Source organism: Nerophis ophidion, linkage group LG07 (assembly GCF_033978795.1).
Source record: "Nerophis ophidion isolate RoL-2023_Sa linkage group LG07, RoL_Noph_v1.0, whole genome shotgun sequence".
Classification (NCBI taxonomy): Eukaryota; Metazoa; Chordata; class Actinopteri; order Syngnathiformes; family Syngnathidae; genus Nerophis; species Nerophis ophidion.
In genome coordinates, this window is record NC_084617.1 from 24667069 (window position 1) to 24728847 (window position 61779).

General features: G+C 40.9%; 1 protein-coding gene across 8 annotated transcripts; it reads right to left on the reverse strand.

Moving 5' to 3' along the window:
- Nucleotides 1-31986: 31986 nt before the first annotated feature.
- On the reverse strand, nt 31987-57401 carry elac2 (elaC ribonuclease Z 2). 8 transcript variants are annotated; one of them, XM_061905706.1, is made up of 25 exons: nt 56942-57400; nt 48648-48698; nt 48505-48575; nt 48376-48440; nt 48253-48310; nt 48110-48178; nt 47165-47728; nt 46962-47021; nt 46810-46862; nt 46654-46712; nt 46494-46566; nt 46318-46430; nt 46133-46231; nt 45914-46052; nt 45764-45849; nt 42783-42895; nt 40575-40668; nt 40369-40507; nt 40251-40289; nt 36440-36549; nt 36281-36380; nt 36081-36201; nt 35894-35972; nt 32549-32693; nt 31987-32486 (listed from the first exon to the last, which is right to left on the reverse strand). In XM_061905706.1, exons 1-25 carry the CDS (start codon nt 57235-57237, stop codon nt 32262-32264), a joined length of 3021 nt encoding a protein of 1006 aa, XP_061761690.1. In that variant the 5' UTR covers nt 57238-57400; the 3' UTR covers nt 31987-32261. The 8 variants fall into 8 exon arrangements, with proteins under 8 accessions (XP_061761690.1, XP_061761689.1, XP_061761697.1 ...); XM_061905705.1 differs by having other exon boundaries at nt 46962-47024; XM_061905713.1 differs by having other exon boundaries at nt 47165-47224; nt 56942-57399.
- Between the last annotated feature and the right edge of the window lie 4378 nt (nt 57402-61779).

A 61779-nucleotide genomic window follows, 5' to 3' on the forward strand; every position in this document is an offset into this window, starting at 1 on the left:
TTTTTTAGATCTTCAAGATGGAAATTGTAGCTGCCATTATGATGTGCAGTGATGTTTTCTAATGAACGTGAATCTTGAACTATACAAAGTAATTTAATGGTTGAAATCTGCTCTTTTGCATGATATACTCGTTAGTTATGGTAATATAATTAGTTACTATGCTAATCTAATTTGTTACTATGGTAATCTAAGTCACGGCAGCTATGACGAGGCACCAAGCAGTGTGGGTGGTGAGCGTTTCCACGGAGTGTTTCCAGAGCAGTCAACCTGAAATGCGGGTGTCAGGGACAGATGCGGAAATACATTTTTACAACAAAGTTCTAAAGCTTAGTGATATATATCAGATTGTAAGTGAGTTTTTTTTCCCCCTCACTTTCATATTTTGATGTGTTTGTTGCACTTTTGTTGCGTTTTGCTTGATTGTAAAACATGTCGATCGAAAGGTGGTGTTGTCAATATTCAGTGTTTTATCGTTCATAGTTAATATTGTAAATCCCACACTCTTTATTTTCATGTACATTCTGAATGTCTCGTTCATTGAAAAAAAATTAAAATTGCATTCTGTTTTTTAAGAGAGTCTCTCATAACTTTTTCAGCATTCAATCAGACATTATTGAGAGTTTTTGTATTAGTGTTCCTAAAAATCAGATATACTGGCCCCCAGACACATTTTTTTCTCTAAATTTGGCCTCCGAGTTAAAATAATTGCCCAGGCTTGCCTAACACGATAAGTAATAAATAATTCCGCTGGTATTCAGTGTTAAAAATAACGTACAACATATAAAACAGAGTCATGCATTTTAATACATCCATCCGTTTCTACCGCACCTGTTCAAGAAGTCGCATCAATAGTAAGAAGTATTTTATTTATTATTGGTTAGCTGCAGAATAAAAATATTATAAAAAAAAAAAGACTTATTATAATCAAAAAATGTTGGTCTTTCTTAAAAAATGCATGCATTTAGTTGTATTCAGTGTTAAAAGATATTATATGGCTCTCACGGTAATACACTTTAAAATATTTGGCTTTCATGGCTCTCTCAGCCAAAAAGGTTCCCGACCCCTGTACTGGAAGATTTTGTGTAACTTAAAGAGTGTTTCAATTTCGGAATGTGGTTACTTTCAGCACTGATATTCTTCGTCGGGTCAACATTGGTGTCTAATGTTGGATCTAAGTTGTTGGTTGGGATATAACCACATTTCAAAGGTCAGATCAACGTCACAACCTGACATTGAACAAATGTCAAAAAGCATGTTTCAATGTTGTATTTGTGTTGTAAAATACTGGATGGCAAATGACCAAAATTCAATGATCAAATCAACGTCAGAACCCAACATTGATTAAACGTCGTTAAAAAACATGTTGTTCCAACGTTGTATTTGTGTTGTAAAACATTGGTTAGGAAATTACCAAATTTCAATGGTCAAATGAACATCAAAACCAGACAATAAATACATTTCAAAAATCATGTTTCAACGTTGTATTTGTGTTGTAAAATACTGGATGGCAAATGACCAGAATTAAATGATCAAATCAACGTCAGAACCCACTTGGGTCAGGGTCTGTGGGTTCTGACGTTGATTTGATCAAGTGGAGGAGTTCAAGTACCTAGGAGTCTTGTTCATGAGTGGGGGATGAGTGGATCGTGAGATCGACAGGCGGATCGGTGCGGCGTCTTCAGTAATGCGGACGTTTTACCGATCCGTTGTGGTGAAGAAGGAGCTGAGCCGGAAGGCAAAGCTCTCAATTTACCGGTCGATCTACGTTCCCATCCTCACCTATGGTCATGAGCTTTGGGTCATGACCGAAAGGATAAGATCACGGGTACAAGCGGCCGAAATGAGTTTCCTCCGCCGTGTGGCGGGGCTCTCCCTTAGAGATAGGGTGAGAAGCTCTGTCATCCGGGAGGAACTCAAAGTAAAGCCGCTGCTCCTCCACATCGAGAGGAGCCAGATGAGGTGGTTTGGGCATCTGGTCAGGATGCCACCCGAACACCTCCCGAGGGAGGTGCTTGGGGCACGTCCAACCGGTAGGAGGCCACGGGGAAGACCCAGGACACGTTGGGAAGACTATGTCTCCCGGCTGGCCTGGGAACCCCTCGGGATCCCCCGGGAAGAGCTAGACGAAGTGGCTGGGGAGAGGGAAGTCTGGCCTTCCCTGCTTAGGCTGCTGCCCCCACGACCCGACCTCGGATGAGCGGAGGAAAATGGATGGATGGACGTCAGAACCCAACGTTGATTGAACTACCTTCCCTCTGTTGCTAGATATCTCGAGATGTATGTTGTAATATGTATATGTGCTTTGCTATGGAGGTTTCTTTCCTACTCCAGACTGGGCCCCCTAAGGAGTCCAGTCTAGATTGTATTTTTTTACTCATCCTTCCCCAGCGTTTACCTTTTTTCCATCTTTTTTCCATCATCAGTGTTCTTGTTCTGTAACCCTGTAGACTGTTTGTTTGTCTAATCTTGAACAGGTTTGTGCTGAAAACAAAGTTTCGTTGTACTTGTGCAATGACAATAAGGACCTATCCTATTAACTGTCATCAAAAAGCATGTTGTTTCAATGTTAGGTTTGAGTTGCTCAATGTCAGGACCTAATTCAACAAACTCAACGTCTTGTGCCTGCTGGGTGTCCGCTTGATAGTTATTGAGAACAGGGATGCCCAAAAAGGGGCCCGTGGACCAAATCTGGCTTGTCGTGTCATTTTGTTTGACCGGCCAAAGGGTGGCTACCAAATGTGATACATATTCATACTGATCCGTCACCCCTTTTTTGACGGGACGCCTGTCCACTTTGTTTCCACTTTTAAATACCTGGGCTCGACAATGTCGACAATGCCTTAAACCTGAGACTGACAGACGCCGTGCCCGAGCAGCTTCTGTCATGCAGTCCCTTTGAAGACTGTGTTGACACCGGCACATACAGTGGGGCAAAAAGGTATTTAGTCAGCCACCAATTGTGAAAGTTCTCCCACTTAAAATGACGACAGAGGTCTGTAATTTTCATCATAGGTACACTTCAACTGTGAGAGACAGAATGTGAAAAAAAAATCCAGGAATACACATTGTAGGAATTTTAAATAATTTATTTGTAAATTATGGTGGAAAATAAGTATTTGGTCAACCATTCAAAGCTCTCACTGATGGAAGGAGGTTTTGGCTCAAAATCTCACGATACATGGCCCCATTCATTCTTTCCTTAACACGCATCAATCGTCCTGTCCCCTCAACAGAAAAACAGCCCCAAAGCATGATGTTTCTACCCCCATGCTTCACAGTAGGTATGGTGTTCTTGGGATGCAACTTAGTATTCTTCTTCCTCCAAACACGACGAGTTGAGTTTATTCCAAAAAGTTTTATTTTGGTTTCATCTGACCACATGACATTCTCCCAATCCTCTGCTGTATCATTCATGTATCCATTTTGGTATAATGGATACATGCTTTCAATCCCCAGCAAGCAGGCTGGAGACGACCCAGAGGTGCCCCCAGCACCTGCTGGCTGGATGTACTAGCCCAGGACCTTAAAGTCCTTAAAGTCTCGAACGTGACTCTGGCACAAGCTCAACTCGTTGCCCACAATAGACCCAAATGAAGAGACGGTTGGCTCTACACGCCTTGGCGTTCAAGAGGACTAATGAATGAATGATTCATACTGACCTCTGTCAAGCTGCAAAGTCACTGACGGCATGTCCGCAAGGCTACACTGTAAAAAATACTTTGCTGTAAGAACCTGGCCGCTCAACCGTAAAATCATCAGTGGTACCATTTTTTTTCATTTAGAGTAATGCATTGTAAAAACAGGGAACATAGATGTTATGGTAAAAAAAAAAAAAGTAGCTCAGTCGCCAGAATTTTTTGGTAAAAATAACAACGGTACTGCTTTTCAATTAGTAGTAAGGCACTGTAAAAAAATAAATAAAAAGGCCATAGATTTTACTGTAAAAAGCTAGCAGATCAGTCGCTAAAATATTGTTGCAAAATCCTCAGTGGGACCATATTTTCGTTTACAGCAATGCACTGTAAAAAAAAAAGGAACATAGATTTTACGGTTAAAAAATGCAGAAGTTCAGTCACCACAATCCATCCATTTTCTACCGCTTGTCCCTTTCGAGGTCGCGGGAGGGTGCTGGATTCTATTTCAGCTGCATATTATCTGTGTTGGCCCTGTGATGAGGTGGCGACTTGTCCAGGGTGTACGCCGCCTTCTGCCCGAATGCCGCTGAGATGGGCTCCAGCGATCCCCCACAACCCCAAAAAAGGACAAGCGGTAAAAAATGGATGGATGGATCGGCAGAAGGCACCCTGGACAAGTCGCCACCTCATCGCAGGGCCAACACAGATAGACAGACAACATTCACACTAACATTCACACACTAGGGCCAATTTAGTGTTGCCAATCAACCTATCCCCAGGTGCATGTTTTTGGAGGTGGGAGGAAACCAGAATACCCGGAGGGAACCAACGCGGTCACGGGTAGAACATGCAAACTTCACACAGAAAAGAAATATCCCGAGCCCGGGATCAAACTCAGGACCTTCGTATTGTGAGGCACATGCACTAACCCCTGTGCTCTGTGGCCCGATTTGACCAGAATGTTTATGGGGGACGGCGTGGCGAAGTTGGTATAGTGGCTGTGCCAGGAATCTGAGGGTTACTGGTTCAATCCCCACTTTCTACCATCCTAGTCACGTCCGTTGTGTCCTTGGGCAAGACACTTCACCCTTGCTCCTGATGGGTCCTGGTGAGCGCCTTGCATGGCAGCTCGCGCCGTCAGTGGGTGAATTTGTGTTTGAATGGGCGAATGTGGAAATACTGTCAAAGCGCTTTGGGCTCCTTAAAAAGGGGGTAGAAAAGCGCTATACAAGTACAACCCATTTACATTTACCGTGTAAAAACAACAGTGGTGTAGTTTTTTCAATTTACAATAACTTGGTGTAAAAACATACATACATAGTACGGTAAAATTTTAGTGACTGAGCTGCTAGTTTTAGTTATATATATATATATATTTTTTTTTACAGGCTAACTTTTGCGTTTGAGTTTGAGACCCCTGCTCTACGTAAAGTTGTGACTTTTTGACGCTCTATGGAAAAAGATAATCTTGGTCGCCATGCTTCGGCCGTGTCCTATAATGAAAAGCTAAACGCTTCGAAATGTAGCATCCTCCATATATCTAATTTGTCTGGGTAGAGTTTGAAAACGATCTGATGAAATATCTAGAACAAACTGGTTACAGAACAGAATCAGAATCAGAATAGTTTTTATTGCCATCGTTTGAGAACGTGTTAACAAACTAGGAATTCAAGATGCGTGGTTTGCGGTCTTATCCGCGGAGTCCGCGGACAAACCGTGGGTCGGGCGGATGACATGACGAAAAAATTGATTTTAAATAGATTCGGGCGGGTGGCGGTTGAACCATTTGGAAATATATGATATACTGTACATGGTTCAGAGATCGGTAACTTTTATCGTTCAAAGAGCCATTTTGGACCCGTGTCACAAAGCGAAGAAGACATTAGTTGACCCAAACATTCTCAAGTGTGTCTGCCGGCAGTCACCCAGTTAATAAGTATTAGGGCGTGCTATGAAACATTTGTCTTTGACGCCTTCTACAACATGTACAATTTACTTGCAAGTCCAGCAATAAGTTGTGTGTGGCTTCCACTGACACACGCACACGACTGCAAGGCATACTGGGTGATAAGGAGTACACTAATGGTTGTGATATAAACAATTTTAACACTCTTACTAATATGCGCCACGCTGTGAAGCCACACCAAACAAGAATGAGAAACACATTTCGGGAGAACATCCTCACAGTAACACAACATAAACGCAACACAACAAATACTTCCTGACACTTCCTGACTATATTATACACCCCACTAGCAGCAGCCCCCTCCTCCCCCGCCCCCCGTGCGTCGGTAAGGTGGGCGGGGTTGGAGGCGCGGGGGTGTAAAGTATATTCAGGAATTGTCATGGATGCAAAGGATTCTGGGTATTTGTTGTGTTGCGTTTATGTTGTGTTACTGTGAGGATGTTCTCCCGAAATGTGTTTGTCATTCTTGTTTGGTGTGGCTTCACAGCGTGGCGCATATTGGTAAGAGTGTTAAAATTGTTTATATCACAACCATTAGTGTACTCTGTATCACCCAGTATGCCGTTCAATCTTGTACGTGTATCTGCGGAAGCTGCATACAACATGTTGCTGGACTGGCAAGCGGTTCGTACATGTTGTCGAAGGTGTCAAAGGCAATGGCTCCACAACACGCCCTTATTCCTGTTATCTGAATGAGCACCATCAGATATTCGCGAGAATGTTGGCGGATCCCATTACCTTCTTTACTTTGTGACATGGGTCAAACTAGCTCTTTTAGTGGTAAAGGTCACCGACTCCGGATATATAACAACGGGCGGGTGGCGGGCGGTTGCGGTTCTGATAAGATGGGGGGTGGATGACGACTTTTGTGATGCAGTTGCGGATGATATAATTGCCTATCCGCGCATCCCTACTAGGAATGTTACTTGGTGCAATCGTGCAACATAAAAAAACAGTGACGTGCGGTGAACTAAACACCAGGTGAGGCATACATATTTTTTTTCTTCTTTTTTTTTTTTTTTTTACTTAAATTCATATGTGCAACCCTAGTCATTGTTGATTTAGGTTGCACAGTAGAGTACAAATAAAAAAAAGGAATTATTCGCTTTCATAAAAACGTTGTCATAATCATATTATGATATGATAAATGAATCCAAAAAGTATTTGATAAAGTTGTTATTAAATACTTTTTGGTCCCATTTGCTTTTAATAAAATAAATCAAGTATTGTGAGTGTATCTTACCTTTCTGTATTTGTATCTGAAGCAGCAATAGCTATCCTCCATGAAAACGTACTTTGTATGACCACATTCATTTTGTCTTAATGTCCAGTTTAGAGAAGTATTTCATCTTGGATACAGTATATAATCCTCCATATTGGCAGAAACATTCATTTAATTCAATTTAGTTCCAAGAAAATAAACAATATTTTTGCACCACAAATGCTGGCTTACTCTAAAAAAAATGCCATATTTGTTATAAATACAGTAAAAAACAAAAGAAAATAATAAAATGCTGGCTTCCGCTGTAGATTCCTGTGTTTGCTAGCTTGAGCGCCCCTACTTCTCCCAGTGTGGCGAGTCAGAGTACTGCTGAGGCATTGAACTGCAAGTTGACAATATATCGCCCCCTACCTTGAGGCAGAGGTACTTGCTGCCTCATGGCCTGCCTTTTCCCCTTGGCAACAAGCATGCGACCCCCTCGCACGCGCCCAATACACATTGCGTGTAGCTGTGGAGGCACCGCCTATGTCTGCCTCACTTAAATGATAAATGGGTTGTACTTGTATAGCGCTTTTCTACCTTCAAGGTACTCAAAGCGCTTTGACACTACTTCCACATTTACCCATTCACACACATTCACACACTGATGGAGGGAGCCGCCATGCAAGGCGCTAACCAGCACCCATCAGGAGCAAGGGTGAAGTGTCTTCCTCAGGACACAACGGACGTGACGAGGTTGGTACTGGGTGGGAATTGAACCAGGGACCCTCGGCTTGCGCACGGCCACTTTTCCGCTGCGCCACGCCGTCCCCACTTCTCGTCTATTGCGTTGTTTTGATCAGGAAACACAACATTTCTGCGATTTTGACCATGAAAATTACCAAAATATACAGGAACCACACCAAAATCACATCGAAAGTATAAACCAAAAGAGAAATATTAAAACTTATTTTATTTTATTACTTCATTTTGGAACATCTCATGGTTAAGCCACCTGGTGGCACTTGCCTCCCCTGACAGCATGTCACTGTAAAACACATATGACACAGAATAGAATAACATGAGCTGTAACTGAGCTATCAGATGGCCGAGGGGAAAAAACTGTTCAGGTGGCGGGAGGTGTGGGTCTGGATGGACTGTAGTCTCCTGCCTGAGGGGAGAGGAGAGAATAATTTGTGTATGGGGTGAGAAGAGTCAGCTGTCAGCTGTCAGAGTCAGCGAACAACACCTGGAATTGGCAAAAATCTGCCGAAAATGAACTTTTTGAAGTTAAAAATGTACATAAAAGATGGAGCTGCTTATATAACATTAGCAAAGAATAGTTTATTTAAAAGAAGGGTCAAGTGTAACCAGAGGGCAGCCGGCTGAGGTCAAAGGTTGTCATCGTGCTACACAAGAGGACGCGAGAGTCTCAATGAGGTCGACGTGGCGACTAAGCAAGGCTCACATCGAGCCTGGTGAATATTCATTATATCCAGCGCAATGTGAGAGACTTAATGTGCCAATTTAATTATGAGGTCGGCACACAGGAAAGCTTTGGTTCACATTCGGTTTCTCCGGAGATGAAGCGTTCATCCCTGACTCCCGCAGCAGCCATTTGACCGGCATGAAGTGGAGACGTGGCCCCGCACATAGCAGGAGAGGAATAATGAGACGGCGAGGAGATGAGAGAGAATGCAACTATGCAGCAATGTGGCCATTACTCGTCTGCATGGCCTATTACGCTGAGAAAACAAGCAATCCCCCAACACGGCAAATTAGGACACAGGAGAAAGGGAAGTCATTGAAGATGGGAAATGATACGCAGTGTCAGTAATAGACTTCTTCGCAAGGAGCTTTACGGGCTTTTCTCGCACTCTCATGAAGAGAGAGGCCAATAAATGTGTCGGCTCTGAGAAGAGGTGACAAATTAGCCTGCCATCCTCGCTCTTGGTGGCCCGATGCAAAACAACGCCTGGCGGAAGGAAGCAGGTGCGTGGAAAGCGAGGCAAAAAACAAGAAGCAAACAGAACACCGCTGTCCTCATATCAAACGCCCCAAGTCAAGAAGTCTTGTTTCAGGTTTGAAAACTTTCTGTACGTCGAGCGTCCTCCCAGGCTAGCATGTTATTACTTTAAAGCAGCAATAACGAGCTCTTGGAGAAATGTTATTGAGAGAAGATGAGATGTGCCCAGCGTTGGTCTCTGTGGAAGATGTTCTCTGCAGGATGTGTAATAAGAGCCAGGCACGAAGGCGTCTTCTAATGTTTGCACTCAAAACGTGACTTAAGGGTCAGTGTGGAGGTGCCACAAATGTAATAACCTGGCTCCCGGTGCCAGCCTCCCATATTGAGCTTAGTTGGACCTCCGAGGGGCCCCGCAGAATCCAATTAGCAAGGCATCAGCAAACAAACGGTGTAACCAACTTGTAACTGATGGCTGGCCCCTGAATAAACACCAGCACGTCTCCAAGGCAGCAGTAAAAGTTTTTGTAGCATGTAATAAATTTCAAACAAGGACACGGACGGCGATTTATGAAGGGGCTAAGATTATATCACCGCGCTGCAACACCGTAATAAGTCGCCACCAATTCATCACAACCTGAAAAAAGCCTTAGCTCAGCTAAAGAATGTTTCTCCTGAATGGAAACCTTCTCTCCTTTCTTCTCCAAATTATCTCATCTTCCTGTGATGAAGGAACCTCTGAGCTCAGAAAATACTCATTCATTTGGACCCGGAACTTTCTGCTTGTTTGAGGAAACACAGAAACATTTGTGATTACTGCAAGAAGGACATCTAACAAGTGCGCTGGTAAGCCAAATATGTCAAATTGCTTTTGTTCCTTCGCCTGACTTCTTCCCGGAAGTGAAAAAAAGCAGGGGCGGTCAACTGAGCCAGGATGGCTGTTGTGCTCTCTGAGTACGCAAGGGGCCCAGGCCCAGATCCATCCATCCATCCATTTCCTACCGCTTATTCCCTTTAGGGTCGCGGGGGGCGCATGAGCCTATCTCAGCTACAATCGGGCGGAAGGCAGCGCACACCCTGGACAAGTCGCCACCTCATCGCAGGGCCAACACAGATAGACAGACAACATTCACACTCACATTCACACACTAGGGCCAATTTAGTGTTGCCAATCAACCTATCCCCAGGTGCATGTCTTTGGAAGTGGGAGGAAGCCGGAGTACTCGGACCCGGAGGGAACCCACACAGTCACAGGGAGGATATGCAAACTCCACACAGAAAGATCCCGAGCCCGGGATTGAACCCAAGACAACTCAGGACCTTCGTATTGTGAGGCAGATGCGCTAACCCCTCTTCCATTGTGCTGCCCAGGGGCCTAGATCTTCCTGCAAAAAGCATATACAAGCAAACAAGTCCAACAATGCAATGGAATAGATCCATATACTTCATTAAATATAGGGATGCCAGACTATCATCCTGTCTGGCCTGTGAAGCAAGTTTTATGTTTGATCATGTTTTGTTTTGTTTTTGGACTCTTGCTTCATGTTTTGCATTTCCTGGTTTTGTTTGTTTCCATGCCAACCTCTTGATTTTCACCTTGCCCTCACAGTCACGCCCCGTCCCTCAGCTCTGACACATGTTTCTAATTACCACAGCAAAGAAAGGATGACGGGACATGGCGTGAAGGTAAATACATGATTTTAATCTTAACTCAAAAGCTACAAACAAAAGGCACTCACAGTGGAGGCACAAAACTTAACGCAGGGAACAAAACCAACACTTAAACATAAGCTATGAACATAAAACAAACAACACTTACTGTGAAATGAGCAAAGCCGCATGAACAATGAACATCAGTACGAACTATGGCATGGACAGAGCAAAAACAAGCGCGATGACACCAGAACGACCAACAGACCAGGCTCAAATAGTGACATGATTAATAACAGGTGCATGACTTCAAACAAATGAGGCAGGTGAAACTAATGAGTTGTCATGGAAACTAAAACAAACCAGGCTGCACAAAAACAGGAACTAACGGAGTCAAAAACAAACAGAACATGACTAAACAGAACATGATCACAAGACATGACATTGTCCCTCATAATTTTGACAAAATAATAGAATGGTAAATGACCCAATATGTTACTGCATAGGTCAGCAGACTAATTAGGAGACTTTGTTTGCTTACGTACGACTAAAAGACAGGTTGTCTAGTGTGTTCTCCTGTGGACGGGACTCTCGCTGCTGTCTTGGATCCGCTTTGAACTGAACTCTCGCGGCTGTGTTGGAGCCACTATGGGTTGAACTTTCACAGTATCATGTTAGACCCGCTCGACATCCATTGCTTTTGGTCCCCTGGGGGGGGGGGGTTTGCCCCCATCTGAGGTCCTCTCCAAGGTTTCTCATAGTCAGCATTGTCACTGGCGTCCCACTGGATGTGAATTCTCCCTGCCCATTGGGTGTGAGTTTTCCTTGCCCTTTTGTGGGTTCTTCCGAGGATGTTGTAGTCGTAATGATTTGTGCAGTCCTTTGAGACATTTGTGATTTGGGGCTATATAAATAAACATTGATTGATTGATTTATTTATTTAAAGGGAATATTATCACAATTTCTGAAGGGTTGAAACCAATAAAAATCAGTTCCCAGTGGCTTATTTTATTTTTCGAAGTTTTTCTCAAAATTTTACCCATCACGCAATATCCCGAAAAACAGCTTCAAAGTGCCTGATTTTGACCGTCGTTATATCCACCCGTCCATTATCCTGTGACGTCACAATGTGACCACACAGAAACAAACATGACGGATAGCACAGAAAGGTATAGCGATATTAGCGCGGATTCAGACTCGGATTTCAGTGCCATAAGCGATTCAACAGATTACGCATGTATTGAAACGGATGGTTGGAGTGGGGAGGCAGGTACCGAAAACGAAATTAAAGAAGAAATTGAAGCTATTGAGCCATATCACGACAGACAGCGGCACGGGAGGAAGCGCGGACGAATTCGGCGATCGCCTTCTAACCAACGATTGGTATGTGTTTGTTTGCCATTAAATTTGGGTGGAGGGAAAGGCTGGATGCAAATATAGCTACAAATGAGGGATAATGATGCAATATGTACATACAGCTAGCCTAAATAGCATGTTAGCATCGATTAGCTGGTAGTCATGCCGTGACCAAATATATCTGATTAGCACTCCACATAAGTCAACAAAACTCACCTTTGTGATTTCGTTGACTTTATCGTTGGAAATGCATCTGCTTTGAGTGTCGTAGGATATCCACACATTCTTGCCATCTCTGTTGTAGCATAGCTGTCGTCGGTACAGTGTGCAGAACAAACGAGGGACTTTCGCATCTTTTGACCACTGGTGCAACTTGAATCCGTCTCTGTTTGTGTTGTTACACCCTCCGACAACACACCGGCGACGCATGATGTCTCCAAGGTACGGGAAAACAGTCGAAAAAACGGAAAATAACAGAGCTGATTTGACTTGGTGTGTGTAATGGGTTTGAGAAAATGGCGGGTCGCTTCACGACGTGACGTCACGGGTGAAAGGTCATCGCTCCGACAGGCGAACACTTGAAAGGCGTTTAAATCGCCAAATTCACCCTTTCAGAGTTCGGAAATCGGTTAAAAAAACATATGCTCTTTTTTCTGCAACATCAAGGTATATATTGACGCTTACATAGGTCTGGTGATAATGTTCCCCTTTAACCCTTGTGTGGTGTTCGGGTCTGTGGGACCCTTTTTCATTTTTTATTAAAAGAAAAATGATACAATTTATTAACTTTTTCAAACTGAGACTCACTGACTTTGGATCATTTTCTGTGAAGAACATACATCAGAATAAAATTTAATGACCACACACCATACACCCCTACACATTTCTATTCCGTAAAAGATGTCCGGGTCCACTGGACATGGAGCTGATAGAAGTGTGGAAATTGATGTTCTGTGTACCACACACAACTACTCACCCACTATGTGCCTAGTAACAGTTACCAGCCATGTAATGCACACTCAACAAAACAGAAAGGGACAAGGGGCAGCAAAAAGATGGATGGAACACCATCCTCCACACGACACCTCCGCTCCGGACAATCTAACGTCCTCCAACCTCCGAGGACAAAGCTATGAACAACGGGAGACCGGGTTTGCTGTTACGCCGCTTCCAGTCTGTGGAACGCTCTCCCTGACCACCCGAGGGCACCACAGACTGTGGATCTTTTTAAAAAGGCTTAAAAACCCTTCTTTTTTTAAACTGACTAATACAAGTGTGAAAATGTATGTTCTGTGTACCACACCCACACACACACACACACACACACACACACACACACACACACATCAGGCCTAGACAGGAGGACGACAGAGTGTAGGTACACAGAACATCAGAGGGTCAAATGTGCGAAGAAATGAGAGCAGACAGTGTTGACAAACAGTGTTGCAACCTTGTGTGGGAACCGCAGGTGCAGAAACACAAAAGACGAATTCCTATGGGATGCAGAAGCTGGCAGAGAAATTTTCCGTACACCGTTCATATTGTTTTTACTCAGCCAGCGTTTGTGGGTCTGATGGACCCGTTGCATTTTGTGGCTTTTAATGCCTCACAATCAAACACTTTTACGTTAAAATACTGAACAGATGTTTACCTGATTTTAATAAACATCTGTTCAGTATTTTAATGTAAAAGTGTTTGATTGTGAGGCATTAAAAGCCACAAAATGCAACGGGTCCATCAGACCCACAAACGCTGGCTGAGTAACAACAATATGAACATTACACAAGGGTTAAGGACAAACTTGTTCTTTGATTGCAATAAGAAACTTATGTTTAATTTACTGTAAGATTTTTTTTTTTTTAAATATTGCCAACAATGCCGTTTTTTGTAGTCTCCCTTATTTAGAAAAGTATTGAAATACATTTTGGTAGCCGTACCAAAATATTGATATCGGGACTATCCTAGTAGTCCCGTGACAGGGACTTGAACTGAAAACCCACTTGACACTCGTGTGTGTCGAGTCAGTCACTATGTGAATTGCCAGGACTTGGGGATTATTTGTCCTTTACTGTCGGCCCGCCGTGGTGAAGAGACTGACATCAGGCTGAGGTGTTAATTATCTCAGGACTTCTTAAATCAACCTGTCACGCATGTTGCTGTTTAGGACGATAAGGCCAATCTGTCTTTGTCTCCCCGCTTCCCTCTGGGATCCGATGTTTATCTCCACTCTGTGTGATTATCCTTTTTCTTACTCGTCTCCTGCTTGCCGCTGAACAAAAGTGGTCTTTGTCTCGCCGTGTGGCTCCGGGCTTCATTGCTGATGTTTCTGCAAGTTCTCAAGCCCAGCGTTTCTCCTTTGTCTTCTGGTGGAATAAAAGGATCGACTTTCATCGCGAGGGAGCCCGCTTGAAGGTAAAATGAAGGCGGAGGAGGACCAGGTGGGAGTTTAGGGTCCATAACGAGGACTGCAGGCAATTAACATTACCAGCACTGATGGCCTTCAATGAAGTCCGTGAGCAGTGATCAGCATCCTTCTGATGAGAACAATCTGCTGGTCATTAATTTGTAATTTTTCTTGAAATGTGAGGGAGTGTTCTCAGGTCCAAAGATCTTCAAAGTTATGCATCTGCTGCGTCACGTACACCGCAGACTGCTACGCCGTGCGTGGAGCGCCATCTTTGCAGCGGGCACGCTGATGACTTTGCGTCTCCCTGATGAATGCTTTACCTTCAGAGCAGCACCAAACATCTCCTTTATTGAATGTGAGCACAAAAGAAAAGGGCCACAGTCTCCCCCGTGGCTCATTTGAGTCTGAGCAAACAAAAGTGTTCCCCCGAAGCAGAGGGACCATTTGTCAAGCTAATAATGCACAGTAAGAGCGCAACTTAATGGCAAAAAAAGCTTCAACATGAGCTTCTTCTCATTTCCTGCACTTAAAACTGCAACGTTTCACACGCGTCATCCGAAGACAACAACTTGTCATAGTCCAAAGATCAGACCGAGGCTATGGTAGTTTGTCCTGATCTGATAAATATATAGAATAAAAGTCCAATATCAGCAAGAAAACAGTATCAAACTATATGTGCTGGCATGTAAAATGTGTGATATTATATGCAAGGCAAGCAGTCCTGCGGCGAGTTTACTTGTTTGTGATATAATGTGTGATACAAGCAGTCCTGCAGCGTGTTAATTTGTGTGTGATATCATGTGCGGGACAAGCAGTACTGCAGCGTGTTTACTTATGTGTGATATCATGTGCAATACAAGCAGTCCTGCAGCGTGTGTACTTGTGTGTGATATAATGTGCGATACAAGCAGTCCTGCAGTGTGTTAACTTGTCTGTTATATGTGCGATACAAGCAGTCCTGCAGCGTGTTCACTAGTGTGTGTGAGATATCATGTGGGCTCAAGCAGTACTGCAGCGTGTTTATTTGTGCGTGATATCATGTGCAATACAAGCAGTCCTGCAGCGTGTTTACTTGTGCACGATATCATGTGCAATACAAGCAGTCCTGCAGCATGTTTACTAGTGTGTGTGAGGTGTCATTTGCGTTACAAGCAGTCCTGCAGCGTGTTAATTTGTGCGTGATATCATGTGCGGGACAAGCAGTACTGCAGCATGTTTACTTGTGTGATATCATGTGCGATACAAGCAGTCCTGCAGCGTGTGTACTTGTGTGTGATATAATGTGCGATACAAGCAGTTCTGCAGCGTGTTAACTTGTCTGGTATATGTGCAATACAAGCAGTACTGCAGCGTGTTTACTTGTGCGCAATATCATGTGCGATACAAGCAGTCCTGCAGCCTGTTTACTAGTGTGTGTGTGAGGTATCATTTGCGTTACAAGCATTCCTGCAGCGTGTTTACTTGTGTGTGATATCATGTGCCATACAAGCAGTCCTTCAGCGTATTTACTTGTGTGTGATATCATGTGCGATACAAGCAGTCCTGCAGCGTGTTTAGTTCTTTGTGATATCATGTGCGATACAAGCAGTCCTGTAGCGTGTTTGAATGTGTGTGATATCATGTGCGATAAAAACAGTCCTGGAGCGTGTGTACTTGTGTGTGATATCATGTGCGATACAAGCAGTCCTGCAGCGTGTTTACTTGTGTGTGATATCATGTGCGATACAAACAGTCCTGCAGCGTGTTCTTTAGTGTGTGTGAGATATTATGTGCAATACAAGCAGTCCTGCAGCGTGTGTACATGTACATGATATCATGTGTGATACAAGCAGTCCTGCAGCATGTTTAATTAAGTGTGATATGTACAATACAAGCAATTCTGCAGCGTGTTCACTAGTGTGCGTGAGATATCATGTGCGATACAAGCAGTACTGCAGCGTGTTTACTTGTGTGTGATATCATGTGCGATACAAGCAGTACTGTGGCGTGTTAACTTGTGTGTAAAACCAAGTGCGACACAAGCAGTCCTGCGGCGTGTGTACTTTTGTGTGATATAATGTGCGGTACAAGCAGTCCTGCAGCATGTTTACTTGTGTGATATAATGTGCGATACAAGCAGACCGGCAGCATGTTTACTTGTGTGTGATATCATGTGCGATACAAGCAGTCCTTGAGTGTGTTTACTTGTGTGTGCGAGATATCATGTCCGATACAAGCAGTCTTGCAGCATGTATGCTTGTGTATGATATTATTTGCGAAACAAGCAGTCCTGCACCGTGTGATATGTGCAATACAAGCAGTTCTGCAGCGTGTTTACTTGTGTGTGATATCATGTGCGATACAAGCAGTACTGCAGCCTGTTTACTTGTCTGTCATATCATGTGCGATACAAGCAGTTATAAAGCGCGTTTACTTGTGCAAAGCTTGAGAGCCAGTTAACATCTAAATGCCCTCCAATAAGCACACAGTTTCTTCTATTTTTTTTTTTTTAATAAATGTTTTTATTGAAGTTTCTTCTATTTTTGAAGAGTCATTTACAAACCCCGTTTCCATATGAGTTGGGAAATTGTTAGATGTAAATAAAAACAGAATACAATGATTTGCAAATCCTTTTCAACCCATATTCAATTGAATGCACTACAAAGACAAGATATTTGATGTTCAAACTCATAAACTTTATTTATTTTTTTGCAAATAATAATTAACTTAGAATTTCATGGCTGCAACACGTGCCAAAGTAGTTGGGAAAGGGCATGTTCACCACTGTGTTACATCACCTTTTCTTTTAGCAACACTCAATAAACGTTTGGGAACTGAGGAAACTAATTGTTGAAGCTTTGAAAGTGGAAGTCTTTACCATTCTTGCTTGATGTACAGCTTAAATTGTTCAACAGTCCGGGGTCTCCGTTGTCGTATTTTATGCTTCATAATGCGCCACACATTTTCGATGGGAGGCAGGTCTGGACTGGAAAGTACCCGCACTTTTTTACTACGAAGCCACGCTGTTGTAACACGTGGCTTGGCATTGTTTTGCTGAAATAAGCTGGGGCGTCCATGATAACGTTGCTTGGATGACAAAACCTGTATGGACCTTTCAGCATTAATGGTGCCTTCACAGATGTGTAAGTTACCCATGCCTTGGGCACTAATACACCCCCATACCATTACAGATGCTGGCTTTTGAACTTTGCTCCTATAACAATCCGAATGGTTATTTTCCTCTTTGTTCCAGAGGACACCACGTCCACAGTTTCTAAATATAATTTGAAATGTGGACTCGTCAGACCACAAAACACTTTTCCACTTTGCATCAGTGCATCTTAGATGAGCTTGGCCCTAGCGAAGCCGGCGGCGTTTCTGTGTGTTGTTGATAAATGGTTTTCGCTTTGCATAGTAGAGTTTTAACTTGCACTTACAGATGTACTTGCAATTACAGATGTAGCGACCAACTGTAGTTACTGAAAGTGGTTTTATGAAGTGTTCCTGAGCCCATGTGGTGATATACTTTACACACTGATCTCGGTTTTTGATGCAGTACCGCCTGAGGGGTCAAAGGTCCGTAATATCATCGCTTACGTGCAGGGATTTCTCCAGATTCTCTGAATCTTTTGATTATTTTACGGACCGTAGATGGTAAAATCCCTAAATTTCTTGCAATAGCTCATTGAGAAATGTTGTTCTAAAACTGTTTGACAATTCGCTTACAAATTGGTGACCCTCGCCCCATCCTTGTTTGTGAATTACTTAGCATTTCATGGAAGCTGCTTTTATACCCAATCATGGGACCCACCTGTTCCCAATTAGTATTTATTGCCACCTTTCCCAATTTCTTTTGTCACGTGTTGCTGGCATCAAATTCTAAAGTTAATGATTATTTGCAACAACCCAAAAAATTTTATGAGTTTGAACATCAAATATGTTGTCTTTGTAGCATATTCAATTGAATATGGGTTGAAAATGATTTGCAAATCATTGTATTCCGTTTATATTTACATCTAACACAATTTCCCAACTCATATGGAAACGGGGTTTGTACAAAAGGCAAACATGCTACTTATACTGAATGTTATTATAAGCCAGCAGCTACACAGCAGGTAATCACACGATAGTACACAAGCTAGACATAGGTAATAATTATTGAACAATAAAACAGCACATGTGTCAATGTAAACAAGTATCAAATAATTACTGTTGCATGTTACTTACACATACAAAGTGTCCTAGGCAGAAGCAATTAGAAAGTATCCAGTAACAAACATGTCTGCATCATTCAAATTACTGTGCTATAAGCTTAACACCGTGTTACCATTCCACTTTAACTTAAAGACATCATTAGTGCATTTCAGAGAAGTAATAGTAAATAAGTTTGTGTTTTTCACACCTACAATTGTGGTCTGTTTGACTCATTTCACTTGATCAAACAGTGTCTAACATTCCACACTACTGAATAACTCAAGTATGTATGATTCCTGCTGATATCGTATCAATATCGCTACACACCAATACTCAAGGCTCCACTATTGTTACGGTATCGGAATGAAGAAGTTGTATCAATACAATTATAACATCTGCAATGTACTTCTGCACCTGAACAGACCTTAGGTGATTTTTTTTTTTCACTTCCCCTAGTGCAGGGGTCGGCAACCCGCGGCTCTTGAGCCGCATGTGGCTCTTTAGCGCCGCCCTAGTGGCTCTCTGGAGCTTTTTCAAAAATATATGAAAAATGGAAATGATGAAGGGAAAAAAACATTATTTTTGTTTTGATTTGGTTTCTGCAGGAGGACAAACATGATACAAACCTCTCTAATTGCTATAAAGCACACTGTTTATATTAAAAATGCCTCACTGATTCGAGTATTTGGCGAGCGCCGTTTTGTCCTACTTATTTTGGCGGTCCATGAACTCAACACAGTTTGTTTACATGTATAACTTTGTCCGACTTTCTAAGACGTGTTTTATGCCACTTCTTTTTCTTTCTCATTTTGTCCACCAAACTTATAACCTTGCGCATGAATGCACAAAGGTGAGTTTTGTTGATGTTATTGACTTATGTGTAGTGCTAATCAGACATATTTGGTCACTGCATGACTGTAAGCTAATCGATGCTAACATGCTATTTAGGCTGGCTGTATAGACATATTGCATCGATATGCCTCATTTGTAGGTATATTTGAGCTCATTTAGTTTCCTTTAAGTCCTCATAATTCAATTTATATCTCATGACACTATCTGTATGTCATATGACTTTTAATTTTTTGCGGCTCCAGACAGATTTGTTTCTGTGTTTTTGGTCTAATATGGCTCTTTCAACATTTTAGGTTGCCGACCCCTGCCCTAGTGTGAGCTATAAATGATCACATAATTACATGGTAACCTCCATCTTTAGGACTCTAAGCTCATCTGCTGTCTCACACAACCTGTGCTCAACACCAACATCAAAGTAACAGACTTCTTGCTGGGATGTGAAGCAGACTGGGATAGCCTCGCCCCCTGGTAGGAACAAGCGTTGTCATTTTGCAGAGCCAAGTACATGGGCTGATGCGGGAAAGGGTCAACGAGCTCGTCTATGACACTTGAACACAACCTAATGTGTTGTTTCCCCTTCCTTTCACCTCATTTACAAGTACTGAGGAAATCAACTCCAGCATGGATGCATGACTTTGTTGTATTTGGTTGTACAGATGCTGTGATAGAGGAAGCTAACACTTCATATATGATACCGTATTTCCTTGAATTGCCGCCGGGGCGCTAATTAATTTAAAACCTCTTCTCACTCCTGCGCTTACCAAAGGCATGCGGTAAAAGTAAGCATGCGCTGATTATTGTAAAACCTCTTCTCACTCCGGCACTTACCAAAGGCATGCAGTAAAAAGTTGAGTGTGATGTAAGATTGGACCTTACATCCTACTAAATAGCTCTTAATATTCTTCCCTTTATGTGATTTCAAATTACCGGTATTGAAATCAGCCTCCTCCATTTTGATAATGATGACAGGGGAAGTGTCACTCGTGACGTCACGAGTTTGACCAGGCGGTAATACTAAGCATGCGCTAATTATTTTGCCAAGCGAGTTTGACCCGGCAGTAATTCAAGGCAGGCGCATATTATATTCCCTGCGGCAATTCAAGGAACTACGGTATATCTCCAGCCAACCATGTTGCACACAACATGTTATTGGTTTTAAAATATGGCATTTTTAAGCACAGAGTGAGGAGCAGCAGAATGGTCTCAATTCAAGAAATGTGTTTGGTGTGGGTTCACAGAGTGTGGCGCATATTATTAAGAGTGTTAAAGTTGTTTATATCACAACCATCAAAGTAAAAGGTAAGGCTGTTGACCAAGTATGCATTGCAATCTCACATTAGAAACAGCGAAATGCATGCGTCCGGCTGGCACGCAGATAGCGTGGTGTAAAAATGGGCGCGATGACATGCTGTAGAGCAGCGGTCCCCAACCACTGGGCCGCGGCCGCAGAAAATGTTTATATTTAAGTTTGTATTTCTTTGCATACTTAACATTTTACTGCATGCCATTGGTAAACGCAGGGGTGAGAAGAGGTTTCAAAGTAATTAGCGCCTGCTTACTTTTACCGCATGCTTTGACTAAGCGCAGGAGTGAGAAGAGGTTTTAAATTAATTAGCGCCCCGGCGGCTATTCAAGTACAGTGCATATATATATATATACATATATATATATATATATATATATATATATATATATATATATATATATATATATATATACATATATATATATATATATATATATATATATATATATATATATATATATATATATATATATATATATATATACATATATACATACATACATACATACATACTGTATACACACACACACATACATATACATATATACATATATATATACACATATATACATATATATATATATACCCATATATATATATATATATATATATATATATATATATATTTATATATATATGTATATATATATATATATATATATATACACATATGTACATACTGTATATACACATATACATATATACATACCGGTATATATATATCTACAGTTGTGATCAAAAGTTTACATACACTTTTAAAGAACATAATGTCATGGCTGTCTTGAGTTTCCAATACTTTCTACAACTATTGTTTTTGTTTGTGATAGAGTGATTAGAGCCCATAGTTGTTGGTCACAAAAAACATTCATGAAGTTTGGTTCTTTTATGAATTTATTATGGGTCTACTGAAAATGTGACCAAATCTGCTGGGTCTAAAGCAGGGGTAGGGAACCTATGGCTCTCGAGCCAGATGTGGCTCTTTTGATGACTCCATCTGGCTCTTAAGTAAATCTTAGCTGACATTGCTTAACACGATAAGTAATGAATATTTCTGCTGGTAATCACAGTGTTAAAAATAACTTTCAAATTATAAAACCTTTTCATGCATTTTAATCCACCCATCCGTTTTCTACCGCACCTGTTCAAGAAGTGGCATTAATGGTAAAAAGTATTTTATTTATTATTGGTTAGCATCAGAATAACAATGTTATTAAAAAGAACAAGAGACTTATTATACTCGTAAAAAATGTTAGTCTTACTTAAAAATGCACGCATTTAGTTGTATTCAGTGTTAAAAAATTGTTATATGGCTCTCACGGAAATACATTTTAAAATATTTGGCTTTCATGGCTCTCTCAGTTAAAAAGGTTCCCGACCTCTGGTCAAAAGTATACATCCATCCATCCATCCATCCATCATCTTCCGCTTATCCGAGGTCGGGTCGCGGGGGCAGCAGCCTAAGCAGGGAAGCCCAAACTTCCCTATCTCCAGCCACTTCGTCTAGCTCTTCTGGTTGAATTTTTGACCTTTGCTACCAAGGACATGTGTTGTCTGTAGGCACGCAATTACAGTCGTTCTGGTTAGTTAGTTAGGCACTGAGTGAGCACAATGTGTCCATCATGTCCTCATGTCTCATGTCTTTTTATTTTGTCCGGACTATAATGTGCAATAGTGTTATATATGTATATGTATATATTTATATATATATATATATATGCATATGTATGGATACATGCATGTATGTGGATATATATACATATATATAGATACATATCTTCTTTTCTATCTTTTTTACTATTTATATTACCAAATTGTGTATGCACCTTAGGGGATCTGCTCCAATTTTGTTGTTCTTTGAACCTGTTTACTGCAATAATGACAATAAAACTCTATTCTATTCTATATTTTAGTTAGTTTCTCTGATTAAATCAACCCACATAATTAGTCTTGATATAGTTTTAGATATACTCCAGCTCATAAACTTACAGAAAAACCTGCTTCTATATCGTCAAAGTACAATTTTGTGGTAAGTATTTGACGCACTACATTCTTGCAGTGTTAGAAAACTACGGATGGATGGAAAAAAATAACGTGGAGGCCCCACAAACAGAGAATCAGCTCAACCTTGGTAGCAGTCTTGGCGCCCTGTAGTCACCTGAGTGCCTTTTGACCAATCATGTAGGAGACGGAATGAAACTCTCTCCATACACGGCTGTGGACTCAGGTAGATACGATACCCATGGTACGTGCCGCTGTGTTGCCATGGCAACAGACGTCACAATTCCCTCAAAGTTGCCAGGGATGTTTTGTGGCTCTTCGTGTTTACTTTGTCAGGCCGCCACGGTGGGCGGGGGTCTCTATCCACCGAAAGATTGATGAGGGACGTGTGCAGACAGCTGACAGACAGGAACGCAGGGGTAGGACGAGCCCCCTCACAATTACCCAGCTGTCCGTGTGACCGTGACCTCCAGGCTTGGCGGGCCGGGCTCCTCCAACAGATTAGTTCCCTTCCACTTTGATTCCCGCCGGAGCAGAACCAAGGTGCAGAAAATGCGAGGGGGCGATGGTGCCACATAATTGACTTTGGATTGCCATGCAAGGTTCAGGTGGGGGAGGCGTGTCTGATCGGTGGAACCTCCTGTCTCAATTAATTCCACGCCAAATAAGCCAATGACCAGCTGATGATGATGATGATGGCATCTTTTGACCCTTCCTGAAACAGTTAGTCCCTTGCTTGTTTAAATAAGAAAATCTCATTTCAGTAGGCCTTTAATGATAAACTTCCGAACCTTGTGACTAAATGTGTTAACTACTTCTACCACTGGGGGCCCACATTTTGCCATTCTTTGGTGACTGGAGGCGTGTAGTTTTTAACTGTGACACCGTGTCATGTTCATGAGGAAGGTGAGCTTGTATTTTGCACGACTCGCCTCAGCCATCTGCAATAGTGCGGTTCAACAAACGAGCATGGTTAAGAGTTTTTGAAAGTTCAACTTCTACCTATGGGTGTAATAGTGCACAAAAATTTCGGTTCTGTACGTACCTCGGTTTAGAGGTCACGGTTTGGTTCATTTTCGGTATAGTAAGAAAACAACAAAATATACATTTTTTGGGTTATTTATTTACCAAATTTGTAAACAATGGCATAACATACATATACACACAGGGTCCATTGCCAGGGTTAATTTGGTCAACATATATAAAATAAAAACTAAATAAGATAAGGCTCAGAATGGTTTCTTAAGAAAGCCTTTCTACATATAAGGTGCTTTTTTGGATTGTGTGATTGAGACTTTTATTAGTAGATTGCACAGTACATATTTCGTACAATTGACCACTGAATGGTAACACCCCAATAGGTTTTTCAACGTGCTTAAGTCGAGGTCCACGTTCATCAAACCTGAGTGTTTAGCATGTTCCCCATCATCCCTTGTAATGGATATACTTTTTTTTTTAATGTGGATTGGATGTTTTTTGTCAAGCCTTGAAATGGAATAGTTTTGCTTCTTCGATGCAGAGATGATTTGGGACGAGTCAGGCGTGGATGTGAGTACATGATTATTTATTTATACACTTAAATACAAAAAGGCAAAACAAAGGACGCGCTCGGTGGCGGATAATAATCTATACTAAAACTTCAAACAAACAAAAAACAGCACAATGGCATGACTATCTACAAATAAACAAAAGATACTATCAAAGATACACAATAAACCAAAAACTTGCACTGAGGCAAAAAATACAAAAATCTTACGTGGCGTGGTCAAAATGGTTAGCAGCGTGGCAAGGCAACAAGGTTGACAAGGCCAGATAGGTGCGTGGTCGTGGTGAGTAAGCATTGGCAGTATGCAGACAAAGTTCCCAGATCGATGAACAGAAAGCAAATGACTTAAATAGTAGCTGTGGTAATGAGAAACAGGTGCGGGACTGAGGGCAGGGGCGTGACTAGGAGAACAGGTGGAAACTAATGGGTTGCTATGGAAACAAACAAAACCAGGAAGTGCAAAACGGGAAACAAGAGTCCAAAAAACAAAACATAACATGATCAAACAGAAACCCAGATTAACAGGCATGACATTTTTACAACATCCACAACGTTCAATGAGCAGGTTGTGTTACGTGTGAGCACGTTTGTTGACTTTGATTTTTGATGAGATGTTTTCCTGCACCATGACTAGGGAAGCTTGTTTGGTTTGGTCATAGAACTAAATGCTGCGCTGTAATCTTGCAAGTATAATTAAAGGTTGAGTTACTTTCGTTGGTCACCAGATGGTGAGAAAATGACAACTTTCAGTCCCCTCGCTATGTGTATACACTGAAAAAAATAACTCATAAGATTTACTTGAAAAAATTATTGTAAGTATTTGCACGCAATTGATTTAAGTAAAATTTAATGCTGCAATATCAAGTAACACTCACTGGCCAGTATCAAGTACATTCTACTTACTATATAACATAAGAGTTGTGAAGATATTAAGTAACAGTTTTTTAATTACATCCAAGTTTTAAGTTATATTTATACAAACAAATTAAGTAAATTCTACTTGTTTTTCATCGGCAGGAACATCATTTTACTCAAAACATTAAGTAAATTTTATATACCGTATTTCCTTGAATAGCCGCCGGGTCGTTAATTAATTTAATACCTCTTCTCACTCCTGCGCTTATCAATGTCATGCAGTTAAATACCGAGTGTGATAAAACAAATTTAATTATAAATTATTTGGCGGCCGGGGCCCGGTTGATGGGGACCACTTTTACACCATGCTGTCTTGTTGCCAGGAGGTCACATGCATATAGCTGCTTCTCACATGAGATTGCAATGCATACTTGGTCAACAGCCATACCTTTTACACTGAAAGTTGTGATATAAACAACTTTAACATTCTTACTAATATGCGCCACACTCTGTGAACCCACACCAAACACATTTCTGGAGAACATCGGCTCTGTAACACATTATAAATGCAAGATAAGAATTACCCATAATGCCACCTCGCAGTGCTCTGTGAAGTGATCCTAAAGGCCGGAGCAGAGCCAGTCGGCCAGAGCCTGTTGTGCTGTGCGCATGTGTCGTCGTGCATGTGTTTCAAAACACTAGTTTTCAGAGTAAAGTTTATGTAAAATTTTTAGGTTTATGTACGTACAACTATTAAACATTTAAATAGTATGAGGAAACATAAGTAAAACTTACTCTCCCCCTATAATTCAGGGACGGCGTGGCGCAGTGGAAGAGTGGCCGTGCGCAACCCGAGCATCCCTGGTTCAAATCCCACCTAGTACCAACCTCGTCACGTCCGTTGTGTCCTGAGCAAGACACTTCACCCTTGCTCCTGATGGGTGCTGGTTGGCGCCTTGCATGGCAGCTCCCTCCATCAGTGTGTGAATGTGTGTGTGAATGTGGAAGTAGTGTCAAAGCGCTTTGAGTACCTTGAAGGTAGAAAAGCGCTATACAAGTACAACCCATTTAATTTAATTTTATTACGTTAATAAAATGTTTATTTTACCAAAGAAACTCTAGTTCTTACTGAATGTTAAAAATACTATGTATAAATTAGGACAGTTAGTCTAATAGAGTTTACAGCACCAAAAAGTCACTTTTTTCAGTGTATGATATGAATACAGCAGCTCCCAGCCATGGTTTATTGAACTTGTGCCGTTTCGCAGGCCAAATTGAACATGTGCGGCCCGTCGGTCGTAGCTTGGACACCCATTGTCTGCAGCATTCACACATATTATCAAGTTCAGGGGTAGGGAACCTACGGCTCTCGAGCCAGATGTGGCTCTCTTGATGACTGCATCTGGCTCTCAGATAAATCGTAGCTGACGTTGCTTAACACGATAAGTTATGAATAATTCTACTGGTAATCACAGTGTTAAAAATAACATTCAAAATTAAAAACATTCTCATGCGTTTTAATCCAAGAAGTCGCATTAATGGTAAGAATATATTTATTTATTATTGGTTAGCTTCAGAATAACAATGTTATTAAAAAGAATAACAAAATTATTATACTCTGAAAATGTGAGTCTTACTTAAAAATACACACATTTTGTTATATTCAGTTTTGAAAAATATTGGTAACACTTTAGTATGGGGAACATATTCTAAGTAACAAAGACTTAATTAAGAAATATTTGGACACCAGGGGAACATATAAGGGTTAGGGTTACTAATAAGCAATAATGATGTGGTTATTGAGGGAAGACTCTTAGTTAATGACTTACTGCTTAAGGCCATTAATAAGCACTTAATAATGACTAATTAAGAGCCAATACATTACTAATTTACATGTTAATAAGCAGTTAATTAATAGTGACTATGTTCTCCATACAAAAGTGTTACCAAAATATTATATGGCTCTCAGGGAAATACATTTTAAAATATTTGGCTTTCATGGCTCAGACAGCCAAAAAGGTTCCCGAGCCCTGATCTAGTTCCTAATCTTATTCCAACCACTTTTTTATTCGTCAGTCCAAATATCGCTGATCACATTCCAGCTGGCCAAGCTGCAGTGGAACTACTGGCGCTTTGTGTTTAGGTAACATTCACATGCCGGGTCGTGCTTGCAGGAACTCGAAGTTGGAGCAGAAAGATCAGCTATTCCATTCATCATGTTTGAGCACTATTGCGTGAAGCCACAGCTGCTTCCCCCAAATTTAAGATAAACACTTTTGGATAGCGCCTCGCGGTGGGATGATCGGGTCTATCGAGGCGGCGTTTGGCAAAGCTGCTTACGGTTGAGGTGACCCCGTCGGCGGTGAAGACCTTTTAAGGAGCGTCTCCATCTGACGGCTTCACGCCTCAGAAAATAGCTCATCTCTGAAAAGTCACATTTGCATCAGCGGCGCATTTAGTGAGAAGGCAGCTGTGACGGCCTTAAGATCCGGAGAATGATGACTACGAGCCGTGTGATGGACAAGCTTGGACACAAACAGCAAGATTAAACGGCGGCGAGGCAGGAGAGGGGAGAGCAGAGGAACCGTAGCCGGCCGACCGCAGGGATTCTTTCACGACTAATTGAAAGGTCAACGTTAGGAAATGAAAGTCCATACGTGCCAATCAAAACATTCACGCTTGACAACACATCTGCTGTCACACTAACCTGCTCATCTTCTTTCACGTCGCTGAGCACTCTGACGTCACTAGGCTGCTTGGAGGGGATTCTCTAGCGGATCTTTGGCACCCCCATGTGGACACACACGGAAGTGTCACAGCTCCTGGACACAGCAAGGGAATCTTAAAGGCCTACTGAAACCCACTACTACCGACCACGCAGTCTGATAGTTTATATATCAATGATGAAATAATAACATTGCAACACATGCCAATACGGCCGGTTTAGTTTACTAAATTGCAATTTTAAATTTCCCGCTGAGTTTCTTGTTGAAAACGTCGCGGACTGATGACGCATGCGCGTGATGTCACGGACTGTCAGGAAATATTAGCGCAGCACTATTTGCGGCTAAAAGTCGTCTCTTTTCATCGCGCAATCAGACAGTATTCTGGACATCTGTGTTGCTGAATCTTTTGCAATTTGTTTAATTAATAATGAAGTTAAAGTATAACGATGGAGTTGGGAAGCTTTAGCCTTTAGCCACACAAACACGCTGATTCCTTGTTTAAAATTCCCGGAGGTGAAGCTTTACTATGGATCAGAGCGGTCAAGCGAACATGGATCCCGACCACTTGTCAACCGGCAGGTTTCGGTGAGAAGATTGTGTTAAAAAGTCGCCTCTTACCGGAGATCTGCGGAGTTTGCGCCATCCTTGTATCTGCCGTCGACTTCCCTCAGACACTGGCCTCAAGACACCCATGGACACACCCCTCCGACTATCAGGTACTATTTAATCTCACTAAAACACTAGCAACACAATAGAAAGATAAGCAATTTCCCAGAATTATCCTAGTAAATGTGTCTAAAAACATCTAAATCCGTCCCAATGCAATAGCCTTTTTTTTTTTAACTTTATTTATTTATTTTTTTCTAGTCTTTCGCTATTAATATCATTATCCACAAATCTTTCATCTTCGCTCAAATTAACAGGGAAATTGTCGTTTTCTCTGTCCGAGTAGCTCTTGCTGCCTGCTGGAGGCTCCCATTAAAGACAATGTGAGAACGTGAGAAGCCCTCACCCTTGTGACGTCATCGTCTGCGACGTCCGGTAAAGACGAGTCTTTTTTCTCAGCACCAAAAGTTGCGAACTTTATCGTGGATGTTCTCTACTAAATCCTTTCAGAAAAAATATGGCAATATCGCAAAATGATCAAGTATGACACATAGAATGGACCTGCTATCCCCGTTTAAATAAAAAAATCTCATTTCAGTAGGCCTTTAAAAGGAAACATTTGTATTGGTTATTGTTTTAAAAAATGGCATTCAAATTAATATATTTGATTGTAGCTGAGATAGGCGCCAGCGCCCCCCGCGACCCCGAAAGGGAATAAGCGGTAGAAAATGGATGGATGGATGGATTTCAAATGAAAAATCAGGACGTAAAAAAATAATTGACACCTTGTTATCGGGATACAGCTTCTTCGTTTCCTACCTGAACAGCTAATTCGAATAACTGATTGATTGAAACTTTTGTTGATTGCACAGTACAGTGCATATTCCGTACAATTGACTTTTAAATGGTAACACCCGAATAAGTGTTTCAACTTGTTTAAGTCGGGGTCCACGTTAATCCATTCAAGGGGTCCCTAATAAACAGGCCGGCTTCAATGAAACACTGAAGAAAACTCAACTTTTTGACAAACAACATTTTCATCTCCGACCTGCTCTCCTCCACCGTCACACTGCCGCCAAGAGGAATAATCAGCACACCTAGCCTGATTGACGCCACCATGCAAAGACGGGAGGGGGGGGGGGGGGGGGGGGGGTGCTCAGTCATGGCCACAAAGACGGCGAAAATCCCGCACAATAAAACTTAAAGGAATGTCAAATTTACCTAAGTTACCTGATGACGCAGTTCAAAACCCCAATAAATCCCAAAAGTTGAAAGAAATTTTTTTTAAAAGCAACAATCACCCAAGTATCACGTACACAACATCCACACCGACACCGGAAATACATAGACAAATACATACATGCACACGTACAGTATGTACACGAAAACTTATGCACGCACGCACACAGACACACGCACACACACACACACACACGCGCGCGCGTTCTTGTATTTGTTACCTTCTTGAGACTTTCAAAAAATGTTATACAAAGGTATATTAAGATTTGTATTTACAACAATCATAATATATACATACTAATGCAAATACAAAAAAGGTAAGCTTTTGGTAAAAATGTTGGGGGGGGGAATGTTTTGTTTGTAAGAGGTTTTTATGTCATGATTCGCTGCTCGGATCATGTCTTATTCTGGTTTTGGTTCTGTTTTATATCACATCTTGTTAGCGTTTGTCTTCCGTAGTTCCTGGTGGCACTTCCTGTTTTGTTCTGTTGTCATAACTACGCATTTGTGTCACTTGCCTTTTGTTTTTGACGCACATCTGCCTCCTGATTACTGTCCATATTTAAGCCTGCCTTTTTCGTTTACTCGGCCTCGCATTTTAGTTTCTGTTCCATGCAACAGGTGACGACGCTGATTTCCGATTGCAGTAAAAGACTATATTTTTACTGGTTAGCTTCCACGCTATTCCATTTTTTTTATTCCCTAGCTCACATGCTCGCACCTTTAGTTCCTTCTATCTCCCATGCTAGTTCTGTTTGTTTTGTCTTTAGTGCCTTGTGCAAATGTTTCTGTTCTTAGTTTGTTTTGTTACTGTAAATAAATATTCATTTCCTACTTTCACGCTGTGTCCATATCCGACTGCATCCTTGAGAGAACAAACCCGCACCACGATGCCAGCCAACCGTCACATTTTAATCTTCATTATTTATTTCAAGTTATTACAGCATGTCTCTATATACATATCTATTTATTTAAAAATTTAAAAAATTGGCCACAGGCAGCGCATTTCAATTTCTTACACACACTTGTTATTACACATTTTGACCAGAGGGGAGCACCTAATTTTCTTTTTACACATACTTGTTATTTCATGTGTCGACCAGAGGAAGAGCACTTTTAAAACCAACACAGTCAATTTACATCCATCTATTTTCTACCAAAATCCCTTCTTTTTGGTACCATCCTAATATTGATAGATTTCACCACCAGGGGTGCAAATTAGACGTTCTCTGTCAGATGCAATGGTTTTCCGTATTTGGATCATGATATGTGTCCTCACTTGTTCTCACCTCCTCATGTGTATGTATGTATGTGTGTATATATATATATATATATATATATATATATATATATATATCCATTTTCTACCGCTTATTCCCTTTGGGGTCGTGGAGCCTATCTCAGCTACAATCAGGAGGAAGGCGGGGTACACCCTGGACAAGTTGCCACCTCATCGCAGGGCCAACATAGATAGACAGACAACATTCACACTCACATTCACACACTAGGGCCAATTTAGTGTTGCCAATAAACCTATCCCCAGGTGCATGTCTTTGGAAGTGGGAGGAGGCCGGAGTACCCGGAGGGAACCCACGCATTCACGGGGAGGACATGCTTCACACAGAAAGATCCCGAGCCCGGGATTGAACCCAGGACTACTCAGGACCTTTGTATTGTGAGGCAGACGCACTAACCCCTCTTTCACAGTGCTGCCCATGGGTTTACATATTTTATTAATATAATGGATGCATCCATCCAACCATTTTCTACCGCTAATTCCCCTTGGAGTCGCAGGTGCCTATCTCAGCTACAATCGGGCGAAAGGCGGGGTACACACAGGACAAGTCGCCACCTCATCGCAGGGCGATGTATAAATAATATAATTGGATATCAACAGTATGTAAAAGTTGGACTCCAGCCATGTTTACTTCCGTGATGACCCTCTTAAATCAATAAGAAATATCCAGCAGCTAAAATGCGCCAAACATGGACAAGTGTGGGGAGTGTTTTGCACTTTTCCCATCGTGCTTCTTAAGGGATTTAAATAGGTGAAAATTGTGATTTTTTTTATGGAGCATGGCCTTTTTATTGGTAATATCCACAAAGTTCAGTGAGCAGGTTAGGTTAAGTGTGACCATGTTTGTTGATTGGATTTTTTTTTTTTTTTGCATTATGACTAGGGAAAGTTGTTTGCATTGGGTCATATAGGTAAATGCTGCTCACAGTAAAAGGTCATGGCCCTGAATTTCTCACATTCCACACTAGATGGCGAAAAAATTGCAGAAATGGTTGGACAGGACAGATTAAAAATTTTTTTTAAAACATTTTAGATTTTTTTCAAATTGATTTAGGAATTGCAATTAATCCAAAAATCTTTTTTTTTTTTTTTAAGACACCCTTAAAGTTAAGGGCCTCATAAATGCGATTGAAGTGGGAGGATAAAAATAAACATAATTTCAATACTTACCTAAAAAAAAGTAGTAAAAGATTACATTTTTTTAACACAATTCCGCTTCTTACAACAGTGTTGGTGCTTTATTAATATCAAATACATGCTGGTAGTATTCTTTTGCATTGGAGTTTTGAAATGATGAAGCTCTCGTTGCAGTTTGTTCATCCTTCTGTGTGACAAGCGCAAAGAGCAATACAAATCAAAACATATCTTCACTAATGCACAAGAACAAGCTGAAGTGCTTTCAGAAAATAAACACTGCATGAAAACAAACCAAATCAAAATGTTCATTCTACATAAAATAAGTGAAAATAACTCCATCAAAGACTCTCAGTGGCTTTTCAGTCTTTTGTTTTCTGGAGTGGCCGCGTGCTCCTGGTCCCGCTTGGCGCCTCTTCCCATTTGGACCTCCTTCAGCTTGTCGAAGTCGCAGGTTCGCTGCTGTTTCAGCTCCCTTCGTTCTCGCCTCTCCTCCATCTCCTCTAGCTCCTCGGCGAACAAGGTCTTCAGTGCCGGGATGAGTCGGGGAAGGACTTTCAGGTGCCCCAGACGAACCTGACACAAGACGGCGCGTCACAGAAGACAAAAAACACAAAAAAAAAAAAAAACCTCCTCACCCGCATGTGGTCGAAGGAGATCCCCACGCGCTCGGTGAAGTCATCGCTGAAGAGCGGGATCTTGGCGTAACGCTGACTGAAATGGTTCAACATGATGAAGTCGGCCTGCATCCTCAAGCCCACGTCGATGGCCTGAGACGTCGTGCTGTCCGGAGCACAAAGCACAAATAATTGAGTCTACACAAAGAGTAAGTACAAACACTCACCATACCAGCGCTGTGAAAGAGAGCCAAGCTGTCTAAAGGTCAGAGCGAGCTATAAAAATGGTCACCCGTCTCTCATGCTTTTGTCCAACCAGGTTGCTGTGCCTTGGCAGGGATCGAAACTAAAAGTTTACTTACACGTTCTCCTTAACTTTCTCTCCAGGGTGGTACTTCATGACACCTGGAGAAAATAATGTGTGTGTGTTCTTGTATTTCTACCCTTCTTGAGACATCAACAAGGTAAAGTACATTCCATATGAGGAGGTGTAAACAAGTGAGGACATAAATCATGGTCCCAATACGGAAAACCATTGCATCTAATAGAGAATGTGGTGAAATCCATCAAAATGAGGGTAGTCTCAAAAAGGAGGGATTTTTCTAATTGACTGTCAGTTTTAAAAGTGCTCCCCCTCTAGTCAACATATGAAATAACAAGTGTGTGTAAGTAATTGAAATGCACCCCCTTTGGCCCAAATTATTTAAAAATAAATAAATGTGTATATAGAGACATACTGTAATAACTTGAAGTAAATAATGAAGATTAAAAACCAATTACACACACACACAAAAAAATACTAAAAGCTTACCTTTTTTATATTTGCATAGTATGTATAGAGTATTAATGTTGTGAATACAAATCTTTATATATCTAGAAAAGGGTGGTCCTAAAGAGGTAAGCATTTTTCAGAGGTTTCAAAAAGGTAACACAAACAAGAACATCATCAATCAATCAATATTTATATAAGCCTAAACCACAAGTGTCTCAAAGGGCTGCACAAGTCACAATGACTTCCGCGGATCAGTGCCCACATAAGGGCAAGGAAAAACTCCCAACCCAGTGGGACGTGTGTGTGTGTGTGTATATATATATATATATATATATATATATATATATATATATATGTGTAAACGCGCACGCACGCACGCACATCCACCTACCTAAATAAATATTTTATGTTAGTAAAACTTCAGGTAGCTATTTATTCATTCAAATCTTTATTTACCTTTAAAAGGAACTCCTACACTTTTGTTTGTTTTTATTTTCTATGCCCTTTTTTAATAAATAGGTTTGAAGCATTCAAACAGAGTATGAGTTTTTAATAATACTATTTCAAATTTCGACACCAGTGTGTCACTTTTAATGTAAATGAATATCCACTCCAAATATCGGTTATCGGCCTCCTTCACAATTGGCCCTGAAAAAACTATATCGGTCGATATATAGTATACATTTTTAAAAAACATGAGTGATTTTACTCATTATAACCTGTGACATTTTCTGATCATAAAACCTTCAAAAGGGTATAAAAACCTAAAAAACATTATATGTTTGAGGCATTCAAACAAAAAAGTAAAAAATATGTATGAGTCCAAAATGTTTTTAGAAACTTCTTCACTTTTATGTCCTGTTGGGCTTTGAAAAATTAAAGTTAAGTGAAGTGAATTATATTTATACAGCACTTTTCTCTTGTGACTCAAAGCGCTTTACTAAGTTATATTTAAACCAGTGTGGATGGGCACTGGGAGCAGGTGGGTAAAGTGTCTTGCCCAAGGACATATCGGCAGTGACTAGGATGGCGGAAGCGGGGATCGAGCCTGGAACCCTCAAATTGCTGGCTTGGCCGCTCTACCAACCGAGCTATACCACCCATAAGGTACCACTGATAGTCACACACCCACTAAGTGTGGGGAAATTATCCTCTGCATTTGACCCATCCCCATGTTCACCCCCTGACAGGTGAGGGGAGCAGTGAGCAGCAGCAATGACTGCACTTGGGAATCATTTGGTGATTGAACCCCCAATTTCAACCCTTGATGCTGAGTGCCAAGCAGGGAGGTAATGGGTCCCATTTTTATAGTATGTCGTATGACTCGGCCGGGGTTTGAAATCACGACCTACCGATTTCAGGGCGGACACTCTAACCACAACGCCACTGAGCAGGTGTTTAATTAATAAAATTTACTTAATAATTACATAAACTGAATACAATAACAAAAAATAATTGAAAAAAAAGAAAAAAAAAAAGAATATAATTTAAAGGCCTACTGAAACCCACTACTACCGACCACGCAGTCTGATAGTTTATATATCAATGATGAAATATTAACATTGCAACACATGCCAATACGGCCTTTTTAGTTTACTAAATTGCAATTTTAAATTTCCCGGGAGTTTCTTGTTGAAAACTGACTGTCAGGAAATATTAGCAGCTGCACCACTCGCGGCTAAAAGTCGTCTAATTTAACCGCATAATTACACAGTATTTTGGACATCTGTGTTGCTGAATATTTTGCAATTTGTTAATTTAATAATGGAGACTATAAAAAAACAACACTGTTGGTGGAAAGCGGTGGATTGCAGCGAACTTTAGCACCGAAACACAGCTGATGTTTCTTTGTTTGTTGTGAAGCATGTTTTTGGATGGGGAAATTGTGATATATATCTTACCGGAAAAATCATTGGCTTATTCGTCGTCCTGCAGCAGCGGCAACTGTGAGCTTGGCTCCTCGGCTTCTCTCCGAGACACTCCGTGTTCACCGCAGCCATCCGACCTCAAAGTATGTCATTACAATCTTTTACTATCTTTAAAATCTCACTAAAACACTATTAAACAATAAGCAGATAAGGGATCTTCCAGAATTATCCTAGCAAATGTGTCTAATTACATCTGAAACGCTCACACTGCCGTCGCGCTTTTTTTTTCTTTTTCTATTCCTTCACTATCAATATCCTAATTCACAAATCTTTCATCCTCGCTCAAATTAATGGGGAAATTGTCGCTTTCTCGGTCCGTATTGCGCTTACTGCTGGTGGCTCCCATTATAAACAATGTGAATATGTGTGGAGCCCTGCAACCAGTGACGTCACGCGCACATACTTCCAGTACAGGCATGGCTTTTCTATTAGCGACCAAAAGTTGATAACTTTATCGTCGATGTTCTCTACTAAATCCTTTCAGCAAAAATATGGCAATATCGCGAAATGATCAAGTACGACACATAGAATGGACCTGCTATTCCCGTTTAAATAAGAAAAATCTAATTTCAGTAGGCCTTTAATGTAAATGTCCCGAAAGCATGGCTATTTTTTAATCGCTCGACAAGACTTATCTTCATCCGGTGGGACCAAGTTTGTCCTCACCTGTGGCGTTTTTCCACAGCTTCCTCCTCTAGACCGTCCTCCAGCGTGGCCTCGTGGATCAGCAAGGTGGCGTTCTTCCCTGTGGTCCGAGACAAGAACCGAGCCGTCAGCTGAGTGCTCTCTGAGGAACATTGGCATGAACGCCTCCACTTGCCGGACGGCAAGGGAAGGAAGATGGTGGACTCACCCATGTGCACCAAGTTGTCACAGGGCATGGTGTCTCCAGAAAAGACCAGCTTCCATCCTGACTGGTGAGTAAAGCTGCAGGCAAAGGCGTTCTTGCTGTGACGCACCATGCACGTCTGGAACTAACACACACACACACACACACACACACACAACACGTAGTGAGACGAGGACGTTGACGCCGAGCACGTCCAATCGAACCTTTTCCAGGCTGTTGTTCTTCAGCAGCGCTCGGAGGGACGTCTGCATCCATGGCGTCGGCGCGTCGCCTTTGAAGCACAAGACTTCGTTGGAGATGAAGCTGGAAGAGAGGAGGGGGCGGTGAGGACGCGAGAAGATGGATGCTGCGTGCGCTCGTACCTGACGTGGTGGAGGATCTCCTGACAGCTGTGGTGATACTGCCTCAGCCAGCTCATCATGTCTGGGGGAGCCATCAGGAAGACGCGACTCCACGCCTTCCCTAAAGTCGCCTGACAAACACCAGCATTAGACCACCACTACGTACTCCACTTAGACCCCCCCATACTAGAGATGCGCGGCTAGGCAATTATATCATCAGCAACCGCATCACTAAAGTCGTCATCCACCCAAACCAACATTTTATCAAAACCGCAACCGCCAGCCACCCGCCCGTTGTTATATATCAGGGGTCGGCAACCTTTACCACTCAAAGAGCTATTTCGACCCGTTTCACAGAGTAAAGAAGACAATGGGAGCCGCAAACATTCTCGCGAATATCTGCTGGTGCTCATTCAGATAACGAGAATAAGGGCGTGCTATGAAGCCATTGCCTTTGACGCCCTCTACATCATGTACAAACCGTTTGCCAGTCCAGCAACATGTTGTATGCAGCTCCCGTAGATACACGTACAAGATTGAAAGGCATACTGGGTGATACAGAGTACACTGGTGGTTGTGATATAAACAATTTTAACACTCTTACTAATATGCGCCACGCTGTGAAGCCACACCAAACAAGAATGACAAACACATTTCGGGAGAACATCCTCACAGTAACACAACATAAACGCTCACCCAACCCCACCTACCTTACCGACGCACGGGGGTTGGGGGGGCAGGGTTTTGTGCTAGCGGGATGTATAATATAGTCAGGAATAGTCATGGATGCAAAGGATTCTGGGTATTTGTGTTTTGCGTTTATGTTGTGTTACTGTGAGGATGTTCTCCCGAAATGTGTTTGTCATTCTTGTTTGGTGTGACTTCACAGACAGGGCACATATTAGTAAGAGTGTTAAATTTGTTTATGTCACAACCATCAGTGTACCCTGTATCACCCAGTATGCCTTGCAGTCGTGTGCGTGTGTTTACGGAAACCACATACAACATGTTGCTGGAAAGGCAAGCTGTTTGCACAAGGCAATGGCTTCATAGCACGCCCTAATATTTGCTAACTGGGTGACCGCCAGCAGATATTCGCAAGAATGTGTGTGGCTCCTGTTGTCTTCTTTAGTTTGTGACTCGGGTCAAAAAGGCTCTTTGAGTGGTAAAGGTTGCCGATCCCTGAACCATGTATATCAAATATTTCCGAATGTTTCAACCGCCACCCGCCCAAATCTATTTAAAATCAAATTTTTCGTCATGTCACCCGCCCGACCCGCGGTTTATCCGCAGACTCCGCGGATGAGACTGCAAACCGCACATCTCTACCCCATACTCTACGACCGTATCTACTAGGGTTGTCAAAAGCATTGATACCAACACACAAAAAATAAATGGATACGACCACAACAAGAGGATAGAGAGAAAGAAGGAACTTATTGACTACAATGGCGGACTCAAGCAAAGCGCTGTGGGTCAATCTCTACCACATATGGATAATCCGCTGACCTCACAATTGGGAAAAGCGTCACAAAAGGAGAAAATTCCAGACGAGAAGTAAGAAGGCAAAATTGTTTTATAAAAATCTCCGCAATGCTTCCATAATTTGACTTTACAATTTGCAGCTTCCAAATACACTAAAATAAGTATCAATAAATATGAAAAGTTTTGCAGAATATGTCCCCTTTTAAGACTTTAAATTTTGAAACCCTTCAAATAAGTGGGACCCATTATGCAAAACAAAACAATCTGGCCTTCTTCCCTATTTTTCTCCAAACAGTCCGTGTGACCTCAGTGGATTATCCACATATGGTAGAAATCTACCCGAACACGAACATGTTAGCGCGAGTCAGCTAATATAAAATTATGCAAATCCGGTTGTGCCACAACAACATTTCCGCGATGACACCCAATGGAGGAAAATGCCCTGTTGTTGGGTTTGCTTTACCAGGATGTGTAAATACACAAACTTTCAGCCTCATCTTTCAGTAAAAAGTGCCTTACTTCTAACTTACATAATTTATGCTCGCAATTGTGTGGAAGTTGAGAGAAGAGTCCTGATCCAACCACAAATTGATGGATTTCCCGAAAAACTGCTTTTAATGGTGGAGTTAGTGCCTACTATCTATGGCAATGGAGACCAGTACTTAATAACAGAAATGATAATTGTTTGCTGTTGTTGTTTTTGTCTCTCTGTCTAATCCCCCTCTTATCCCCACAATTTCCCCCTCTGTCTTCCTTTTTTTATCTTTCTATTCCCTCCCGGCTGCACCAAATGAAAATATAAATACATTTAATAAAGTCAAATTCAAATAAGGCAACAAGAGAGGTATCCTACACTTCTCTTTTGTAAAGTAAATCTGAACGGCCGATATGGGCATCTACATCAACTATATGATTTGTCTGAGAAGCTGGACGGGACAAATAAAAAAAGAAAAAAGAAAAAAAAAAAGAAATGATACTTGGAGAGATAAAGACTCAACAGAAGTTCAACCTTAGCTAAAGTTAAAGTTCCTAAAATAATCACACACACACTAGGTGCGGTGAAATTATCCTCTGCATTTGACCCATCCCCATGTTCACCCCCTGGGAGGTGAGCGGAGCAGTGAGCAGCACCGGTGACCGCGCTCGGGAATCATTTGGTGTTCAACCCCCACTTCCAACCCTTGATGCTGAATGCCAAGAAGGGAGGTAATGGGTCCCATTTTTATAGTCTTTGGTATGACTCGGCCGGGGTCTGAACTCACAACCTTCTAGTCTCAGGGCGGACTAGGCTCGCGTATAGTACCAGTATTGCAGCCGGGCTTTCTTACTTTTTGTCCCTGGGTTATTTGAAAGTGTAGTCAAGAACTCCACCTCTCAAAACTAACAGTTTGTCAAAATCTGTGCAAAATGTTGACCAAAGAGCCACTATTACGTGTTATGTAGACCACAATGAAGTGTTTTAAAATAAAAATAAAATTATGATATGACCTCTTTACGAAGGGAATTTAAAAGTACAAAACCCACAACCAGTGAAGTTGGCACGTTGTGTAATTCGTAAATAAAAACAGAATACAATAATTTGCAAATCCATCCATCCATCCATCCATCCATTCATTTTCTATCGTTTATTCCCTTCGGGGGCGCTGGAGCCTATCTCAGCTACAATCGGGCGGAAGGTGGCGTACACCCTGGACAAGTCGCCACCTCATCGCAGGGCCAGGTTTGCAAATCCTTTTCAACTTATATTCAATTGAATAGACTGCAAAGACAAGATATCTAATGTTCGAACTGAGAATTTTTTTTTTTTCAAATAATCATTAACTTAGAATTTAATGGCAGAAACACATTGCAAAAAAGTTGTCACGGGCATTTTCACCACTGTGTTACATGGCCATTCCTTTTAACAACACTCAGTAAATGTTTGGAAACTGAGCATTTCATGGAAGCTGCTTTTATACCCAACCATTGCACCCACCTGTTCCCAATTAACCTGTTGACCTGTGGTGTTTGATGAACATTCCTCACTTTATCAGTCTTTTCTGCCACTTGTGCTATCTTTTCTGAAACATGTTGTAGGCATCGAATTACATATTAGCTAATATTTGCAAAAAATACAATTTACCAGAGCAAACGTTACAAATCTTGTTTTTGCAGTCTAATCAATTGAGTATAGGTTGAAAAGGATTAGCAAGTCATTGTACTCTTTTTTTTTTTTTTTTTTTACAATTTACACAACGTTCTAACATTACTCGTTTTGGGTTTTGTACATGGTGCTACTTGGTGGTATCAAATAAGTATTGAAGATCACGGAAATTCCTGTATGGTGACAAGCCTGCTATGTACGTACCAGCGCTCGTTCTCTTTGGTACAGCAAGTTGAGGAGTCCCTGCACAGACAGAAAGTTCTCGTCACAACAATTCCTAATCATTCAGGCTGGGATTGAGTGATTGATCGGTAGGTCTGACTGTGTGATGGTCAGCGTGCAGGTGGGACACAAAGATGGTGGAGATCTTCGACAGCGCTTCGTCCACCCCGTCGCCATAGTGTCTGCAGAGCTGGCCGAAGGTTCCCTCGCCGCAGTCCAACAGAAGCGACTGACTGGGGCTGGGAGAAGATCGAAGAAGTGTAGGAACTTTCTAGCGTTTTAGAGGTTCAGGTGTGCACTGCTGACCTGATGTGGACCAAAGTGCCGCTGACGTTTCTGATTTTCATGGGCAGAGCGGATCCGGTTCCCAGGAAGACCAGCTCAGGATAGTCCTGGTGGCCTGCAGCAGCAGACAAAACACTCCATTGAAGAAGAAGACCGAACATAACATACCGATATTTGAGTTCATTAAATGATCGACTGCTGAGCGATCTTTAGCACACCTGTGTACCAGTGTTTACATGCTAAACATTGAACTTGCGTGAAAGATTCAGGGTTTCCCACACATTCATTTGTGGCGGCCCGCCACGAAAGTATTACGGCCGCCACAAATTAAAAAAAATAAAATAAAAAATAAAAAATTAATTAACAACAACAACAAAAATTGTATTTATTTATTTTTTTTCCGGCTTTTGACTTACTCGACCGCTCATAAAAGCAATGGGACTCTGTCTGTGAATGGAGCTTGTAGGTACATATTATATAAATATGTAAATATTATATAAATATGTATATAAATATGTACATAAAGTGTTGTAATTATATTCCAACTCCGCGTTCTTGGTCATCACCGCCGCCACTGCCACCCCCATCCCCCCACCCCCCGCCGCCCGACCACACCACCACAAATAGATGCCTGACCTGTGGGAAACACTGAGATTCCTTCAATAAAAATGCATATACAGGGAGACACAATTAATACATATCATATTTATTGCTACACACATACAGAAGGTGGATGAATTACAACTTATGTGTCTATCCACAGTTCGAAGCCGCTTCGAAGATACTAATCCTTACCACCATGATGGAAAATAAGTAAATTTCAGGTAAGTCTCGTTATCAATGGAGAACTAGAAAAAAAAGGGATGGCTAAACATGCTATACACACTCAGGAGGACGACTAAAGAAGCTAACCGCTGAAGTTTCAATGTAAAGCAGGTCTCATCCATCCAGATGTCGATCATATCCATACATGGTATAGCATCACCATATAAATGATACCAACGTGATTAAAGCATTAGTTTCGTTTTTCTCAAAATAATGTTTTGGTGTTTTTTGTTATAGTTTACAAACTGAGGGAGTAAGTCTGTGGATACATGAAGGCTTTGAGGGCAAAACCTAAATGATTTAAATGGAAGCCAATGGTTGATTTTGTTTACTCATTGTTAGACATTTTTTTGTTAAACAAATATATATGTCGCATTTACAACCACACATTTAATACATTATCTGATTTACAGAAATATGGGCAAATTCTAAATTCAATAAAGTCAGCTTTATAAAAATGTGTAATTGTGTTTACTTTAGTTACATGATAAAAACATTTTCACTCACAGCTAAGCGATCTGGCTGAAAACTGTATCACGAAGTGAGTGTTTTATATCAGTCGATATGTATGATTATTGATATTTTTTATGGCTTGCAGAAAATAAGGAGAAGGATAAAAATACATTAAATGTAAACATTTTTATTTCAAACGTAACCTTCCTCTGATTATAATCCCCTCAGATATCAAGGCAGAAAGGAAATGTGAACACCAGCATGGAAAACAATGTAAACAAAAGTGTAAAATCCAATTCAACACTTCACGATAACGTCTTAAAACAAAGGTGCAAAAATAAGGAATATGTAGGAAATGCTTAAAAATGTAAGAAAATAGTGCAAAGTGTAAAAATGTGAACACAAAGAAACCTCAGAAGAACTATTTTCTGCAGGTTTAGTGCCAGGAAGTTACAACTGTGCTCTAAAGGGTGAGCGCCGCTAAGGTCGCGTGGTATCAGTGGTCTTGCATCATTTACAGACCACATTGGTAGCTTTGAAAAAAATCCATACTGCCCAGATGACTTTTCCCCTTTTATCCACAATGTCTTAATTTTTTATTTCTCTTCTCACGCTATGTAAAGATTGAACCGCCGGACAACAAGATGGCACAACCAAGCGTGATAGTTAATACGGTTACCTGATTGGCTGTTAGTGTGTCACTTCCACTGATCAGTGATCACTTCCTGGGTTGCTCGGTTACCAAAAAGCGAGTGCCTTTGTTCATGCATTTCATGCATCAAATGCATTTTTTATTGTTATCAATTACGTGTCTATTTGCGATATATATTCTTGATATAGTTTTATCGCCCAGCCATATTGTCTCATCTATGATCAATTGACAAAATATCAGCTCAGGACTCAAAATGGGATTCATCCCTAGTTTGTCTTCATAAAATTCTACAAACTCACCAGTGGGTTCTGCTGCCACGTTGAGGCGTATTTTCTCCACTTCTTGCAGGAAATTGGGGACGTCAAATGCCTCTTTGACAACGTCCTCAGTGTTGCAGGACGGGATGGCGTCTCTAACGGAGGACACAAACACAAAAGGTAACGAGGAGAAAAAAATGTCCGGTTTGTTGTGACTTTTTTTATTTTTATTAATGCAACACTTATTATAGATATTTAATTATATTTTGAAGAGATATTATTTGAATGGGAAAACATGTACATTATTGTGAAGGGTATTCCAGTGTATGAGTGACAACATCTTTACCAATAAGAGGTAATCTTGCTGCGACGTCAATCAAACAATTTAATCATGCTTCTGTCATCAGTGACAAAAATAAATTTTTTCCAAAACAAAATACCCGGTATATCAACAATATGTATTGTATTTTCCGGAACATAAGCAACACCCACTAAATTTTTGAAAAAAAAAAAAAAAAACAGTTTTCCATGTGTTAGCCGCACCGGACTATAAGCCACAGATACAAACCCCGTTTCCATATGAGTTGGGAAATTGTGTTAGATGGAAATATAAACGGAATACAATGATTTGCAAATCCTTTTCAACCCATATTCAATTGAATGCACTACAAAGACAAGATAGTTGATGTTCAAACTCATAAACTTTTTATTTTTTCTGCAAATAATAATTAACTTGGAATTTCATGGTTGCAACACGTGCCAAAGTAGTTGGGAAAGGGCATGTTCACCACTGTGTTACATCACCTTTTCTTTTAACAATACTCAATAAACATTTGGGAACTGAGGAAACTAATTGTTGATGCTTTGAAAGTGGAATTGTTTCCCATTCTTGTTTTATGTAGAGTTTCAGTTGCTCAACAGTCCGGGGTTTCCGCTGTCGTATTTTACGCTTCATGATGCGCCACACATTTTTGATGGGAGACAGGTCTGGACTGCAGGCGGGCCAGGAAAGTACCCGCACTCTTTTTTTACAACGCCACGCTGTTGTAAAACGTGCTGAATGTGGCTTGGCATTGTCTTGCTGAAATAAGCAGGGGCGTCCATGAAAAAGACGACGCTTAGATGGCAGCATATTTTGTTCCAAAACCTGTATGTACCTTTCAGCATTAATGGTGCCTTCACAGATGTGTAAGTTACCCATGCTGTGGGCACTAATGCACCCCCATACCATCACAGATGTTAGCTTTTGAGCTTTGCGTCGATAACAGTCTGGATGGTTCGCTTCCCCTTTGGTCCGGATGACACGATGTCGAATATTTCCAAAAACAATTTGAAATGTAGACTCATCAGACCACAGAACACTTTTCCACTTTGCATCAGTCCATCTTAGATGATCTCGACCCCGGAGAAGCCGGCGGCGTTTCTAGATGTTGTTGATAGATGGCTTTTGCTTTGCATAGTAGAGCTTTAACTTGCTCTTACAGATGTAGTGACGAACTGTATTTAGTGACAGTGATTTTCTGAAGTGTTCCTGAGCCCATGTGGTGATATCCTTTAGAGATTGATGTTGGTTTTTGATAGAGTGCCGTCTGAGGGATCGAAGGTCACAGTCATTCAATGTTGGTTTCCGGCCATGCCGCTTACCTGGAGTGATTTCTCCAAATTCTCTGAATCTTTTGATGATATTATGGACCGTAGATATTGAATCCCTAAATTTCTTGCAATTGCACTTTGAGAAACGTTGTTCTTAAACTGTTTGACTATTTGCTCACATAGTTGTGGACAAAGGGGTGTACCTCGCCCCATCCTTTCTTGTGAAAGACTGAGCATTTTTGGGGAAGCTGTTTTTATACCCAATCATGGCACCCACCTGTTCCCAATTAGCCTGCACACCTGTGGGATGTTCTACAAGGGTTTGATGAGCATTCCGAAACTTTGTCAGTATTTATTGCCACCTTTCCCAACTTCTTTGTCACGTGTTGCTGGCATCAAATTCTAAAGTTAATGATTATTTGGAAAAAAAAATCTTTATCAGTTTGAACATCGAATATGTTGTCTTTGTAGCATATTCAACTGAATATGGGTTGACATTTTTTTGCAAATAATTGTATTCCGTTTATATTTACATCTAACACAATTTCCCAACTCATATGGAAACAGGGTTTGTATATACGTTGTAAAATTAATTATTTACACATAAATATTCTGTAAATGTTTATTTACATACCTTAATTGTTTCCAAATGGTGTCTGTAACACGGCAGCAAAACGGGTGAACAAAACAACAGGAGTCATCGTCATGGACTCACTAGGTGCGGAAGCTAGCTCTCCAATCAGCTAAACAGATTCAACAACTCCACGGTGACGTTTTGGTGGATTTACTAAGGAATTTGTGAAACTAAAACAATACATAAAAAATGCTATTGTAAGGTAATAATACTAACAAAGACCCTCGGAAATGTGCTAGCCTATTAGCTAATGCTAACAACACTAGCTTCATTACATTACGATAGCACGTACAAATACACTAGAAAATACACCAACAAATATCCCACATGGGACGGTTAAGTAAGTAAGATTTGTTTTACCTATATTGTAAAACTTACAAACTTTGCTTGAAATGATGAATGAAGAATCAATACTAGTAAGAACGCTATGGACGGCTACAAGACAGAACAGCACTAACGGTTGAAGGCTCATTTAAAACAGAAGGGCAATGCAGCACAGCAGCACCTGCAGTCAGCAAACTTGTCCAAAAGATGACGCCAAAGCACAAACAATAAAACCTGTTCAGCGTTTTTGCTTTGTTTTTTAATGCTATTTGCATTATAGTCGTCAATGAGGAAAAATCCATGAATTAGCTGCACCGTTTTATAGGCCGTAGGGTTCAAAGCGTAGGGAAGAAGTAGCGGCTTATAGTCCAGAATTTACCGTGTTTGAGTTCCGTTTTCATTCAAATTACATTCCTGCCAAAGACGATGGAATATTTCGAATAATATACTGATTACAAAAATCAAAGCTGACCTCTGCCACTCCACGACGGGTCGCAGCTGGAACTTGAGAAGACACTCAGCGCGCACATGGGACACTTGGAGAGCAGCCTCTGGCTCCTGAGAGTCGCCATGACAACACAAAGGTTTTTAGATTGTCTAACTTGGGCTCATGGAAACCGACCTGAGCTCGCCAAGACTTGAGTTCTGGGAAGATCTGTGGGTGGATCATGTTGAGCTGGGCTTGGATCTTGTGGCTGCGGACGTTGTGGGCGGAGCTGGCGTGCTCGTTGAGGATCAGGTGCTCCGTGGTGGGCGGGAACCTGCGGATGGAACGAGAGCTAAATGTAAAAAAAAAAAATAAGGCAGGAAGTTTAAATTTACGAAAGTTGAGAACGCCAACCTGTCGATCCACTTCTGGTACTGATCAGACTTCAGCACAGACTCTGGAGTCATGTGGACCACTAGGGCGGGAGGGTCCTCAGCTCCCCCGATTTGATACCTGGAGGTGGAGCCAGAAGGAACGTTGCAAAACACACACACACACACACACACACACACACACACACACACAATGGAGAGTGTTACCTTGATATGTGCTGACTGTCCGAAAGAGGCTGGACAAAGTCCAAAGAAGGACAATCCACAACCACAAAGACTGCTCCAGGATCAGTGGGCGTGCACACCTGCTCTGGCCGGACCTAAAAGAGAGTGACGATAATTAGAAACCTATTTTTTGTTAAATAGGAACAATGTGAACACACCTCTTTGCCGTCGTACGTGATGCTTTTCCCGCTCTTCAGGGCGGCGATGAGGGGCCCGATCGCCGGCGTGCCGCTACGACGAAAATAAAACTTTTATCTATTCGGTTTTTATGAAAAGGAACATCATTGCTTGACTGTCGTGAAGGAAGTAACGACTCACACAGGAAGTCCAAGATCCCTCCCCTGTACCACTAAGAAGTTTCCTTTCTTGGGATGAAGCTGACACACACACACACGCACACACACGCACACGCACGCAGACGTGTTGTTTTCAAGTGAAAGTGGTAAGAAGTATTTAGAGAAGAAGCTGACCTACTTTGCAGATAAAGGCGACAACTAGAGATGAGTCTCTTGTAGCTTTTGATTGTTCTGCTCCATAGAGAGAAGACATGATGCTGTCAGATTAAACCTTCTCTCTTTGACAAATACCACAGAAGAAGAAAAATAAGAAACACATCAGGAAGTCACCTGCTTTCTTGTTACCACTGGAGGAGGTGGGACTTGGCGAGCGGCTCCTTCCTGGCATAGCTGCTGGCAAATAAGAAGAAGACGACAACTATGACGATGAAGAAGAAGGAAAAAAAAAAGAAAAATATGAAAAAAAAGGAAAGAGAACAAGAAGAAGAAAAATTGAAATAAAAGAAGATAAAAAAGAAACAACAGGAAGACACCTGCTTGCTCGTTCCTGCTGGGGGAGGCGGGACTTGGCGAGGAGCTCCTTCCTGGGGATGCTGCTAGCAAATTAGAATAATAGTAAGAAGATGATGAAAACGATGACAGTGAAAATGAAGAACAATGAAGGAATAGGTAAGGAAAAGAGAAGAAAAAAGAACAAGAACAAAAAGAAAAACAAAAAGACAAACAAAAACATGAAAACAAAGAAGAAGGAGAAGAACAAGAAGAACCCAGAGTGGAACAAGAAGTACAACAATATGAGGAACAAGAAGAAGAAAAGAAAGAAGTAGAAAAGAGAAGAAAAAAGAACAACAACAAAAAGAAAAACAAGAAGACAAACAAAAACATGAGGACAAAGAAGAAGGAGAAGAACAAGAAGAACCAAGAGTAGAACAAGACGTAGAACAAGATGAGGAGGAAGAAGAAGAAGAAGAAGAAGAAAAGGAAGAACAAGAAGTAAAACACAAACAATAACAAGAAAAAGATCGAACACAAGAAGAAGAAAAAAATAGTAGAACGAGAGGAACAAGAAGTAGAAAGGGAAAAGACAACACGATGAACTATAAGAAGAACAAGAAATAGAAAAAAAAGAAAAAGACAAACAAGAACACGAACAACAAGAAGAACAAGAAAATCAAGAACAAGTAAAAGAAAGGAAAAGGAAAAAGAGCATTATAACAAAAGGAAAATAAAAAGAAGAAGAAACACAGAAGTAAAAGAAAACGAACAAGAAAAAGAGGGAAAATAAGCGGAAAAAGAAAAACAGGAAAAATAAGAACAAGAAGCAGATTAACAAAAATTAAACACAAAATGAAGAAGAAAAAGAAAAGTAGGAAGGAACACAAAAGGACAAAAGAAAATTAAGAAGACATAAAAATTAAAATAAGAAGGAAACGACTGCAACATGTGAGTGAAGAGCAGAGAGAGAAGCGTCGACTGACCAAATATAGGAACTTGATGGACGCTCATGGTGTCATCTCTGTACGTCTCTTCAGTGTAGGGACGAACAGCTGCGAGAAGAAGACAACATTGAAGGAAGAAAGAAGAGGACAACACAGAAATAAAAAAGTTGTTGAAGATGTACAAAGTTTGATGCTTTCCAGCGGCCCAGAGAAGGTCTTGATGGCCTTCAAGTAGCTCTCCTTCAAGCACAAACAACTGATGAAGAACATGCCTCAACACCACAAGCAGCCTGAGAGTCACTGACCAGCTGAGGAGGTCCAGAGAGGACACATTCAGGCACACACGTGTCCTTCAGGGTCAAGATCATCCCTGCAGACGTGCACACAAACATGACTGGAGGTGTGATACATGACACATATGACAAGCTACTGACCTGACAGACCGCCAACGTTCTCCCAGCTCATCCTGGTCAGGAAGATGTTGTCCAGATGAGACACTTTCAGTCTGACACAAGAAGCCATCATTGTTACACTGAGCAATAATCCATCAATATGTCCCCATCACTCACAGACATACTTGTGTTCATGCATGAGTCTTTGCGTTCCTTCACCACAGTTGAACAAGTACCTGCAGACAGCACACATCAGCAGTAATGGCAACATGTTCTTCAACCATCACAATGCCAATACACCGGCTCAATCACTTGGGGGCGAAACAAGCAGTCAGAGCTGGAATGTCGCTTAAGAATGTTACAATTTCCCATGCTAAATAAACATGACGAAAGCTCACAAAATTACACTAAAGCTCCACTTTTCAAGATTTGCAAGCTTTATTGTAATTTACATTGGATTTTCCATATACATGCCACAAATTAGCATTTGTGATTTTACATGGCGAATTCAACATCACCAAATTTCATAAGGGAAACTAAAATGAGATGCATGTTACAATCAAACAGCTAGTGTGTAATTACAACAATATTTACAGTATAAACGCATTGTAGGACTTGAAAAAAGACAAGACTGGCATGTTCAACGTAATGCAAAGACTACTTGACTACGACAGCACACTGTAGTCCATACACCAGTGCCATCTAATGCATTGGAACTGTTACTGCACCTGCTCAGTGGCCGTGTGGTTGGAGTGACCGTCCTGAGAACGGTATGTTGTGAGTTCAAAACCCGGCCGAGTCATACCAAAGATTATAAAAATGGGACCCATTACCTCCCTGCTCGGGACTCTGCATCAAGGGTTGGAATTGGGGGTTAAATCACCAAAAATGATTCCCGAGCGCGGCCACCGCTGCTGCTCACTGCTCCCCTCACCTCCCAGAGGGTGAACAAGGGGATATGTCAAATGCAGAGGACAAATTTCACCACACTTAGTGAGTGTGTGACAATCATTGGTACTTTAACTTTAATTCAAAGACTACAATAGACCATAAATTCTGTCCCCCCTTTTTTTTTTTTTCTCTTCTTTGTCATAAAAAAGGGACATTTTTGTCATCAAAAATTAAGTTTTTTGTGGTTTTTGCACTAATTGTAAGTGTATATTGTGTTTTTTATCTTGATTTAATAAAAAAAAAAAATAATAATTTTTTTAATTTTTTTTTTTAATAAAAAATTCTCTTCCTGTGTGGAGTTTGCATGTTCTCCCCGTGAATGCGTGGGTTCCCTCCGGGTACTCCGGCTTCCTCCCACTTCCAAAGACATGCACCTGGGGATAGGTTGATTGGCAACACTAAATTGGCCCTAGTGTGTGAATGTGAGTGTGAATGTTGTCTGTCTATCTGTGTTGGCCCTGCGATGAGGTGGCGACTTGTCCAGGGTGTACCCTGCCTTCCGCCCGATTGTAGCTGAGATAGGCGCCAGCGCCCCCCGCGACCCCGAAAGGGAATAAGCGGTAGAAAATGGATGGATGGAATAAAAAATTCTTCTGCGGCCCGGTACCAATCGGGCCGCGGCCCGGTGCCCGGTGGTTGGTGATCACTGCTATAAGGCACTACATTTGCTGCTGTGACCTTCTGTTTAGAGCTTTACCAGAAGTACAAGTGCCTTTCCGCCTTCTAGCCATCCATTGCATTTCTAGGATTCTTGATTCATAACTCCAACCAACATTTGTAAGTTTCATAACTAAAACAATTCCTCCTTACTAAACCGACCCGTGTGATGAAAACACTCCGACAGTGTTTTCATGCATATTTGTACGTGCCATCGTATGTAATGAAGCTAGCGCTGTTAGCATTAGCTAATATGCTAACACGTTTATAACTGTCTGTGTTAGGATTGTTAACTTAAAATGGCATTTTTTTTGTATTGTTTCAGTTTCGTAAAGTCCCCAAAACCTCACCATGGAGTTATTGAGTCTATTTAGCTGATTGGAAAGCCAACTTTCATAGCAAGTGGGTCCATGACGATGACTTATGTTTTGTTTGATTAGCCGTTTTACTGCCATGGTACAGACACTGTTTGGAAACAATTAAGGTATGTAAATAAACATTTACAAAATATTTTTGTGTAAATAACTCATTTCACAATGTATATATCTGCGGCTTATGGTCCGGTGCGGCTAATATAGGGAAAAATATTTTTCTTCTAAAGTTTAGTGGGTGTGGCTTATATGCCGATGCACTCTATAGTCAGGAAAATATGGTAATGATTACAGTACTTGCAAATGAGAGACACAAGTGTCAAAACAAAATAACTAGACAGAACAGCTCAGTGTTAAATGTTACATTTGAAAAATTATTGTCCTCAGCCTCCCTGGTAAGGTTTATTCAGGTGTGCTGGAGAGGAGGCTACGCCGGATAGTCAAACCTCGGATTCAGGAGGAACAGTGTGGTTTTCGTCCTGGTCCTGAACTGTGGACTAGCTCTATCCTCTCGGCAGGGTTCTTGAGGGTGCATGGGACTTTGCCCAACCAGTCTACATGTGCTTTGTGGACTTGGAGAAGGCATTCGACCGTGTCGCCCGGGAAGTCCTGTGGGGAATGCTCAGAGAGTATGGGATATCGGACTGTCTTATTGTGGCAGTCCGCTCCCTGTATGATCAGTGTCAGCTTGGTCCGCATTGCCGGCAGTAAGTCGGACACGTTTCCAGTGAGGGTTGGACTCCGCCAAGGCTGCCCTTTGTCACAGATTCTGTTCATAACTTTTATGGACAGAATTTCTAGGCACAGTCAAGGCGTTGAGGAGTTCCGGTTTGGTGGCCACGGGATTAGGTCTCTGTTTTCTGCAGATGATGTGGTCCTGATGGCTTCATCTGGCCGGGATCTTCAGCTCTCACTGGATCGGTTCGCAGCAGAGTGTGAAGCGACCGGAATGAGAATCAGCACCTCCATGGTTCTCTCCCGGAAAAGGATGGAGTGCCATCTCCGGGTTGGGGAGGAGACCCTGCTCCAAGTGGAGGAGTTAAAGTACCTAGGAGTCTTGTTCACTAGAGGGGGAAGAGTGGCTTGTGAGATCGACAGGTGGATCGGTGCGGCGTGTTCAGTGATGCGGACGTTGTACCGATCTGTTGTGGTGAAGAAGGAGCTGAGCCGGAAGGCATAGGTCTCAGTTTACCGGTCGATCTACGTTCCCATCCTCACCTATGGTCATGAACTTTGGGTCATGACCGAAAGGATAAGATCACGGGTACAAGCGGCCGAAATGAATTTCCTTCGCCGGGTGGCGGGGCTCTCCCTTAGAGATAGGGTGAGAAGCTCTGCCATCCGGGAGGAGCTCAAAGTAAAGCCGCTGCTCCTCCACAAAGAGAAAAGCCAGGTGAGGTGGTTCGGGCATCTGGTCACGATGCCACCCGAACGCCTCACTAGGGAGGTGTTTAGGGCACGTCCAACCGGTAGGAGGCCATGGGGAAGACCCAGGACACGTTGGGAAGACTATGTCTACCGGCCGGCCTGGGAACGCCTCGGGATCCCCCGGGAAGAGCTATACAAAGTAGCTGGGGAGAGGGAGGTCTGGGCTTCCCTGCTTAGGGTCCTGCCCCCGCGACCCGACCTCGGATAAGCGGAGGAAGATGAATGGATGGATGGATGATTTTTTAAAACAACATTTGTTGACACATTTGAACAGATAAAAATGGCAAAAATGAGTACCGTTGAGTCACGTATCAACTAGGAATTGCTACCGTATTGATTCAAATATAAAATGGGATCCATCTCTATCATTATGTTGCTTACAACCTCTCATGTTTACATAAGGACGACTATAAATGACTGACACTAAAGAAAGAGAAAACTAGTCAAAGTCACTTGAGTTTACTTTGTTTCACCTTTATGATGTCTTTAAATAAGCGTGAGGCAAACCCTCTAAGGGAAAGTGAAGGTACATTAGACATGGTCAAATGTGGAGTACGTGTAGAAATCAACACTGCATGTTTGATCCAAGCCGCTTGATCATCATGTAGGATAAAGATGTTATTTTTCAACGTAATAAGTGAGTACAGTGACAGATTGAACAAAGAAAGTGAATGCTAGCAAGATAATGTTACGGATGTTGTTAAAATAATCAAAACAAGCAAATTAATTACATTTATCCGTCCGTTAGTTATCAAAATCAAGCAAAATATTTTTGGAAATGTCAGAAATTCTATAAGTGATTATATTTTGGGGCTTTTTTGGATAATTTTTACTGTTACCTTATGTTAACATTAAGTGCTTCTACTTAGTGTGTGTGTGTGTGTGTGTGTGTGTGTGTGTGCTGGCGACCCGCCATCACCCGCAGAGAAAAAGACCATGGATGGATGACAAAAGGGTTCATTCAGTTTGTTTTATTCTACCTTGACTCTAAAAGTTTGGGCGGATTTTCGTCCAAGTTTCGGTAAATTTCAGAACTAGAAATGAAGAACAAGCGATTAGCTTTTGGGGCTGATCCTCATCACTTGTGAATGCTCACAAAATAACGTTACGGACGTTGTTAAAAGAATCAAAACATGCAAATTCAGTACCTTGATACGTCTGTTAACTAGCAAAATAAAGCAAAATATTTTTTGAACTGTCAAAAATTTGATAAGTGCTTACATTCTGGGGCTTTTTTGGATAATTTCTACTGTGTTACCTTTTGTTTACATTACAAACTTCTACTTTGTGTGTGTATGCTAGCAACTTGCCTCCACCCGCAGAGACAAAGACAGTGGCTGGCTGACAAAAGTCTTCACTCTGTTTCATTCTACCTTGACTCTAAACGTTTGGGCGTATTTTCATCCAAGTTTTGGGAAATTTCCGAAATAGGAATGAAGAACAAGCGAATACGTTTTGGGGCTGAGCCGGATCACTTGTGAATGCTCACAAGATGGAAATGCATTACCTTTATCTGTCCGTTAGCTAGCAAAATAAAGCAAAATATTTTTGGAACTATCAGAAATTTGATTAGTGATTATATTTTGGGGCTTTTTTGGATTATTTCTACTATGTTACCTTAAGTTTACGTTCCCAGCTTCTTATTGTGTGTGTGTGTGTGTGTGTGTGTGTGTGTGTGTGTGTGTGTGTGTGTGTGTGTGTGTGTGTGTGTGTATATGCTAGTGACCCGCATCCACCCGCAGAACAAAGACAGTGGATGGCTGACAAATACTTTATTCTGTTCGTTTCATTCTACCTTGACTCTAAAAGTTTGGGCGGATTTTCGTCAAAGTTTCTGGAGATTTCAGAAATAGGTATTACGAACAGGCGATTGGATTTTGGGGCTGATCCAGATCACTTGTGAATGCTCACAAGATGGAAATTCATTACCTTTATCCATCTGTTAGCTAGCAAAATAAAGCAAAATATTTTTGGAACTGTCAGAAATTTGATAAGTGATTACATTCTGGGGCTTTTTTATTTTTTTTTTTAGATAATTTCCACTATTTTACCTTTTGTTTACATTACAAGCTTCAAGTTGTGTGTGTGTGTGTGTGTGTGTGTGTGTGTGTGTGTGTGTGTGTGTGTGTGTGTGTGTGTGTGTGTGTGTGTGTGTTAGCAACCCGCCTCTACCCGCAGAGACAAAGACAGTGGCTGGCTGGCTGACAAAAGGCTTCATTCTGTTTGTTTCATTCTACCTTGACTCGAAATGTTTGGGTGTATTTTCGTCCAGGTTTTGGGAAATTTCAGGAATAGGAATTAAGAACAGGCGATTAGATTTTGGGGCTGATCCGGATCACTGTTTGGCTATCAGAATGTAGCTTTTACTAGTTTACTTCAGTGTTTTTTTCCAGGTTTTGTGAAATTTCAGGAATAGGAATTAAGTACAGGCGATTAGATTTTGGGGCTGATCTGGATCACTGTTTGGCTATCAGAATGTAGTTTTTACTAGTTTACTTCAGTGTTTTTTGTTTGTTTTTTTTGCTCTTTTTTTTAAAATCAGCATTTGTCTTGCACATGGCTTCCTCCCACCGTCAAAAACATGCACCTGGGGATAGGTTGATTGGCAACACTAAATTGGCCGTAGTGTGTGAATGTGAGTGTGAATGTTGTCTGTCTATCTGTGTTGGCCCTGTGATGAGGTGGCGAATTGTCCAGGGTGTACCCCACCTTCCGCCCGAATGCAGCTGAGATAGGCTCCAGCACCCCCCTCGACCCCAAAAGGGACATGCGGTGGGAAATGGCTGGATGGATGGTAAAAAGTACATCACTAATTGAGCTTTAAAGGCCTACTGAAACCCACTACTACCGATTACACAGTCTGATAGTTTATATATCAATGATGAAATCTTATCATTGAAACACATGCCAATACGGCCGGTTTAGTTTAGTAAATTACAATTTTAAATTTCCCGCTGAGTTTCTTGTTGAAAACGTCGCGGAATGATGACGTGTGTTTGTGACGTTTCGGGTTGGAGGGGACATACTAGCTCAGCACCACTTACGGCTAAAAGTCGTCTCTTTTCATCGCATAATTACACAGTAATTTGGACATTTGTGTTGTTGAGATATCAGTGGATTATTCGTCCTCCTGCAGTAACTGTCAAAAAAGGCAGCTGTGAGCTTGGCTCCTCGGCTTCTCTCTAAAACACTGGCGTGTTCACCGCAGCGATCCGACTTTGAGGTATGTCTTGACAATCTCACTAAAACACTATTAAAACAATAAGCAGATAAAGGATCTTCCAGAATCATCCTACTAAATGTGTCTAATTACATCTGAAACGCTCACAATGCTGCCGCCCGGAGCCGTCGCTTTTTATTGTTTATTTATTTTTTTCTAGTACTTCACTATCAATATCCTTATCCACGGATCTATCATCCTCGCTCAAATTAATGGGGTAATTGTCGCTTTTTCGGTCCGAATTGCTGTTACTGCTGGTGGCTCACATTATAAACAATGTGAGGATGTGAGGAGCACTCCCAACTGTGACGTTACGGGCACATACTTCCGGTAAAGGCAAGGCTTTTTTATTAGCAACCAAAAATTGCGAACGTTAACATCCGCGATAAAGTTCGCAACTGAAGAAAAGCCCTGCCTCTACCGGAAGTCGCAGAAGATGACGTCACATGTTGATGGCTCCTCATCATATATTCATATTGATTTTAATGGGAGCCTCCAACAAAAAGTGCTATTCGGACCGAGAAAACGACAATTTCCCCATTAATTTGAGCGAGGATGAAAGATTTGTGTTTGAGGATATTGAAAGCGAATGACCAGAAAAAATAAAAATAAAAAAATTAAAAACGCGATTGAAATTGCGTTGCATTGAGACGGATTCATATGTTTTTACATACACATTTAATGGGATAATTCTGGGAAATCCCTTATCTTTCTATTGTGTTGCTACTGTTTTAGTGAGTTTAACAGTACCTGATAGCCGAAAGTGTACGTCCACGGCCGGGTGTTGACGCGCAGTGTCTCGGGGAAGTCAATGGCAGATGTATGGACGGCACAAGCTCAGCTGATATCCGGTAAGTGGCGACTTTTTAACCACAATTTTCTCACCGAAACCTGCTGGTTGACAAGTGGTCGGGATCCATGTACGCTGTGATCCATAGTAAAGTTTCAACTCCGTGAATTTTAAACAAGGAATCACCGTGTGTTTGTGTGGCTATATGTTAAAGCTTCCCAACTCCATTGTTCTACTTTGACTTCTCCAATATTAATTGAATAAATTGCAAAAGATTCAGCAACACAGATCTCCAAAATACTGTGTAATTATGCCGTTAAAGCAGACGACTTTTAGCTGTGTGTGTGTGAGCAGCGCTCATATTCATAACAGCCCGTGACGTCACGCGTACACCTCACCAGTACAGCATGGCGTAGTGGGTAAAGCGGCCGTGCCAGAATCCTGAGGGTTGCAGGTTCGCTTCCCACCTATTGACATCCAAATCGCTGCCGTTGTGTCCTTGGGCAGGACACTTCACCCTTGCCCCCAGTGCTGCTCACACCGGTGAATGAATGATGAATGAATGATTGGTGGTGGTCGGAGGGGCCGTAGGCGCAAACCGGCAGCCACGCTTCCGTCAGTCTACCCCAGGGCAGCTGTGGCTACGAATGTAGCTTACCACCACCAGCTGTGAATGAATGATGGGTTCCCACTTCTCTGTGAGCGCTTTGAGTATCTAACAATAGAATATTATATTATTATTATCATTACGCGGCGTTTTCAAGAAAAAAGTCCCGGGAAATTTAAAATTGCAATTTAGTGAACTAAAAAGGCCGTATTGGCATGTGTTGCAATGTTAATATTTCATCATTGATATATAAATTATCAGACTGCGTGGTGGGTAGTAGTGGGTTTCAATAGGCCTTTAAATGGCGTAGTGGTGTCATTATTGACTCTTTTTTTCTCCCAATTAGTGTTGGCTATCAGTCATTTAGATACAAATTCAAACTTGACTTCTATCAACCAAACTCGTGCATAGACGAAGGAGCACCTGTACATTAAAAAATGGGCGTGGCTGTGCACCTGTTGAAGTCCGAGAAGACGTAGAGGGACGCGGGGTTGTCTCTGCTCCCTGCGCCGACCACCTGCACGTACACGTTGGAAGGTCCGTGGGCGTCTCCTCGCCTGTCGCGGCTCTCCTTGATCTTAAGCCTCCTGAGCGGCTTGCCGGCCCTCGCTGCCTTGTCCATCTTGTCCGCAGCAAAACCGGCGGCGGCCATGGAGCGAAGCAGCTGGAGAAGACAATCACGCCGGGACAGCAGCGGACGAACAGCGGACAGCAACAGACTTTTGACTTTTATGGCTTTCAGTAGAATCATAATAAAGTCACAAATAAATGTGGATTTCGGCTACAATATTTTAGAGCAGCCAGTCAAGTCAAGACAGGATAGACGTTGCTGTGCGGGCCATGTAGCAAAGTTAAAGGTTGCTTGCACGACACTTTTTTTCCATATGTCAACACAACACTTCCGGCATTATATGATGACGTTAAAACTGCCGGAACGCTGCAGGCCAATCGGAGTCGCTTTCACGGGATAGAGGGCGGGGCTTGAAGCAGTCTCGAAACCACGTAAACCAAGGGTGTCACACTCATTTTGTGTATGAATGTGATTATGTGTGTATATATATGTATTGTATGTATGTATACATATATATATATATATATATATATATATATATATATATATATATATATATATATATATATATATATATATATATATATATACATATGTATATATATATGTATATATATAATTTATACATATATATATAAATTGTATATATGTGTGTATATACGTGTGTGTTGTGTATACGTGTGTGTGTACATATGTATATATGTAAGTATGTGTGAATTTAAATGTATTATATATAGATAATATATAGCATCTATGCAGCAACCACTGAATTGAGTTATATTATATATATTATTGTATTATATATTTTATATATATATATTGTAAATGTATAGGGGTGGGACCTAATAAGTTTACTTCTTCCCACTCCCTTTTGAGCCAATCTTGACATCTACAAAAGATTAGTCACATGTAATGTTTTCAATGTAGGTGTAAAAATAATGTATATATATATATATATATATATATATATATATATATATATATATATATATATATATATATATATATATATATATATATATATATATATATATATATATGTATATATATATATAGATCTCTTTTGTATTTCATGTCATTCTTTTGTTTTGTTTGCATGGCTCAAAATAAACCATTCATTCGTTCATTTATTTTAGATCGGGGGCCACATGGAGAAAAATCTACTCCCAAATGGGCCGGACTGGTAAAATCCCTGCACGATAACTTAAAAATAAAGACACCTTTAGATTGTTATCAGTGTTTAAAAATAGAAGAAGCACATTCTTAAAATGTACAAATCATAATATTGTTGTTTTTTTACACTTACATGTTGCGGTTAATAGTAGTCTATCTTTATTTGTCGTTATTTATATTTTCTAAATCAGGGGTCGGGAACCTTTTAGGTTGAGGGAATCATAAGAGCCAAATATTTTAAAATGTTTTTCCGTGAGATCCATATAATATTTTGTTACACTGAATACAACTAAATGCGTGCATTTTAAGTAAGACCAACATTTTTAGAGTATAATAAGTCTCTTATTATTTTTAATAACATTGTTATTCTGAAGCTAGTAATAAATAGCAATAGTAAATAGTAAACCAGTAATAAATAAAATAATTCTACAATTAATGCCACTTCTTGAACAGGTGCGGTAGAAAACGGATGAATGGATTAAAATGCATGAGAATGTTTAATATTTTGAACGTTATTTATATTTTGAGCGTAATTATTAATTACTTATCGTGTTAAGCAATGTCAGCTAAGATTTATCTGAGAGCCAGATGCAGTCATCAAAAGAGCCACATCTGGCTCTAGACCCATAGGTTCTCTACCCCTGTTCTAAATGAATGATGTGATAATGTTCATCAGTCAACTCAATGGTGTTCGTTTTCAATCAATCAAGATAAAAAATATCAAAATCAAATTACAGTATGCCATTGGTAAAATCCCTGCACGAAAACTTAAAAATAAAGACACATTCAGATTGTTTTCTGTGTTTAAAAATAAAAGAAGCACATTCTGAAAATGTACAAATCCTAATGTTTTTTTGTTTTTTTGTTTTTTTACACTTACATGTTGCGGTTAATAGTATTGTATATTTATGTGTCGTTATTTATATTTTCTGAATGAATGATGTGATAATGTTCACCAGTCAACTCAGTGGTGGTCATTTTCAATCAATCAAGATAAAAAAATATCAAAATCAAATTACAGCATGCCATTGGTAAAATCCCTGCACGATAACTTAAAAATAAAGACACATTTAGATTTTTTTCGGTGTTTAAAAGTAAAAGCACATTCTGAAAATGTACAAATCATGTTTTTTTGTTGTTTTTTTTTACACTTACATGTTGCGGTTAAGAGTATTCTATCTTTATCTGTCGTTATTCATATTCTCTAAATGAATGATGTGATAATGTTTATCAGTCAACTCAATGGTGTTCGTTTTCAATCAATCAAGATAAAAAATAAAAAATAAATCAAATTACAGTATGCCATTGGTAAAATCCCTGCACGATAACTTAAAAATAAAGACACATTTAGATTGTTTTCGGAGTTTGAAAATAAAAGAAGCACATTCTGGAAATGTACTAATCATGATGTTGTTTTTTTTTTACACTTACATGTTGCGGTTAATAGTATTCTATCTTTATTTGTCGTTATTTATATTTTCTAAATGAATGATGTGATAATGTTCATCAGTCAACTCAAAAGTGTTCATTTTCAATCAATCAAGATAAAAAAATATCAAAATCAAATTACAGTATGCCATGTATGTACAAACCCTGTTTCCATATGAGTTGGGAAATTGTGTTAGATGTAAATATAAATGGAATACAATGATTTGCAAATCCTTTTCAACCCATATTTAATTGAATGCACTACAAAGACAAGATATTTGATGTTCAAACTCATAAACTTTATTTTTTTTTTGCAAATAATAATTAACTTAGAAATTCATGGCTGCAACACGTGCCAAAGTAGTTGGGAAAGGGCATGTTCACCACTGTGTTACATCACATTTTCTTTTAACAACACTCAATAAACGTTTGGGAACTGAGGAAACTAATTGTTGAAGCTTTGAAAGTGGAATTCTTTCTCATTCTTGTTTTATTTACAGCTTCAGTCGTTCAACAGTCCGGGGTCTCCGCTGTCGTATTTTACGATCCATTATGCGCCACACATTTTCGATGGGAGACATGTCTGGACTGCAGGCGGGCCAGGAAAGTACCCGCATTCTTTTACTACGAAGCCACGCTGTTGTAACACGTGGCTTGGCATTGTTCTGGTGAAATAAGCAGGAGCATCCATGATAACGTTGCTTGGATGACAACATATGTTGCTCCAAAACCTGTATGGACCATTCAGCATTAATGGTGCCTTCACAGATGTGTAAGTTACCCACTAATACACCCCCATACATAACAATCCGGATGGTTATTTTCCTCTTTGTTCCTTTGTTCCGGAGGACACCACATCCACAGTTTCCACATATAATTTGAAATGTGGACTCTTCAGACCACAAAACTCTTTACCACTTTGCATCAGTCCATCTTAGATGAGCTGGGGCCTAGCGAAGCCGGCGGCGTTCCTGGGTGTTGTTGATAAATGGCTTTCGTTTTGCATAGCAGAGTTTAACTTTCACTTACAGATGTAGCGACCAACTGTAGTTACTGACAGTGGTTTTACGAAGTGTTCCTGAGCCCATGTGGTGATATCCTTTACACACTGAGGTCGTTTTTTGATTCAGTACCGCCTGATGGATCAAAGGTCCGTAAAATAATCGCTTACGTGCAGTGATTTCTCCAGATTCTCTGAACCTTTTGATGATTTTACGGACCGTAGATGGTAAAATCCCTAAATTCCTTGCAATAGCTCGTTGAGAAATGTTGTTCTAAAACTGTTCGACAATGTTCTTCCAAATTGGTGACCCTCACCCCATCCTTGTTTGTGAATTACTTAGCATTTCGTGAAAGCTGCTTTTATACCCAATCATGGCACCCACCTGTTCCCAATTAGCCTGCACACCTGTGGGATGTTCCAAATAAGTGTTTGATGAGCATTCCTCAACTTTATCAGTATTTATTGCCACCTTTCCCAACTTTTTTGTCACATGTTGCTGGCATCAAATTCTAAAGTTAATGATCATTTGCCAAAAAAAAAAAAAAAGTTTATCGGTTTTAACTTCAAACATGTTGTCTTTGTAGCATATTCAACTGAATATGGGTTGAAAATGATTTACAAATCATTGTATTCCGTTTATATTTACATCTAACACAATTTCCCAACTCATATGGAAACGGGGTTTGTAGTTTGATCGTTTTCCTTGATTGATGTACTAACATCATGTTTTTTATTTTTTCTACATATGTACCATCATCAGAAATACAAAGAACTGCTATTGCAACATCCAGTAGACACAAGTAGAAGAGATTTTTCTTTCATTCAAAAATTTCAGGTTAATTTGTATACTTTTGTTTCGTGTCTCTACAGCATTCCTAACGAAAGTTACAAGCAGTTTTGTCTGTTTTTTCCTAGGGGGCGCTAGAGCGCAATTTTGAGTTTTGTTTTTGTTTTTTAGTTTTTTATTAGATGGCAATTTTCGCCAGTCCTGATGTGTGTGTAAAATTTGGGGAGTTTTGAAGCTTGTTAAGGGGGTCAAATTACAGCTCAAAGAGGGGGCGGAATAATAATAATAATAAAACCTTAGAAATACAATAGGATCCTAGCAAACTCATCCC

Coding starts and splice junctions, on each gene's coding strand:
- elac2 (XM_061905705.1), bottom strand. CDS start 57,237: ATGATTCTACTGAAAGCCATAAAAGTCAAAAGTCTGTTGCTGTCCGCT. Junction 46,053..46,132: donor TACCAGAAGTGGATCGACAG/GTTGGCGTTCTC, acceptor TTCCATCCGCAG/GTTCCCGCCCACCACGGAGC. Junction 36,381..36,439: donor GAGATCCTCCACCACGTCAG/GTACGAGCGCAC, acceptor CCTCTCTTCCAG/CTTCATCTCCAACGAAGTCT.